Source organism: Amphiura filiformis, chromosome 2 (genome assembly GCF_039555335.1).
Source record: "Amphiura filiformis chromosome 2, Afil_fr2py, whole genome shotgun sequence".
NCBI classification, from domain to species: domain Eukaryota; kingdom Metazoa; phylum Echinodermata; class Ophiuroidea; order Amphilepidida; family Amphiuridae; genus Amphiura; species Amphiura filiformis.
Window position 1 is genome coordinate 42079775 of NC_092629.1, and position 72089 is coordinate 42151863.

General features: G+C 38.6%; 1 protein-coding gene and 1 non-coding gene across 2 annotated transcripts; one reads left to right on the forward strand and one right to left on the reverse strand.

Moving 5' to 3' along the window:
- Positions 1-19174: 19174 nt before the first annotated feature.
- Trnak-cuu (transfer RNA lysine (anticodon CUU)) lies at positions 19175-19247 on the reverse strand. Its single transcript has one exon. It is a non-coding gene; the product is annotated as a tRNA-Lys (tRNA).
- Positions 19248-26210: 6963 nt separating this feature from the next.
- Positions 26211-56458, forward strand: LOC140140810 (uncharacterized). Its single transcript, XM_072162569.1, has 5 exons — positions 26211-26223; positions 28109-28219; positions 45421-45477; positions 47432-47521; positions 56307-56458. Exons 1-5 carry the CDS (start codon positions 26211-26213, stop codon positions 56456-56458), a joined length of 423 nt encoding a protein of 140 aa, XP_072018670.1.
- Positions 56459-72089: the final 15631 nt, after the last annotated feature.

Genomic DNA, 72089 nt, shown 5'->3' on the forward strand with positions numbered 1-72089 from the left:
AAAACACCGAAAGGTGTTCATGTAACAATACTTGTCTTCTCAATTTAATTTTTTTCGAATGTTAAAATTGATACAGAAAATAAGTATCAAAGTATCAGATTACTTATTTTGAAATAAAATTAATCTTTTTTTTGTGCATATGGGCTAATATGCCATGCACATTGATTGGTCATCTTAGTATCAGCTGAAGAGACAAAATGCTGATACACCATCACTGATGAAATTTTACCACACCTTCCATTTTTGTTCCCATGATTTTTATTGCATATTCTTATCACAAGTATAGATGTTCAAAGAATGTCTACAATCAAGTTTTTCTCTTAGTGAAGTGTACACCAGTCTGGTTATGGTACTGATTTAAGCAAGGATATCTCAATGTGCTTACTTGTATGTTTCCCATACGTTGGGTATTCTGGTAGCAGTTTGGAATGGAGAAGGCTACTGCTCTGGTCATTAATGTTGGACACCATTCGCATGTCATAAAGTTTGGTTCCACTCGATTTTGTCGACTCAACTGCTTGCTGTCCCCTGTCGATGTTCCACCGGGCACAACCTTCCAGGATGTACATTTGTACATGAAGAGCATTCGACCTGTGGCCTGGTAAATGGGAGGAAAGTATAATCATTAAATTAATGTGTAATTAATTTGACCTAAATAAGTGTAGCATTTGCTTACTTTGCACTACAAGGTACAAACATCATTTGTTTTCACCAATGAGTATCTCTCTCATGTCATTTTGTCAGAGCAGCAGAAATGTTCAAGCCACTAAACTTCAGTAAAGAATGCTAATTTCACAGGTTATTTATGCTTATGCATTGTTACTCTTACAATTAAAGTCATTGGCTTATGACTTGCCTAACAACTATGACTTAATTGCCTACATTTCATTTGGGATTGCAGAAGGGAGAATGACAATGAAAATGATAGATTTGGTTTTAGTTTTTTTCCCAAAATGCAGAGGGTCTAAAGGATTGTGGCATTGTGACCAAAGACAGTTTTCAAATGTATTACCTACAGCAATTCTTTTAAATATCCAGTTTTTGCATAAAAGATTTGGCACAAACACACTTTCTGGCCCAAAATCTTACCAGTTCGCTTCATTCTTGCCTTTCCAATAATTTCTAAAGTGATACAAAAAATTAACAAGGATGTAACTGATAAAAAATCTGAGCTAGGTACCTGGAATGAAATTACACTGATGGCGATGGAATGACTCAAGGGAGGTTGACCCACGATCACACCGGTACACATTAAGCATATGGCCACCTTTCTTGGTTTGGCCAACTTTTGTGTAGAGCTCCAGACCAGGTACATCCTGGATGCACCTCAGATGTTTCTGTTGTACCTCCCAGATATGAGGCATGGTGTTCTCATCGATGAGAGGGTTCCCATGGTGTCTGTTAATCCCCCCATGTCTTGAATCAGCTTTGAGATGAGATGTTTTGTTTCATCAGCGCCCCGTGTTGTTCTGCGGCAGTGTCTGTTGAGTTCGGCAGCTTTCAGGCTGGCACACACTTGCTGCTCAGTTGGTGGATGAGCTGATTGGGCCTGGAGTTCTGACTTTTTGGCCTCTTTCAGCTTTGCCAGATCATCTTGATCCCACACAAAGATGCAAGATGACAATCGTTGACACCATGTGCCATACAGAGGGTGGTTCTCAGTGGTCATCCCTGCGTTGAATCTGCGCATAAGATGCCAGATATCCAACCGCACATGACATCTCCAGTGCTGGAACCACTTGAGAACTGGAGGATTGCCTGATGAACTGCAGCAATCCCGATCAACATATATCAAATCGGGTTGAGCTTCGCCTGCTTCGTCGTATCTCCTCACTATACCCTGGCACATGTGTTGTAGTCCTGCCCCCTCACCAGTTGTCACCATCCAAGTGGCAGTCCCTTCAAGATTACCTGCCAGCTTTGTTGTGACCTGTTAGAATAAAATTACTCAAGTTAACACTGCAAAGCCTGCAGCCTATCCCAGATTACTGGCAATTTAGTTTTTGCCAAGCCTTGGCGGCCTCTGGGAAATACATATTATACACTTCCAAATCATTTTGAAACCTTAAATCTCAATTTTTACCTACATCTACATATATGGTACACGATGCTTTGACATAGCAGTTTTAAATTGGTCAATGGTCCCATGTCAATGGATTGTGTTCTGGATGTGTGAATGCCAAATTTATGGAAAGACATCTGTTGCTCCAGCATATATAAGATGGAATTAAGAGGTTCCAAGTATTCATTATGTGTTCAATCATGTTTCACCGTTGTTCATCACCGTATAACAAATCACGCCTGGCGCGTCTGGGTGGTTTCCTTCGCTCGGGCAGCTAAAACTGCCCTCGCGAAGTAAACCACAGCAGACGACGTGGACGCATCGTTGTTAAACTGCGATGAACAACGGTGAAACATGATTGAATCCCTTTCAACAATGACAAACAAGCTATTTCATGATTTGTATCACCAAGTTATTGTCACTCAATATTCCAAAAAGTTCAATCATTTTAAATCAATCAAAATGTTGAAATTGGCAAAAACAAATTGACATACAAAAAAATGAAATGAACAAATGTATTATATTTTGGCTGCTTTTCTACCTAAATATGAATTGAAACGTTTGTGCGTACTCGGAGTTCGCGCTTCCGTAATTTGCATATCAACTGTGGATTGATAACTAATCAACAACGGTACGATCCTGTACAACAAGATACAGTGAGTTGTTTAATCATTGATTAATAGCAATTAGCATGGTTGAATGACTGATGACAATGATTTGTGTCATGCCTAGATACTGCCACTGCTTAGTACACCTTTTTATGTTATTCAACCGTGTGATCCGAGTCTTCTAAAGTCTGCTTAAACCACATGTTAAGGAGGTACAGTACATTTACCCGAACATATTTATGTTTACAGGCCAACTCCCATATGAAATCAAATTGATGCAAACTGTATTTAAAAGCGGTGTAGATAACATATAGAGGTATTGAAACAAAAATGTATGTTCTACCAACCCCAACTAAGATTCTGTAGTATACAATAATAATATGCAAGTCAATATTGACCGCCAGCTAGAGATGGATTCGAACCATCCAATCTTAGACTATATCTAGATTGCTACCAGCATCTAGCTTTTAGTGTAAGTAATGACATTTGCATATCAAAAGATACACTAGAATGTAAGATCACATGATTTCGAGCCAGTGAATAAAAAACAATTTTACAAATGGCACACAGGTTTTTATCATTCAGTAGACATGAATGGAACAATTTCATTGCGGTTAACACCCATAAAAGATATCCGCATCATGCAGGGCTTCTGAATGTTTTGAGTGATACAAATTTTGTTGTATGATATGAAAAGGATGGAGCGACAAAACATCGCATTAGGCACAAATGGATTACACGCTCAACTATGCGTGCACATTGGCATGAAATAATCATGCAACTCCGACTTGGACACTCGCAAACCATCAAAAATGTTAGCATTTGAATTTCAAAGAAAGAGATTTGTTAGATCTTCATTTCGAAACAAATTTATTGGAGATAATTGTTCAATGCAAATCTACTGAATGATACATTTGTTAACCCCTGTTTGTTCTCAAGCAATTTACTAAAAATATTACTGGTTTGGCTTCTTATCACATTCGGCCTACGGCTTTATGTTAATAAATGCGTATCACTAGTTGCGAGAGAAATTGGACTCAATAATGAACGCGCGCTGAGATGTTGATGCGTCCAATGCACGAGCCCCGTAGGGACGAGTGCGATGGACGCATCAACATCTCAGCGCAAGTGCATTATTGTGTCCAATTTTTTGAGCAACGAGTGATGCGCATTTATTAACCTATTTCATACACGACAAAAAATCATGCGGTTTAAGCTTTTATTCAAAAAAACACACTAATAAATTGTCGGAAAATGAGGACAATTTAAGTTTATTCTTCTCCAAAAAAAGTGAATCAACCCGGCGAGACGCAAAAGCACAGCGCGTAGTACGCGGAACTGCGCGCGAGTGCATTATACGATATTTATGCACTGGCACGCAGTTTCTAACGGCTGTTCTGATTGGGTGATGGTTCTAGGAGTGTATGAATTTCTCGTATTGCATGAACAAAGCCGGGATAACTAATAGTATTGTCATTTTAAAGACATACCTTTTTGTTTTAAAACATACCTTTTTGGTGGAATCTATCTTGAGAATGCGTCTATAAGTCGAGGTGATTACACCTTTCATTTCATCAAGGTGAGCTGCAGCATAGTTGGTGTGAGCAGTCTCAAACCATGATGCAAGTGGAGGTGGGCGGAAGGGAGGTGGTGGTGGTGCATACTCTACTGCAGAATTAGCAAACACACTAGCTCGTTTGTGAAGCTGACAATCGCCAAGATATTGCAATACCCTTCTGCCCCACTCCTCGCTGTGCATTTCCTGTACGGCCTGTTGGATGTAGCTGGAACCAGGGCGGCGCCACAGGGGGGGGGGGCAAGGGGGGCAATTGCCCCCCTATGATTTTCAAAAAAGAGGTAAAAAAGAAAAGAGAAAGAGAAGAAGGAGAGAGAAAAGGGAGGGGAGAGAAAGAGAGGAGGGAGAAGTAGAAAAGGAGCCATTCCCCTCCATGGCCATGGTTAGAAGGAGGAAACTCCCCCTTCGGACATCTTGCCCTTTGTGGAATGCTGACCTACAAGGTTTTAAAGTTGTTGGTTTTTATATTTTGGGCCCATTTTGGTAAATTTTCCCCATAAAAGTCACATGGCCTCTCTTGCCTTTTCTCCCAACTACTTTAAAAATCATGGCTACGTCACTTTTCTGTGTCATGCAGCAATTTGCTTTCAGTCCGATATCACACAACTTTTACGGGGTCCCATCACATTGTATATCCAAAACCTATACTAGAACGCCACATTTTACAAGAACCTAATTACTAGAACCTCATACTAGGACCTAATATTTTCGCTCGCAAATGGTGGGCAAATGTTGTCCTTTTCTGACTGAAAAAGCATACAGAACTGGGTTTTTTTTCACTCGCTACGCTCGCAAAGTGGACCTTTTCGGCTTTTCGTGATCATAGGGGGCGACTACTTCCCGCCTACGCTCCTGATTTCGGCTTTCAGTTTGAAATATTTCCAACCTCAAGACACCCCCCATTCATATCGTTTTATCGTGCCAATTTATTTAAAAAAACCGCATATCATATACATGCAACTGACTTAACACACCGCGTTGCGACCAGAGGCGTAGGCTAGATCCGGCCTGGGGTGTGCTGGGGTATAAATCCCCCCAATATTTTGATAGGGTCGATGGTCCATACAATCATTCCCCAATGTTGACGCCTGTATGGGTTTCTGACCAAAGTAACCTCATATTTGGCCATTTTAGCCTAAAATGTGCCAATTTTTTCGCGCTTCGCGCGACTTTCTTTAACATTTCCACCATATTTCTATTCGTGCACATTTGTACCATGAACTTAATTTGTTGCGAAAAGGTGCTGGATTCACTAGAGTAGGTCCATACCTAAAACCAGCGGGCTGAAAGTCGGGCCCGTGAATGAAATCCATAAAAATATGAGGTTGGAAAATAAATAAATAACCCTAAAATGGGTGAAAATGGTGCATCAAATGGCTTCATTTGTGCTTTCATTTTGAAAATTTTCCAAATTCTGAGGGGCCACATCCCCCCTCAGACACCCCCCTGCGTCGCGCAAGCGCGACGGGCAGCGCTGTCGCGCCGCATAACAAATTTCACCCCCCTATCAAAATACCCTGGCGCCGCCCCTGGCTGGAACTATTTCCAAATGTTCGTGGCCTCATAAGGGTGACCAGGTTCTTATCCAATGCTTGGCGCTGGGCCCGGGGGGCACTCCAACTTTGGAGGTGACGCGTATGTAGGGCTGTTAAGACCCCCTTTTCAGCATCGCTGTCACCCAAAGACCCTATATCTTTTTACGAACACATCCTCTCTCACCCGAAGACCCCCTATTTTTTTATTTGATCTGTCACCCAAAGACCCTTACAAGTTCAATTTGAACAGCAACTTTCATTTATCACTGATTTTGTTACTTATTTTGAAAAAAACAATGAAATTTGAAGCCATTTAGAACTAGAAATTTGATTTTCGAGGTTTTTGTGGCGCTTTTTCGGCTCTCACCCAAAAATTCCATTTAAAAAAAGGCCATGTTCTCACCCAATGACCCCATATTTTTTACATTTTGCTCTCACCGAATGCCAAAAATCATGCTCTCACCCAATGACCCCATATCTTTTACATATTGTTCTCACCGAATGCCCCTTAGTGCGAAAGTGCCAGCCCTACACCTGTGACCTATATCCATTTCATATTGAAGTGCCCCCCGGGCGCTGGGTAAGTACAGCAGGAAACAGCACCCGGTGTGCGGGATCAAGCTGATTAAGGAGCCCTTCATTCCACGGGCATTTTGGTTGTTTGCATTTGCTGCAACGTAGGCACTCTCCAACCATGTAGAACCTGCAGTTCACGTCAATGACCTCCCGGGTCTTGGGGTAAATACCCCCATGTGTCAATTTGTGCCTGCAATCAGGACATTCAAGGGGAATGGCCCACATGCGTAGGCCCACACGAAAAGCCTCTGCCTAAAGTAAGACGCTGGGTTGTGAGGGGTAACCACTGCCTTTGGAGGTGTTGGTGGTTCAAACCAATTTTTGGGGAAATTGATTTTGAATTTGCCGCTGCTGTCATATAAAACCTGCGCAACCCACTCCCTATCCCCTTTGTGAATGACACTGGCAAATTGTGCAGGAAGAAATCTCTCCCAAGGTGAAAATGTTTCACCAGTTGATGATGTGGGCAGTACATGAGAAGCAGTGGATACTGGACAAGTGACAAAGGGTGACATGGACAGTAGAGGAGAGACAGAGGGTGACGTGGACGGACGAGAGACAGAGGGTGACGTGGACGGTAGAGGAGAGACAGAGGCTGACATGGACGACTGACCACAAACAGGGGGTAACGAGGTAGAGCCAGAGAGTGACTTGGATGTTGGCCGATGGTGCACTGCTGCCACATGTTGTGTAAGGGAAAGCTCTCCAAGTACAACCAAGTGGCACAGTTCACATGTGATTTTGGCGTGGTATGCCGAGAGGTGATCAGTGAAATCTTCAAAAGTTACATGTAATCCACACTCGCTACATTTAACGCCAGACGCCTCTGCAGCCGCTCCTGTCCCAGCTGGTACTGAAGATGAAGACGTTGATGTTCTGGTTAAGGTAGAATCTCCCTTTATGAAAAAAAAAACCAGTAACAAAATTAAGATTTTACCTTATTTGAAATCTACAACATCAGTGCCTTCAATTGCTTTTTAGTTGGTGTCTTTTGGCTATTCCTATCCAAACTTTTGACCGAAACAAGATGAACAACTATGGAAAAATACTTTAAATAGCAGCTTGACCTATGTTATTATTATGTAATTTATTTATTTTCTATTTCATTATTTGTAAGCTGTTGTATTTAAGGAATTTTATTAGAAATAATTTCCAGCTCTGCTTAAAGCAAAGGATAATTTGAGATAAATGTTTATTTCTAAACAAAATCAATTTCAAATTTATTGACTCAAACGTGGATGCAAAAAAATGAAGTGTTTCAAAATTGGTTATTTCAATATCACTATTTAGACAAGATAACCTTGCTAGCACAAGCATATCTCAACAACTACAGGGGTTAGACCTTCAAACTTCACCAAATTGTTACTGGCTGTGAAATGTAGAAACAAACTAGAATCTTGCTAGGTTTATTTTTGTAAATTGTTTTGGAAAGTCATAATTATGATTTTTCACAAATTACGTTAAAAATCATACTTCACCTGCTGTAAAGTCTCCAAATTGTCTAATTCCAGTTTTCAGAACCTAACTGTTTAGGTTTAATATGCTTATTATTCCAGCAATTATAATGTGCAATTTTTGATATATTTGATCGGCACGCAATACTTGTAGAAAAGTTATGGATCCAAGATGGTGGCCGTGACCATGTAACGGGTCATGCAACCTCCAAAATTGACTTTCCTTTTGGTCGCTAGTGTACATGTATAAGGTTTAAGTTGTGCCAAACTGGGATGGTCAAATAGAATAGATTTCAGTTTTAGTATAATGCATGCTGAAGGTGGGATTCTACCTTAATGCAGTAGTAGCTGCAGTTGTTGTTGTTGCTGTCGCCACAGCTGCTGTTGTTGCTGTCGCCACAGCTGATGTTGTTGCTGTTGCCATAGCTGCTGTTGTTGCTGTCGCCACAGCTGCTGTTGTTGCTGTCGCCATAGCTGATGTTGTTGCCATAGCTGCTGTTGTTGTTGTCGCCATAGCTGCTGTTGTTGGTCTTGTTGATGCTACTGACTGACTAGAGTGCAATGGCATGTTCTGTTAAAATAGAATAAATAAATAACCCATGCACATACATGTATACATGTAACCGACAGAATCATATGAAAATAGAAAGAGCTACTGTTCAATCATATCGCAGTCAAGGGAAGGAATTGCAATGCCCCGGAAATTGCCGCCATCATAATGCACTTTTTTTTAAAACAAATTGCAAAATGAATCAATAGAGAATAGTTTATCTTGTCAGAACTGATAATATTTGCTTTGATAATTTTGATTTATTTTTGTCACCAATGGCTTTTAACATTTAAAAAAAAATATGATTTCTAATCAGATTTGACTTCTTAAGGGTAGACGAGGTATTGTTGGTCGGAGCAACCTAAAAATCGATTTTCATTATCTAGATCAATATATTATTGAAAAATAACACCTTGATGTTTTGAAAAAGTTCATTCTACAAATTGTATACTTTGCAAACTTGCTTAATTTATTGTTGTTAATGAGTTATGTACGTTTTACAAAAGTGTTGTTGTTTCAGGCCTCTTTACAACATAACTCAAGAACCGCAGCACCTATAAAAGTATATTTGTGTTATTTTAATTCTTCTACACACTCGCTATGAATTGAGCAATGCAGTTTTTGCCGAAGATCACTACCATTCGTAAGATGCTGTGAACTACCAAATCACAACAGTTTAAAATAATCAATAACCTTAATGAAACTTTCCATTAGAAAATGTATACTTACAAGGGCCTACAAGTAATTGTGATGACAAAACTGTCAAATTTCTGTTGAATTTTCAACAACGAGTGATTTTTAACTTAGTATTTACATGAACTGTATGAGTTTCCATACAAGGTCATCCTATAATACAAATCTTCTCTCCTTGAATTTGCCTAATAGCGACGGTTGACTGAGGTACCTTTTTTCTATGAATCATTTTAACGGTCACTACCAGAGGGGGCACTACCATGACGGGCGGTCATTTCAGGGACATAAAATAAGTAATATCTTGGAATATTTGAAACCTTACCATATGCATGTGGTAGCCACACGTGCAAGCAATGAAACAGAGGAGAGGTGGCCTAGCGGTTAAGGCATAGGACTGTGAACCCAAGGGTCAAGGGTTCGAATCCCAGGTCCGGCTCTTTGTGTCCTTGAGCAAGACACTTCACTCTACTTGCTTAGTGCTTCGGAGGGCACTTTAAGCTGTCGGTCCCGTGTACATGCATATTTTCTCACATTAATGTAGTGTGCACGTTAAAGAACGTCACAGGCTATTCGAAAAGAGCAGGGATCAGCCCGGTCATGTTGACTGTACTTCAAAATACACTCAGCTACTCTAGGTTCAAGAGTAAAAAATAAGTACAGCTTGTCTGTACGCAGTGCGACAATACTCATACATATGAGGGAGGCACTTATAAGGAAGAAGATAAGGAAGAAGAATGGGCCTACCAAACAGGTCCCTTCCTCTCTGCTTTTTCTGCAGTGGACAGTTGTCAATTTTTTTTCTTGCATCCTTCCACTTCTTGGTCCCTGGATTCTTACCAGTTGTGAAATGGTAACTACCTTCAGCATACTGTCTCATTATATCCTCCCAGTAGGAGTTGGGTTTCTTGTCTTTAGGCATACCTGCATTCAAATCATTAATCACATATTAACAAGAAAGTCTCATGGACCAGTGATTGTTATATCCTCTGCCTAGACCTACTCTGATAAATCTATTTTGGCAAAATCTTCCTGAAGTGGGAGCACCTATATTTGACTGAACTGACATAAAATGAAAAACATATATAGCACAGGTGTAGTAATAAGCATTTATCAATGGAACAAAGTCACGTGGATCAATTTAAGAAAGCAAAAGTAACATAGGTCAACATTAATCATTATATACACGTAGCCTATGATGCATTTAAATAATTGTATCATAAAACCTATTAAATTACACAAACCAGTAATTCCTCTGGTTGTCTTTCCAAAGTACATTTAAAATAATACACAATACTTTAACAATAGGCTAATTATTTGCAAAACCAGAATGATGCAAATTAAAATGGACAACATATACCAAAAGTAAAAGAACAAACTGACCCGCTGAGGTCACTGACCTGGATGGTTAAAACCATCCCTCTCCAAACACATGAACAAAGATGAGCAAGCCTCATACTAGAGTTTGGCCTCATTTTTATACATAACAATTAGGTATAGAGGTTATGCACGTTTTCATCGATTGGCTTTACACAAAGGAATCAGCCATGCATGTGCATGCATCATTTTGTCCGTATTCACTTGGTCGGTGCCACGTCACACGCGGAAAAAACCTTCTAAAACCTGTGTACGCACGCGTGGTACGCATGTGTAGTTCCCCTTCGACACGCTGGTTGCTATACACGCGATTGTGCGTGGGGGACAACGGGGACATCTGTATACATGGTCCCCGTTGTCCCCTTCGACGCGCTGGTTGCTATACACGCGATTGTGCATGGGGGACAACGGGGACAATGTATACAGATGTCCGACCAAGTGAATACAGTCCAATCAGTTTATTCTTTGAATTGAGGCCGGATTTTCGAATGGGACAAATGGTTGCACTTAGGGGCTATCATTTTCTTCGGAAGGGGGGTCCCAAAAATACTGGGGGGGTCACAGATTTTTGACCAAAAAATAGGGGGTTATAATTTTTTGACATAAAAGATAGGGGGGTTATAAAATTATGTAGGAACTTGTGACCATACATACTAAATATTTGGGACCCCCTTCCTAAGAAAATGATAACCCCCTTAAATTCGGGCATCGTTATTATTGTGGTATACTATTAGGAACTGCATACATAGCTTACTAGCTGTACATATGATATTGTACAAAAAAAAATTTTCTCGGCCAAATGAAAAGCAATAATTTTCATTTTTTCAGTAAATGTCAGGAAAAACTGTAATGCTTGATACTGTATTTTTTTTCAAATCTTAGTGTTAAACTTAGTCGTGAAATTCAGTCATTTAGTGTAAGACTTTCGATTTTGATAGGCTTCAACTCTGCCCGCGAGCCTTTTTTGGATCAACCTTTTAGCTTTTCAAAGTAATATAGTTCGCTAAAGAAGGATTTTTCCCAACTTTCTAACGCACATCACCGTGAGCGATATATCATAGTTTTGTCAGAATTTCCGTTTTGATTCCATAATTTTTGACTACCAGCTGATAAATTTTCAAATCCACGCGTGAAATACTAGCATTGTGGATCGATATCTCTGGGTGCCCGGCCTGGATACAGTGTTGCCAGAACTTCAATATAGCAAAGACAAATTACCTAGTGTTTCAATTGTCATGAAGGTGACTGGGTATAGTGCCTTTTGTTTGTGATTGCTGGCCACCGAAAGTCATAATGAAGCAGCCAAAACAATACAAGGTTAAACATGGAAGTTTATAACAACCTATTATTAATGACCTAAAGGAAAAATCATTTATGGCAACAATGAGCCTCGCATTGTAAGTCATGGTTCAAATGTGTTGAGTACCCACCCCACCCCCATAGGCCTACATAATATTACATACCGGTACCTTATAATATTTATATAGCACGGCTATAGCTATACTATATTTAGAAAGTAGGCCCTATAGCGCTAAATTATGACAAATAGGCCTACACAAACGCGAACGCAAGTCTGAAGGGTGTAATGAAAATGCCAACCAGGGAATCTCTATTATTATCGGGAATTGCCGGTTACACATGATCGCACATAAGGTCGTAGGCAATTCAGCATCGAAGTGGTTACGTAATTCTCTTGGTTACCGGATCATGCTACTTTAGTATGCCTTCGAGTGCCATATACTATATGTGGTGATCATTTCGATCGTGGTTCATTACTCTAGCGCGTGATCCCGTTGACATAGTAACATTACGTAACTTCGATACTGAATTGGTCGGACCTCATCTGCTCAGAACATATTGACCCAGGTCAGCATACCGCCATATCCTTCCCGACATGCTTAGTAGCCAAGTCCATAGAAGAGTGGATCCAAACACTATGTACACAAATATACATTTGGCCACATTTTATTATACGATTAATACGAATTTATTTAACATGGTAACAAATATTCTCTAGCAATTCGGTTATAGATGGAACTGGTAGGCATATTATAAATTCGGGATATTAAATATCTTCCTGACCAGCCAGATCTGCGCATGGTCAAAGACGAGTATCAGAACGACGCAAACTGGCTTAGTCTCCACATCAGCCAGTTTGGTTCCGCCCCTCCACTGGGAGCGTAACCTGTGTAGGAGACTCGGTCGGACCTGGTCGGACCTCATCTCTCCCCATCGATTGTGTCCTATAATCCCCGACATTGCCCTTATGAAGTCACATCGCCCTGATGCCAACCCGCGATGGGGGGGGGGGGTCATTCAAAATTCACCTGGAGATAGGAGGGACATAAAATTAAAATCCCCTCTAATAACACGCGAATTTTGCTAGGTTTGGATTTTCCCATGGACCTCATCCTAGGTAAATAAACAAACAAACAAATAAACAAACAGACAAAATGGTTTTCATAATCATGGAATCCATAGCCCCTATAAATTGAAATTGCAGGCTATCACGGGAGCAAATTTCCAAAATTCACCTCATTTACCAGAATTGGGGATTTGGGCTACCAAATCGCTGGTCAGGCAATCCTGGTTTTCAATGGAAAAGAGACCTGGTTGACAACAATTGAAATATCGATTATTTCTGTTGGTTGCTCTCGAAATAGAGTACTGAGTTTGACATTTCGGAGCATGAAGGGAAAAAGGTAAAATAAAAACGGAAATTCTGACAAAACTATAATATATAGACCCACACGATGTGCTTTACAGAGGTGGGAAATATCTTTCTTTAGCAAACTATATTAGTTTGAGACGCTAAAAATGAATTCTGTAAAAAGCTCACGGGCGAACTAAAGGCCTATAAAAATCTAAAATATCACACTAAAAGACACAATTTGATGCTTAATTTTAACACCAGGATTTTTAAAAAAGATGTTCATCCAAGCACTGTTTTTATTTGACATTACTGAAGAAAAAAAAAATTTGCTTTATATTTGACCGAGAAAATAAATTTCATAGCAAAAAGGTGTATCTCGGAATTGTGCTGATTTTAACATGTATCGATTGACTTTTAGCGCGACTAAGCAGAACAAAAGAACGGTTGTCCTGCGTTTAGACTGTATTGTGACTCTGTGCGTGCTCAATGTAACAGTCCCATTCATCATTTCATGTGAAATCAATAATAAGCTTATTGATCTATATATCATCAGCTGACACGTAGACTATGAAAATGATCAGCATGATCAGAAACACTATGAAACAGTGATCCATTGAAGACTCATTGACTTACCTACGGCTGACAGTTTTATAATATACAAAAAAGACAAACGTTTAAGGGGGTACTACACCCCTGGCCAATTTTGTGCCTATTTTGGCATTTTTCTCAAAAATTATAGCGCATTGGTGACAAGTAAGATATGTATATTATAGGGGCAAGGACTACAATTACTGCACTGAAAATTCAACAACTCAAGGCTAGTAGTTATTGATTTATTGATCAAATATTGGTTTTCCTCATTTTGACTGTAACTCCACAACTGTTGTCTGTGCTGAAATAAAATTTCCAGTGCAGTAGTTGTAGTCCTTGCCCCAATAATATACATATCTTACTTGTCACCAATGCGCTATAATTTTGGAGAAAAATGCAAAAAATAGGCACAAAATTTGGCAGGGGTGTAGTACCCCCTTAAGGACAGCATCCACTCATGCACTGCGAAGATGCGTATATCATACAGTGCATATACGCTCCGCTTCCGAGCTAAATAAAATGGCGGACGTTAGTGATCAAAATACTTCCGGGTTCCGTATAAAAATACACGCATGCGTAGATTATGCCCCCGTTATGCCCCCTCTGGCTTGCTCTGGCAATAGCTCTGGCAATGTGTGGGAAAAGTCTGGGAATGGTGTGGGAATGCTGGTATTGACTGGGACATGCGCGGATTTAGAGGGGGGCACAGCCGGCCCGTGCCCCCCCTTTTGGCGGATCCAAAAAAAAAAAAAAAAGAAAAAAGAAAGAGAAGGGAAGGAGGGAAGAAAAGAGGAAAAGAAAAGAAAGGGAAAAAGAAAAGAAAGAAAAAGAAAACGGAACAACGTAAAAAGAAAGAAAGAAAATCTTCGGACCTATAGCCTAATAAATCTGTAGTGAGTATTATACACCGGGTGGCACTCTCCAGGCGCGGATTCAGGGGGGCGGTACCCCCTTCCTCCCCCCTCTCCCAAAAAAAAGAGGAAAAGAGAGAAGAGAAGAGAAAGAGGAGAAAAGGAGAAAAAGAGAAGAGAAAAGGAGAAGGGGAAAAGTTAAATTGCACGTAATTAGTAGGCCCATGCCAAATAAACCGCACAGTAGCTCACAGTCTGGTCTATCAAAAGTAGGCCCTATAATACTAGTATATAGGCCGGATTCTTTTAGGCAGTACTTGTTGATTTCTGATGGCCCGTCGATGATGCAGGGCCCATCACATTTTGTCACCAAAGTCAGTATTAATACGGACTCCATGCTGACTTCGATCCATGCATGCATGCTTTAAATTGCGAATCTCCGAGTCTTAGGCCTATTAAAGTGTCAGTGTAACATTTAACAAATTGAGTTCGGGCCCTGTTTTGTTTTAAAAAGCAATGATATACTCTCGTATAGTGTAAAACAGATGCACCAAATGCCTTCAATTGGACCTTCATTTTGCAAAATTTCCAAATTTCGGAGGGGGAACATCAGACAACCCCTGCCTATATAAACAACTGCCCGTTTTCGCTTCTGTTTTTCACACCCAGCACTCTGAATTTATACAATAACAGTGAAAAAAGGTGGCTTCAATTGGCCTGTCATTTCGCAAATTTTATATTTTCGGCTTTTTCAAACTCAAATTTTACACCATAATAGTGCCAAAATGGTCCACCAAATGGCTTCAATTAGGTTTTTATTTTGCAAATGTTTCTCATTTCGGAGGGGCATCCCCCTCAGACACCCCCCCCCCCCAATGTCGCGCAACGTTATGGGTACATATAAAGCAATAATTTTACAAAAGAGGTCAAAACTTGTCCACGAATGGCTTCAATTGGGCCGTGTTTTTGCAAATTTTAGGCTTTTTCAAACTAAAATTTTACATTAATAATGTTGACAAAATGGTCCACCAAATGGCTTCACTTGGGTCTTCATTTTCCAAAAGTTTCTCACTTCTGAGGGGGGCACATCCCCCCTCAGACACCCCCCTGCGTCGCGCAAGCGCTCCGGGATGCCGCTTCGCGGCCATTTCTTATATTTTTTTTATTCAGGAGTGTGCCCCCCCTTTCTCGAAATCCTGTATCCGCCCCTGGACTGGGATTTGGTTGCGATTCGCTGGGTGTTGTTTGCGAGTCCAATGGAGGTGGGCTGATATGTTCTGTTGGAGCATATATAGGTTTTATACCAACAATTTGGCCCGATTTACCAAGCCAACTCATAAATTTACGTTTTTGTTTCATTCTTTTATAATAAAATTGCATCATCTTCTTGAGTCAATGTAAGTCCGTAAGCTAACTCATGCTTGAGCACGCATTTTCAAATTCGTATTATAAAGCAATGCACATGTTGAGCATGCAATATAGACTAATGAATAATCTATTCATCTGACTATAGAGGGCGTAAATACGTTGATTTGACATGCCAGATGGTAGCCTATACGAACCAGCTTGTGCACAACCACGACAACTATTATATAATAAATTATATTATTTATAATAATAATAAAAATAATAATAATAATAATAATTTATTCTTATATAGCGCAATACATCAAAGACCACAAGGCGCTTTACAATTAAAAACATAAGTATACGTAAAAACAAAATGCCCATTGAATTATACATCATTAAGAAATGAAGAAAAATGAAATAGGCACGCGATGAAACATAATATGAGATTTAAAAAAAGGAAATTTAGTTCGGCGGCCCGCGCCGGCGGGGCTCGAACCCACGCTGCACTGCGCCGCTGACATGTAGGTCTAAACAGTATCGACATATCACCAGCGCCTATATTAGACCGGTTGGCCACAAGGACTTGTTGTTGTGATCGTGAAAATGACATATAATCGCAACTTCATTACTTCAACATACCACGTGACAAACAAAGACAGAAAACGTACCATATTCATCATGCAGTTATTGTTAACTACATGTATGCACACAACACAGGGGCACTCACAATAGGCAATTGAACCCTACTGGTAGCGCTGTATCGTATAGCTATTGGGGATGAACTAGTTAGTATCATATATCAAAAAGTATAAAAGCTATACTTTCTCTCTGTTTCAATTACTTATTCTTTTCCAAATATCTGAATCTTCAACCCGGTACAAGCTTTAATAACGGGGAACATACATTTTATTAAAAAGAAATCCTATCATCTATCCAAACTCGCCGTGTTATTCCAATGCACATTTTACTTCACCGGGCAGCCATTTTTTGATCGTATTTTGAAGATTGGCGTCATAAAACCGTCATAGGTACAAATTTAAAAAACACATTAAGACAACATTTGACTTAACAATTGTCAAAATGTTAGCGCAAAATATTTTGGGCAAACATTTTGCAAATTTGTTTAACATTATGTTACAATGTTTCGCATCAGGTTTTCAAAAATGTTTTCTGAAACTTATTTTTTAACCCTTAATATATTATGTTAACGTTTTTGTAAAACGTTTTGTGCTTGATGTCATTTTCATCACATTAAAAATAATGTACTCATTTCTTCTTTTTAATTTTGCGATATACCAGTAATAAGAATTTGATATCCAAATTGCTGCTTACTTTGATCTGAAAAGCCAATATTCAAATTTGAAGTTCAACAATTTACTGACCTCTGTTGTTCATTAATTGATCACTAAATTGCTGATCTCTGTTGTTCATGTTCAAATGCATGTCATTAAAATAAGGTCTATTGACCTAAGTTGTTCAAGTTCAAATATCATTTAATTAATAAGGACTACTGAACTATAACCATATATTTTGAATGATTTTGGGGCAAATTAGTGAAAATCGGTATTTTGCAAAGTTTTTCATCAGAAAAATAATCACTGTTGGATATTTGCTATATATAAACACAGAGACAACAAATAATGTTTGGTGACCAAATCTTTGGAACAAAGTTTTTGGCATGCTTGAAGGATATTGAACAAATTGGACTTGGGCTCTTCAAAATGTCAGGCATTTTTGGTAGGAGTCAATTAAGGTCAAACAGGGGTCAAAATTCTAAAATAATTATAAAATTATAAAATATCCTAATTCTTTTAAACAAAGTAGGCCTATCCCAAATTACTCGTCATCATAGGTTTGCCCTATCTGCGCGCTTTAGTTACGACGCTATGGGCAGAAATAAAAAACAAATGGTCACCAAACATTAATACCTACCGTAAGCAATTTTTTCTCCAAATTTATTACACAATGCTAAAATTACAGAATTGGAAAGTTTCTGTAGGCCTAGTATTATCATGTATTTTGATGATGAAAATTCTACAAAAACAAAGGAGTGAATTAGTCTTGGTCTATTAACAGACATGGCACATATCCGTCCCTTACAGTGCCCCCCCGATCCCGATATCTATTTACTTAAGTTTTAGCCGTATAAACTTACGGTATATGTTTTGGTTCTTGTCCAGGTCGGAGGATTTTCATGAATTAATGAAGGAGGGGGTTTTATTATTTTTTATTTTATTTCTTCCTTCAATGTAAATGATTAGGTCACAGAAAAGAAGGGCGCACTTTTTCTTTTCTTTTTTTCTTCTTTTTTTCAAATGTGAGATTCTGAGGGATAAACGCTAGAGTGCCACAAAAAGACTTGGAAGTGATCCTTGTTCTCTAATCAAGCTTAGGCCGAGTAAAAAATATACATGTTTCTCGTCCGCGCCCTCCTCCTTTTTTGAAGATTTTTCATTTTTTATTTTGTAAACTTTCAGTTATAACTTGTTGAAAAAGATGTTTCAGAAATTAAAACTTTATTTTACGGCTTTGTAAATGCATAATACATCATTTCAGAAGAGTTTTGTGATTACTAGAGGGGCCTACCTCTCAATACAATAAAACATAAAGGGCCTCCTCCCCGGGCCTCCTCCTTTTTCTCAGATATTAAGGCCGTGTAAAATTAATATTTTGGTTTTCTTATCTTTCCTTTTTTTATTTCTGGGATTTGTCAGATTTTTTTTTTTTTTTTAGATTTTTCAATTTTTTTAGACTTTGGAATGATTTATGAAATCTTCATACATATAAATAAGTTTATTAGAGAACAAGCATCACTTCCAAGACTTTTTGTGGTACTCTAGGGGTTTATCCCTCAGAATCTCACATTTGAAAAAAAAAAAAAGGGCCTCATCGTTTCCTCGAGCACTGTTGGAGAAGACCGAAAACTACTGACAATGCTAATTTTACATTGGGAAAAAAAAAAAAAAAAAAACACCTCCCTCCCTCATCAATTCATGAAAATCCTTCGGACGAGAACCAAAACATTAATTTTATACGGCCTAATCTGTATGTCGAATACCCAAAATATGGTGCCAAATACAGGTATTTAGTGTCGTTTTGCAATAAAAAATAGAAAATAAAAAGCCCCTCATCCTCTTAATTTTCAAAAACCCGGACGAGAAACATATTTTTATTTTTACTTGGCCTTATTTTATGTATAAAGTTTACCTGAATCATTCCAAAGTCTTAAATGTTTTGAAAAATCCCAGAACCAAAAACATTATTTTTTGCGGCCTAAATACGGATTGTAAAAAAAATCGTGCGCCCAACGTGGGGCTCGAACCCACGACCCTGGGATTAAGAGTCCCATGCTCTACCGACTGAGCTAGCCGGGCTGATATGTTCTGTTGGAGCATATACATATAGGTTTTATACCAACAATTTGGCCCGATTTACCGAGCCAACTCATAAATTTACGTTTTTGTTTCATTCTTTTATAATAAAATAGTATCATGTTATTATCTGTCGTTAAATGTGCTCTATTTTTTTTATGTCAAATAAAATAAATAAAATCATCTTCTTGAGTCAATGTAAGTCCGTAAGCTAACTCAATTTTATTTTGGTTTGTTTTGGCTAGTTTCGCGGGAGAATACATATTTCCCGCGGTTTGCTAGTTGTTTGAGCACGCATTTTCAAATTCGTATTATAAAGCAATGCATATGTTGAGCATGCAATATAGACTAATGAATAATCTATTCATCTGACTATAGAGGGCGTAAATACGTTGATTTGACATGCCAGATGGTATACGAACCAGCTTGTGCACAAAACCACGACAACTATTATATAATAAATTATTATTTATAATAAGGCCAAGTAAAAAATAAAACGTGTTTCACGTCCGGGTTTTCGAAAAAAAGGAGGAAGAGGGGCTTTTTATTTTCTATTTTTTATCGCAAAATTGGTGTAAATACCCAATACTTAGAGCTGTTTTAGCGTACAATCCGTACATACAATAATGCCTGGAAAAAGGAGGAGGCCCTTTTTTATTTGTTGTTCTGAGAGTAACACCCCCTCTAATGATCACAAAACCTTCCTAAATTGTTTCTTGTATCTTAACAAGGCTATAGAAAGCATCCCAACTTCCTAGAAATATTTTTTGAAAAGTTATAACTGAATTTCAAAAAATAAAAATTTATTTGAGAAAACCTCAAAAAAGGAAGCGGGAGGGGACGTGAAACATGTTGATTTTTTTATTTGGCCTAATAATAAAAATAATAATAATAATAATTTATTCTTATATAGCGCAATACATCAAAGACCACAAGGCGCTTTACAATTAAAAACATAAGTATACGTAAAAACAAAATGCCCATTGAATTATACATCATTAATAAAGAAATGAAGAAAAATGAAATAGGCACGCGATGATGATTGCACAAAAGGGATTACACAGAAAAATACATGCAAAATGAGCAAAGAAACAACTAAGTGAAGTGTTCAAAGTGACGGCATATTAAGCAATAAAGCAAAATAAGTTTTACCAAACATATATAACAAAATATGGCAAAACACAGTATCAAATAGAATAATGAAGTTCCAAACAAATAGAGTACTTTTAACCCAAAACAATACCCAGGTCAATACCTAAGTGGCGAAGCAAACATAATTATTTACACACCGGTATAATAATAGGCCTACTCAAATGAAAAGAGCAAGACGCATCACGAGAGCAATCAAGACAATAACTTGAGTTACGAGGAGTCGACAAAATACTATGCGAAACATATTCCACAGTTTTTTAAACGTAATTAATAACAAAAATTACATAATAATTGATAATGAATTGCCATTCTTTGCCAACCTTGGCATTCCTTAGCATTCCACCCACCCACACCACTCTTCGCCATACATATTCTCTCAGCCACATTTCCCTAACATAGGCCTAATATGAGATTTAAAAAAAAGGAAATTTAGTTCGGCGGCCCGCGCCGGTGGGGCTCGAACCCACGCTGCACTGCGCCGCTGACATGTAGGTCTAAACAGTATCGACATATCACCAGCGCCTTAGACCGGTTGGCCACAAGGACTTGTTGTTGTGATCGTGAAAATGACATATAATCGCAACTTCATTACTTCAACATACCACGTGACAAACAAAGACAGAAAACGTGTTAATAGCGCTCAATTGTTGATATTTTACATACAGAAATCCGACACTTGAATAAAATGGGCAGCTATACGCGCAAATGAATACATTATCGATTTGAATTCGCTATAGCTGTTCCGGCTGCACGTGCTATAATACTCCTATATTATACCGGGTATAATATGTGGTTCAGCCATTTTTCGTGTATAGGCCTACACGGGCAGGATTTTTGCAATTCATAGGATAATTCCACGCAGGTCCCCAAAAGTTTCTTCCAGATATTGGAGATTAGATTACCATAAAGACGAAACAGTAGCCTAATCTTCAGTCGGGACCTACGTAAAATTTACATAAAATTTTTGCCATCAATTGAGTGTTAATTTTGACTACATTCAGAAATATTTTGGCGTATATATAATTGAAATAAAATTCTCTGCCTCCTAAACCACGTATAAAATTTTAGCACGATTGGGTATTACGAATCGTTATATATGATGTGCAGTTAATATTAATATATTCTTTTATACATAGGATGCTTCAGTTTTAACACAAAAAATATTTCATTGAAAACCCTCCCACTCGGCGATTTCAGAAATGTAACCACGCTTCCCTAGAATGTGCAATAAATTAGCATTAAGAATTTTCTTATTTTAGCAGCATTCTAGAAACTCTGGCGTACGGCGAGTACTGCTGTACCAGCCACCCAACAACCTTGCCCTTCTCCCTATGCATGCCTTGACTGCGCAAATTTGAATAACAACACGCTATATAAATCAGTACAGGTCATGTGTCACAACCTGGGGTACCTTTGTGTTACATAGTAAAAAAATGAAATGGTTCAAACATTTTACCTACACATCTCATTTGAAGTGGTTCATCCTCCTGAGCATTTTGACACCTTTTTTATGGAATTCGGTCAAAAAATGAGAGAGTGCGGGCAAATACAATCACAAAGTAGGGAGGATGTAACCCACCTCTTTTTTCCACATTTACAATCATTCTGAGCAAGTATTGGTCTTTTAAATGAACTTCCCCTAATCCTCCCCCTAATCCTCAGCCACCCTTGGCACATTTCATGCCAAACGTCATAAGAAAATAATTTAAAAATATTTTAAAACAGGATAAAAACATGAGTAATATAGAATAAATTAGCCTCAATTTAAGACCTAATTGAATCTTCTAGTGAAGGAATACTCAAGAGACAGTGTTTTGAAATCCAAGCTCCACATCAAAATGTAACAAAACCACCTTCTTGGGTACCCCAGTATATGACACAGGATCTACAGGCTTTGGGACAAGCATTTTGTGCAGAAAGTATCCAATGTCTGTTGCAAATATTGGAATAGTATATAGAAGCTTATAGAAGTCACTGCTACAAAAAAGACCAAAAAAATGGAATTTCTTGATTTTTAAAGAGGGTTTTACTATAAAGAGATGGCATATTTATTGTTTTTTCCCCTTTTTAATTAAATCTAATTAAATGTAGTACATATTTATTGTCATGCTTGTGCGTTTTTAATCATGTTATGATCATTAAAAAGATACAGATAGCGAAACGTTATTGTTTTTTCCTTTTTAATTAAATTCTTTCGAATATAAAAGCCAAACTTTGGTTATACAGGGTGTCCCAGAAAAAATTACCGGGCGAATGAATTTGGACGTAAGTCGAGAAATAGACATCAGAATCCAGAAATCTAAAAATCAGCGTGTAGCTCCTCTTATTCTGCATCTTATACGCTAATTTTACTGAAAACGGCTGACTGATTGCGAAGAAATAAGCGATTACATAACACATGCGTCAATTCACTTCATTCCAAGTTTGAAAGAAAAATCATTCAGCACAATGCGCGGTAGTGGTTAACACTGTCAATGGGCTTCATATATTGTTCGGTGAAATCCTTCTCGGGTTTTTTAAACAATCTGTTTCTTGCGAAACATATAATTAGGTTTTATTCAAAAACGAAAACCTGCACGATGTTGAAAATGAAAACTTTCATGTAAGATGATGCCCGGTACTTGTAAATAACTTTTTTCGTTAATGTTGATATAAATGTTGCATAAAGAATTATTGCATAAAGAATTCCAATTGGCTTAAAATATGTCTCACACACATTAATGTTTTTGTAATATTTGCAAGAAATTATAATGCAAACTTCAACATCAATGTTGCATGGTATAAAAAATTACACGTAAAGCTGTAAGCACTTGATCATTGTCATTCTTGGCTCAAATGTTCTTTGGAAAGTTAAAATATAACATACTTGCACAACCTAAAGAATTAAAGTTGAGCTTCCAATTGCAGAAATCAAAGTTTTCTCGGACAAACTGTTATTTCTCTTCAGTGAAAGCATGAATAACATAACACCGTCGGATTATAAAATAGATGTGGACTAAGTTTAATGAGATACACAACTTTATGAAACGGTGAGCGAGTATGAAAAAAGGCGTCTGTTGATCAAACTTGGAATGAACTGCATTGATGCGCGCATTATGTAATCGTGAATTTCTTCGCAACCAATCAACCGAATCCAATAAAATTTTTGTATGTATTGCACAATAAAATGTGCTATGCGATACATTTTAAATTTTTTGATTTTGATGTCTATTTCTCGACCAACTTACGTTCAATTTTATTCACTCGGTAATTTTTTCTGGGACACCCTGTACTTTAATTATAAAAACCCAATACCTATGTATGGCAGTACATTAGGGCCTATTAATTTTAATTATAAAAGAAACAATATCAAAAATTAATCAATCCTGCTGGAATGTTATTACGAGGGGCAGTCAGTATGTTTTAAGAGTTGCCTCGTGACGTCATATGTGGATTGTTTTCATGGCATTTCTCAATGATTACATAAATACTGTACCTTTGTCTTTCAAACAACACATGTAAAAATTATATCATACACATGATTACGTAACGGCATTACCATAAAATCAATATACTAGGGACACTGCCAAATCACGCAAAAAGGCGGGCCTTTTAAATTACAGAAAAAACACGTGTTTATAATGTCCGAAAACAGCAAAAGTACAAGGTGCATATGGCTAGTTTTGGGCAGGAATAAACACTAGGTCTTCCGTTTGCATTTGGTAAAATATGAGACTTGCCATTAAACTTTGGTGGAAATGGGACGTCTGGAAACTTCAACAGCTTTAGGGCTTGAATGGAAGCAAAATTATTCTGCAAAAATGGCGCAAATGAAAAAGCAGTTATTACAAATGACATTAATTATCTCCAAAATGAAACAGACTAAAATATAATGACTGGTCACGTGTGAGAGCTGGTACTCAGTGCGATGATAACTGGTGCAAATGAAACAACAATCTGCGCATGCGCAGGTGGGATGACCGATACAACATGGTGGAAATGCACGAAAATTGCTAAATTCCATGTAAAAAGGGCCTAAAATATTACAAAATGCTATGAAAATTGTAATTTAAATATTCATATGAATTTTTATGGATGATCTCAACCTGAAATAAACAGAAAAGTTTTAAAAATACATTTCTCATTCAAACGATGGCCTCTCTCTTTGTACCATTACTTTTTGTATAAATGTAACAATGGTACAATAACAGTTATATTTTAATCACGGATTAAAATATTTGCTAGGGAGACTCCCGTTTAAATGTTTGGAGATTAGTCAACAGAACTGGCAAAAAAATTTAAATTTCCACGTTTGCTATTTTTGGCAATATCAAGATTTTTAAAGAAAGAAAAGCCTTGTTTTTGTCAAAAATAAGACATATTTGACCACGCATTTTAAATAAACTAAAACCTTTACAGCCCAACAAACATGGTTTAATGAACTGGTAGTTTGTGTTCTATTACTGTTCCAAAAGGCAGCATTCTCCATTCCTTAATTCCCGAGAAAATATAGAAAATACAACATGTTTAATGTAATCATTGAGAAATGCCATGAAAACGATCCACAAATGACGTCACGAGTCAACTCTTAAAACATACTGACTGCCCCTCGTATATTAATTTTCATTAAGATAGTTGAATGTATACCATTTTTCTATAGGGGCGTCAATTTGCATATTTTGGAGAAATCAAGCTGTTTCATGTTTTCAGTGAGAAGCGTGCGAGAACTTTTAAACCCATTCGCTCTTATGAAAATATCTCACATGTCAAATGAATTGAGTATTACCATTTATATTTTAAACTTTGAAGTCAAGAAAGGATACATGCAGACTCATTATAATTCATCCCTGCAACTTAACTTTGTTCACTTCCGGTAGGTCGTGTCATCAGAAAAAAGGCAAGATTGGACTGTTTTGTGATGCAATGTTGATACTTCGTACATGTTGCCATCATTTAATACTGACTTATGTATCAGGTAGACAAAGCTAGAAATGTATGCAGACCGGAGAGATACACAAAAAACTACGTGGACTAAAGTAAAATGCTAATCTTTTTATGGGACCGCTTTTACCGTACGTCGGCTGAGGCGAAGAAGGGCAGGCATTGTTCTCTTCAATTTGTAGCGACTTTCCTACTTTTGATAGGTAATTAAATTTTTATCATTATTATGCTGTTGTTGTTGTTGTTGTTGTTGTTGTTGTTGTTGTTGTTGTTGTTGTTGTTACTGTCGTTGTATTTTATCATTAATATGTACGAGTAAAATCGTTTTTGTTTTCCTACTTAATTTTTAACAAAATGTACATTGATAAAAGATTGTTTATACTCGATTGCAGACTGATTGCGATGCACCGATTTTGGAAAGGGATAGGCTTTTCGCTTTTGCATTAAACTTATCATGGCGATTGCGATTGCAGACAACAATTCAAATATTAAAAAGGACACAAAATACTTTTTAGAACATCCATTGCTGTCAATAAATTATTGCTTTGATTTAATTCATCTCCGAAAGTTAATGATCGACAAAGGTAAATTAATTAGCGAAATATTAGATCTAGTTGATAGAAAATGATTGGTGGATGCATTTACGTGTTGAGATTTCTTCAACTCGCAAAAGCGACGTCGTTTTTGCCTCAGCAAGTTGTATCGATTGATCGGCTTGACACTCTGAAACTACGAAAAGTAAACGCTGAGCATGCGTGAGAATCGCTTTTCTGCAAAAACGGCCGAGTATAAATTTAGCTTGACGCTCTATGATAAGGCCAACAAAATAACTGGCTGTGATTCCCTCCAGATGGTAAAATGAGTTTTTTTCTTCTGAGCATTCATTCTAGAGACATGCCCCAAGAAGGTAGGTATGGGCAAATAATATTACAGAATAAGCATTAAATTGCATTTCAACATTAAACTTGTCAAAATATGAAAGTGAAGAAAATATAAAATTATGGTCGATATTCATTTGTACAGTAAAACATTTTTGGCACATGATTCTCGGAAAAATTGGTTTGGTCGTGGAGGGCAGCACAACATTATTTGTGTCTAATTACTAGTACGTATTTTATATTAATCTCTCATTGTGTCTTCCACAGGAAATAATCATCTTGTAGGCTCAGACACATGTTTTACTAGTCGACAATTAGATCCTCTGGAAGGCCGATTACGATCGGCGTTGCCTTTTCAACAGCGCTGCTCCTGTCAGCGAATTCTACCATCCCCTTCAAAAACTCGCCTCTGTTTTTGCTTAGGCTCTGCTCAAGAGTGCATGATGCACTTATGGTCCATGGCAAGCCCGATTCGACCTTTGTGGCATTAAACCCAGTTAACAGGATATTAATCCAGTAAATCGATTCAGTAAAGCAAATAAGCTCATGCATTCGATCACTAACGACAACCAGCTTCGGTCGATTACCCCAGCTGCAGCGTGTGTAAACTCTAATTTGCATAGAGGCTGTACGTGAAATTATTGATTGGCTCCAAACAAAGGATTTGAACCGGTGCACCGTAATCATGTCGCAGTGCAGTCCATTCAATCAAATGTTGTCATCAACCTATTTGATCGCAGTGCATTGTTATGTGTGTGAGACGAACTGTCGCGGTTGATTGCAATCAAACAAACGATGTCTTATTTATTACTTTGTTCCGTGATGAAAATCGTGATGTTTTATTTAATCACTCTCGAAAAAAGTATTTCTTTTGTAGGCCTATTACTTTGTTTTGTGATGAAAATCGTGATGTTTTATTTCATCACGCTCTAAAACAAACGATTTCTTATGTATTACTTTGTTTCGTGATGAAAATCATTGATTTCTTATGTATTACTTTGTTTCGTGATGAAAACCGTGATGTTTTATTTCATCATCACGCTCTAAAACAAACGATTTCTTATGCATTATATTTGTTTTGTGATGAAAATCGTGATGTTTTATTTCACCACGCTCTAAACAATAATTATAGTTAAAATGCATTTTAAGAAAAAAATCTTATTAAAACAGTATGTTGTTTAGAAAAAATGTAGAAAGTGATGATGATGATGATGATGATCATGATGATGATGATGATGATGATGATGATGATGATGATGATGATGATGTCTCCAAAAGTGTCCCGGGGTTTTTCTTGCCCTAAATCGTGCGTATCTATTAATAAGGCACTTCAATAATCAATAATCAGTCCCGTGACGGCCTCCACTAACTAGCTACTAACTTGGGTTATGGGCGCTGAATTTCATGTTCACTGTCACTTACTCATCAGCGAAGTACGACCCTTTGTCAACCACCTACAGTACCCAATTTCGGCATACTATGTAAGAAACTCATCATGATGATCGAACAGAGAGTACTTTAAATGTAGCTTGTATCGTTTTCGTGTGGCATTCTTCAGAAGTGAGCGGTCCGTTTACCAAAATTTTCGGTCAAATCTCCATTCAATTAACACGGGACGTTGGCTAGCTATGTCTTGCCCTCACTCACTATTTTACCAAAGTACGAATATTTCTGAGCATCTAACCTAGCTGTAATTTTAGGTCATGTTAGAGGAATATATTTGCTAGAAGTTTTTGAGAGTACTTTTAATATTGGCCGGTTATTTTTCACACATTGACGTTAACTAGACAATGCCTATTCTTCTAACATGGCACGATTTGTACAGGTCACAGCTCAATGGTGAGAGCACTGTGTATTGTGTATAGGAAAACGGACAGTAACTGCAGTATGGTCCATTTCCTTACTTGGAACCAGATACTCCAAATCCATGGTGGTATGTTGATGATGTAATGCCATTGTTTCAGCGTACGAATTGGTTTACAGATAACTTGCAGGGATTGCTTGGGTGTCCTACTACCGGAAGTGGTGAGTTATATGGACGCCATCTTGGATTATCATTTGTTATGTGACTACATTGAATATTGTTAACAAATCTATTATGACAGGGATATAAAGGGATAGGCATCGTAGCTATTACGTAACACACCGAATGATGTAGTTTAACTCTAGACAATAGGCGCCATATTGCAGGAGGGTTAGAGTTCATAGAGGAAACGTTAAAGGTTAGTAGATTAGGTCACCCAGGCACATCACTAATGTGTTTCACGAGTTGTAATACCGACAGGTAAAAACATTGATTTTGTAAAATTCTCCCGATTTTTTATAATTACTAAATAAGGTTAGTACTTCAAACCATTCTTTGATGAATCTATGCAATATGACGGTAATTTTTGAAATATCTAAGAATCAATCTTAAACATCTTCATGATATTCATTTTTTTGCGCATGGTCAAAGCATGCTCTTGCGCTATCCACAGACTATCCGGTGGAAACTTCAAAGCAACGATCATGCGTTAATATTTACAAAATGGCGAATGATGTAGTTTAAGTCGAACAATAGCGTGACCGGCGTGACGTAGTTTTTGGCATTGTTCCTATAATGCACTTTCACCCTCCTGATTATGATGACTAGCACGACGCTCTAACGCACATCGTCATCATCCCTATATCTTCGTGTCAAAAATTGCCGTGATAGTACAGCGACTCCTCTCGTTTATCAACAGCTACGCATCGCGATTTTGTTCGAGATAGGCCGAGCGACTCAGGCTAAGCATACCATGACTATCATATGAGATACACACAGAGTTTCTATATTCTACACATTATTACGATTTGTGCATGCTCTAGTACCCCATATGATGTTTCTATTACAAGAAAATCGATTTGTTTTCAGGTAAAACCAGGGTTTTGTTTCCAGTACACTCACTCGAAAAGCAGTACACTAATTAGCGGGGCCTTGCAGCTTGCTGTGGATATCTTTACTGCATTTTAGAAGTAAAGATTTTGAAATCCAAAGTAAAAATTGTGATATATTTAATTTTGAGAATTACAATTCTACTTTATAGGTATAAAGGAACACGTTTAGCCCATTCAGTTAAGTTCCAGGTGCAAGCCCTATAACACAATGCATATGTAAACTTTCTTTATCTGTGTCAATAATAGAATATTGATTTCAACGGAGTATTGAGCTGTATGGAAATTTTTTTTATAATACAAGGTGTTGACACTGTGTAACGTGGATCCTGGGTTCCTCAGTAGAAGTCAGTTTGTACCGAAATTCCTTCCTACATAGCGTATTGCATAACAATAGATACAGGGGTCAATCTATCTCCTTTGTTATTGCAAACGTGGGAAGGACTTCGATCAATTGACTTCCGGAGGTCAAATACAAGATTGGGTCACTGAGGCATGTTAGAGCAGAGTAGACGTGGCACAGTGTCATCGCCCCGATATCTTCATGGCAGAATCGCCATGCTAGGTTGAATCCACCGCCACGCATGGCCATTTTGTATCGACCTGTTTAATAGTTTTGAGTCGCATAATGGGCCGAAGGACATCTGACTAAGGCTACTGACAATAGCCCCGATTAGCTCGGTGACTGACCTCGCTGTGTGTCAGTCGATCATGGTACGCCATTATTCATATGCTTTTAGATTACCTCCACGATTGGCCTATACACTGCGCTATATAATTCGGCACATATAAATCAGAATTATTGTCAGTTTTTGACTCAAGACGCAAGCTACTCTCTGCAAGACGCAAGCTAACGACTGTCATATATGTTCAAAATATATATTCAAGTGCACGGAACCACATCTGGTTTCTTTATACGAAATCATTTACGGGAGATATTCATCATTTTCTACCCCGGTATCCAAAGATTTTCTTCTCATATCAAACTCGTGCATAGCAAATTCACGTGTATCGATCCCGGGTATTTATTTTAGTATCTCTGCTGACAAAGTAATTATTAGCCAGGCGATGTCGGTGTGCGTGGTAGAATATTGAAATCTCTAGGTATTGGGTTCGAATGGTGTTCGTCGTTTTCCTAGCGGAAGTCATCAAAACTGCATATTATAGCAAGTATGTGAGGTCATAGAGCCATTCTAACCTAATACATGTACCAATTACTCCGATCTGCTCCAACGTGTGCTTCTGTGGTTCAATTGGTATAGAGCAACGCACTGAAGAGTCTATTGTTCTATCAGTCTGCCGCCTGGACAACCAATTCTTTAGAAATGCTTAGTCGCGCTAAAAGTCGATCGATACATGTAAAAATCAGCACAATTCAGAGATACACCGTTTTGCTATGAAATTAATTTTCTCGGTCAAATATAAAGCAATATTTTTTTTTCTTCAGTAATGTCAGTTAAAAACTTGGTGCTTGGATATACATTTTTTTAAATCCTGGTGTTAAAATTAAGCATCAAATTGTGTCTTTTAGTGTGATATTTTTGATTTTTATAGGCCTTGAATTCGCCTGCGAGCTTTTTACGGAATTCATGTTTTAGCGTCTCAAACTAACATAGTTTGCTAAAGAAAGATATTTCCCACCTCTGTAAAGCACATCGTGTGGGTCTATATGTTATAGTTTTGTCAGAATTTCCGTTTTTGTTTTACCCTTTTTCCATTCAGTCTCCGAAAATGTCAAACTAAGTAAAAGTAGGCAATGGTGAGTACTTTTATCTCGAGAGCAACCAGCTGAAATAGTCGATATTTCCTTTGTTGTTATCCAGGTCAATTTTTCATTGAAAGCAAATTGCCCGACCAGCGATTAAATCCCCAATTGGGTGTTCTGGTTAAACATGATCTGTAGGAGCGCTATAGGTCTGGGAATTTCTTTTCTATATTGAAGTTCTGGCAACACTATAGCCATGCCGGTATTCCTATTAAACCCAGGGATATCGATCCACAATGCTAGTACTAGCCTTTAGATTTCACGTGTTGATTTAGAAATTTTTTCAGCCGACAGTGAAAGATGGTGAAATCAAAACGAAAATTCTGACAAAACTATGATATATAGCTCACGGTGATGTGCTTTAGAAAGTTGGGGAAAATCCTTCATTAGCGAACTATATAACTTTGAAAAGCTAAAAGGTTGATCCAAGAAAAGCTCGCGGGCCGAGCTGAGGCCTATAAAAATCGAATATCTTACACGAAATGACTGAATTTCAGGCCTAAGTTTAACACCAGGATTTAAAAAAAAATCAGTATCAAGCATTATAGTTTTTCCAGCCATTTACTGAAAAAATGAAAATTATTGCTTTTCATTTGGCTGAAAAAAAATTTTACACTGAAAAGGTGTAACTCAAAATTTTGCTCATTTCAACACCAATTTCGATCGTTTGTATTGCCTCATTAAATGACTGAGTGAGCCTTGCAGAACAAAAGAATCGGTTGTGCAGGTAGCTGACTGCTATTGTGTCCGATTTGAGCGCTGACATATTGGAAAATGTTGCCAATCAATATTAATGAAGTCGTGCGATCGACACCTACAACTGTTCAATTGGGCGACTTTATTGTTAGGTACTTTTATTCATACATTGGGCGTATCGAGCTGTATCGGTTGGTCTGCAATTATATTTAATATAGTATTATAGGCCTACAAGTATGATTTGCTTTGCTTTATTGATTGATTCAGAAATAGTATGGCTATATGCTTCTCGAGTTATCAGCAAATATATCACATTTGAGGTCCAGGGTAGACTCCTATATACGCGATGCTCATGTAAAATACTATGGTAGGCCTATACATAATAAAACACGATGTGGACCGCGGCTAATGTCCTTAAAAATACTACAGTAGGAGTGATATCATAATTACTTCAAATCCTTATATGTAGACCTATTGACAAACAATGTAGACAACTTACTTGTGTAGATTCTTATATCCGCCACACAGAGCGCATACTTTGCCTATGATGCTGAACTGTCCGTAGCGAAATGGTAGAGCAAAGCGTGTTCACTGAGTATAATCAAATGAGCGCCCAAACCAATTTGGGCGCTGCAATAGGTTTGTATTGTAGGTGAACCTCTGTTTTGTGTGCATGCGACAACTCACGCACACCCTTGGGATGGACTAGTACAAGAGGTACCTCTCGTTCGTATAGGCGCTTTTACGTGACTTTCGTTTCATCACTTATTGACAGTAGCCTGCCTATTATAGCGTTAATACGCTGGTCAGGTCAGTTACCGATTTAATGGCGGAAGCCCTTTATCTCGAACAAAAGGTACCTCTCGATGAATAGCGTGTCGGGAACTCCAATTGGCACAAAGGAACAATAAGCGTTACATACTCTATTTCTTCTCCTTCCTATATAAACTCCTTGGTATAGAGCGTCGTGTTAATCCCCCCGAGTGTTAATCATACGAAGGTTCCGGTTCGATTCCAGTCAGATGCATTGGTCACAGAGTATTACCAAGGGGGTGACACTAAATTCACGGTTGTTCTATTAGCAACGCAAAACCTTTCCGCTGGTTTACTAGCTAGAAAGTGAGGCCAGTTATCGATCCGTTATGAATAATTCATGTTTGACCCCTTGGATCATGTTAATTGATATTGGCAAATAACAACGTTGTTCGTTTTGCGAACTTTGCCTGTTCAATGAGAGTATAGCACGCCCCCAATACATCTGGGCACAAACCAGGCGAAAACGATCCAGTTTAATGAAATGGCGGACGGGTATTCCCATCAGGCACCAGTGATATGTTTTTTCAAAGAAAGTCTACTAATTTGATATGAAATGACATTTTGCAATAGTAAAGTCAAAATTAGGACTTGCTGTCAATAATATGAAGGAAATATGTGACAGAGGCAAGGTGTGAAATACAAGTAGTATTTAAGTTATAATAACCTTTGATACCCGACCTGACCTTCCATCATGGCGCCTTATTCGTCTTATGTATTTCTATTATACTCTCAAGTAAAATAAAATACCAATCTGCACAAAGCAGACAGAATGTTACTTGGCTCCCAGCATGAATTATTGATTTTATACGGAGGTAAAGAAATTCACAGTGTATGTGCAAGCCGTGCACCATACTCCAAATATTTACGGTAAATCTGAATAGTGGTCACATATGACAATCATATCATGTGTTCGGGAAATCACGTGGCAACATTTTAAGATTTCAGGCTTGTTTACTAGTTAATTGCCATTTGTACTCTTTATTATTTATCTTTGTTAATTAACATGTATTTTAAATGCTGATAAATCGTGGTTGGCTGCCCATGATATCTGTTAAATTCAATGTTTTATGAATATAATTCTACCACGCAGAGGGGGTTACGCAGCAGAATTTCACATCACCTGACTTAGCTAGATTTCGAAGCTCTGCTCTTCAAATTCATGTAAATTTCAAAGTTTATACATTTAATATATTTAATATGATACTAATTTTTTGTTATAACCAACTGGTACACGAACAACAACAACAACAACAACGCACTTATATAGCGCCCAACACCAAAAGGCCTCTGGGCGCTTTACAAATGATAAAACTTAAAATTACAACCTTAAAAGTACATCTTAAAAACTACCAATTAAAAACCAGAAAATTATACACAAAAGCAGCAAAAATATTTACAACGGATTGTCAAACAAATAAGTCTTTAAAAGTCTCTTGAAGATGGCGAGACTGCCCGCTTTCTGGATGCGTGCAGGCAGCTTGTTCCACAAAGTTGGCGCGGCGACGGAGAATGCCCTTTCACCATAGTAGGCCGTCGAAACCTCGCGACTGGGCGGCACATTAAGAAGAAGTTTTGAGTTAGACCGAAGAGTGCGTTGGGGAACATGAACTTTGATGAGATCAGAGATGTAAGATAGTGCCATACCATGGAGAGACTTATATGTGAGGAGAAGAAGTTTGAAGACGATACGATCCTTGATTGGAAGCCAGTGAAGCTCACGGCGAAGAGAGGTGATGTTGCAATCTTTCTTGGCACAGGTAACAAGGCGGATAGCACAGTTTTGAACACGTTGAAGTTTTGCGAGAGTTGTAGCAGGAAGTCCATAGAGAAGGCTGTTGTTGGCATCCAGACGCGAGGTCACAAAGGCATGAACAAGGCGTTCGGCTGTTGATCTGTCAATATACTTCCGAATCAGGCCAATCTTGTGGATGGCATGGCAAGCAGAGCGGCATACATTTTTAACGTGAGTTGTAAGAGTCATATGATTGTCCATTACGACACCAAGATTTCTTGCTTCCTTGACAATGCTAACTTCAGACTGGCCTATGGTAAGAGATGAAATCGATGGCGTATCTTTCACAAAGCGCGACGACATATGAACAATTTCTGTTTTGGTGTCATTCAACAGAAGGTTATTGCACGTTGTCCAGGATTTTACATTACGAGCACAATTTTCTAGCCTACTCAACTGGCCAGGCATTTCTTCCAGGGTAAAGTCAAGATACATCTGACTGTCATCAGCGTAGAACATCGCGTCGACATTATCATCACCGGCGATAACATCCTCTAACGGAGCAGAATATATGGTGAAGTCAAAAGGGCCGCTCACTGACCCCTGAGGAACACCACAGTGAAGGACGTGATTGGCAGAGGAACTATCACCTACAGCAACATATTGCTTGCGATCAGATAGGTAGCTTTCAAACCACTGTAGCACACTATCGCGGATGCCATAGCGATCCCTCAGCCGCCTCAGAAGGATGTGATGGTCAACAGTGTCGAAGGCGGCCGAAAGATCAAGCAGAACCAGCACAACGTTTCTATGATAGTCCAGTGCACGAAGAATGTCGTTGTGCACACGGAGTAAAGCAGTTTCTGTAGAATGGCACTTCCTATACGCGGATTGCAACTTTCTATAGAGACCGTTTTCCTGCATAAAGTCTTGCACCTGTGTCACTACTGCACGCTCAACCACCTTAGAGAGAAATTTCAGGTTGGATATTGGCCTATAATTGCTGAGATCTTCCGGATCTTTGCCAACCTTCTTTATCAATGGTGTCACACGCGCAATTTTATAGGAAGATGGAAACGTTCCCGATTGCAGCGACAGATTGACGATCTTAGTGATACACGGCAGAAGCTCAGGAAGACACGCATTTAACAGCCAGGTCGGAATACAGTCTGATTGGCAAGACGACGATGGAGCTTTCATCACGATAGTGCGCACCTGTTCCTCAGATACCCTAGCGAATTCGCAGAAGGTCGATTGATGCAGAGGTGTTTCAGGAGTGGAGTCCGTACGCGAGATGTTATCTAGCTTGTCCTTTACACGCTCAATTTTATCACGAAAGAAGTTGGCGAAGTCGTTAGCGAGTTGCTCTTCATTATCATGAGAAGGAAGTTTCTTAGAAGTGTTGGACGAGCAAAGTTTGTCTACTTCGCGGAAGAGCTGGCGACTGTCAAGGTTGGAGAGCTTAGACTTATGATAGTTAGTCTTAGCCGTATCCAAAAGATCTTTGTAGTTATTACATGCATCACGAAAAATCTGCTTATGAACTGTCAGGCCAGATTTGACATATTGACGCTCACACCGACGCTTTTCACGCTTAGCAGCACGGAGCTCGTCGGAGTACCATGGCGCATGAGGTCTTAAAGTGATGCACTTAGTTTGCTCCGGAGCATGGCGTTCTAGGAGTCCAGACATAACGGTGTCAAATTGTGTACAAAGCGAATCAATTTCGTCTTTGGGATCGGTAACCACAGGCGAAGTAACAATATCCTGTTTGAAATCTTCAAGTTGGATTTCGCGCAGCTTACGGAATGTCACAGTCCGTTTGGTGGCAGGTGGTCGTGACATATTCAGAAGACATTTCACTGCGGCGTGATCAGAAGGCAAACTCGCGTCCACTTTGATGTCAGAAGCGATTGAATCAGAGGTCGTTGTGATGAGAAGATCGAGCAAATGACCATTCTTATGAGTTGGGACCAGGACATGCTGCTCAAGAGAACTGGACTCCAGAAGATCTCTCATAGTGATTGCATCGCGATCATCGTGAACATCCATATGCACGTTAAAGTCACCACCGATCACAACGGGAGTAGTTATAGTAGACACAGATTCTACAAGCGTGGAAAACTCAGTGAAGAACAAACCAGAATTCAGTTTATTCACTTTAGATGGTGGTGGTCTGTAGATGGTCAACATGCGAACAGCCGAAGAGTTTGAGGAAACAGTCAAATCGATATGCTCGAATGATTCGAAACTAGGTGGTGTATTGACAATGATCTTGAAGCCTTTCCGAAGCAAAACGCCAACGCCGCCTCCACCTCTGGTCAACCGAGGGATATGGTGGAATTCATGATCCGGAAGAGCGTTTTCCAGGTCTGATAACAGACGGTTAGTTTTAGCATGATCAGGTTTTAACCAGCTCTCAACTATTGCAAGGATATCAAGCTTGTTAGATATAACAAAGTCAATAATTGATGGAACCTTAGCAGGAGCTTTCATGGACCGAGCATTCCAAACAGCGTATTTAGTAGACGGCGAACACGGGTTTTGTTTTGGAACACCCTGTAAATTGAGCAAATTGACAGTTCTAGCTTTTTGATGTGTTTTTCCGTTCATATGAGATGTTTCGATATTGCGGGACTTGTTAACACCTGCACGACAGCCGCGTCGCTTCGCAGTAATGTTTAATTCTTTCAGTTTCAAAAATGTTTCATCATTCAAACGATACAAGTTCTTATTATTTTTGATATGCTTTCCAATGTTGAGCAGCACTTTCCTACTGTACGTAATTGGACGCATTGTGATACAATATAAACAAGTGATTGGCCGGTGATCAACTTCGCAAAAGTTCTATACAGATGAGTGGCAAATTGAACACAAGGTAATCGATCAAAAATCGATCCAGAGACGAAAAATATAATGTGCTTTGATTACATGGCAACGCAATGCAGTCAGTAGAACTCATATATGGAGATCCAAAAAAATGTTCAAAACGTAGATCACAAATGTTCCACTAGCAAAATTGATGAACCAAAAGTTACTTGAGTACTTACGAAATGTTCCAGTGTAAAAATTATGACAAAATTCGAAGCAAAAGATCATAAAAGAAGCAGGTTTTTGGAGAGCTATTTTCTCTCGCCAGCTGCCGTGTAGGGCGCCATTTAACTACGTTCGAAATATACTAGCTTTTTACCTATACAGAAAGGTGATTATCAGCCTTCACTCAGCATATTGACATGCCCGGCATATGCAGCCATTCTCCGTCTGGATAACATGACTGTCGCCCTCAATACGTCTGGGCACAAATTTAAATAACAATACGCTATTTACATATCAATGTGGCCTCATGCTAATTAAAGCTGCCCCATCCAGGAGTTCATCTATGGTATTACCAGGGCTATGACACTCAACTCATTTGCATAGCAAAATGACCCGTCTCCTCTGCAGCCAATTTGGTTCCGCTCCATCGAAATCAAGCTGGTCACGGAGGAGACTACCCTCCTTTGTGTTTGTTCATTTGCGTATGGAGAGCCCTTCTTGGAGTCCGTAATGACTTAGGCTACGCTCTCAGCTAGAGTCCGACGCTGCATTGCACTAGAAATACCTTTTCTGTGAAATCGCTATAGAGCCAACCAGGAACACGTATTCGTTTTGAAAATATAGCATTAAAATTAGTATTACCCTTGTGGCCCCCGTGCAGTGGAAAACCTTAATTCTTTCATTAAAAGGAAATGAAAATTAAAAAAACACGGATCTACCAGTCCACCTATAAAATGGGCACAGCAATTTGTCTCAAATATCAGCTGAAATATGAATGAATTTTAAGACACATACGGGATATGATGAACATTGACCTGACGCCATGATAGTAGGATCTATTAGTCGTTTTATATACAATGTATATACCGTATTGTCATAATACCAATATTTGTCATTATATATAATGAGTAATATTTAGCAACGTAAATGTGCAGTTCATATGCACAAACGAATACTGATCTTTATGATATTCAGGTTTTGTACATCACATATAACATGTCACATAGGAGGTCATACGTGTTGACCTTCATCTATTGTATTTGTTCATCTGTGTATGGAGAGGATTAACGCCATTAAAACTCCATCAGTATTAGGGCGTAGTTCAGTGAACTCACCGTATTGCTATTCCAATTACTTTGATAATACAGATAATAATGTATTAATGGGTCGAGGCGATTGCATTGAAAAACCTAATAAATTATTCATAACAGTTACGTAATCAGTCGATAGTGCGGACACTCTTTACTTGCAAACCATCAAAATTCGTAATCTTTTTGCGTTGGAAAAAATCCACGTGAATAGAGTGTCCTCTCAAATGTAATATCAACTCTCTGGTAAAAGATTACCGTTTTGTTGTTATGATAATCTAATCTTTTGATTTTGTAAATAAAATTAGGGGTCTAATGTGGTTTTAGGATGCAAACTGGAACAATCCAATGCCTTGTCAAAATCATTTGCTTCAAAATGGAGTTCGGATGCACTTCGTAATACAACTTCCGCCACTGCGGGAAACCACATGCACAGCAGAGCACATGGCCGATATCAAAATCGATTTTATGTATTGTGTATGTAGGCCTATTCATAGGACCCTCGTATTAATTGTCTCTATGCGCTTGAGAATTCAACAATATAAATAATGGTAGCTTTATTATAATACACATAAATGTTTTAAGCAGATAAAATTCCAAAATATGATGCAGTAATGAAGTTGCGATTTATTAATATTATATGTATAAATTTTCACGATGACACTATCAAGTTCTTCGTGGTCGAGCGGTCTAAGGCGCTGGACGTATGGTATACGTGATACTAGCCAAAGCGGTGAGCCGTGAGTTCGAACCCCGCCTCTGCCAAACTTTAAAAGAATTAAAATTAAAATTTTACTTTTTAAAAATTTCATATTGGGGAAATGTGACTGGGAGAATTTATGTATGGCGTGGAGTGGTGTGACAAAAAGCTCAATATCGAAAAGATAAGTATTCGTTTGTGCATGGAGGTATATAAATAAATGGAGAATGATCCAGCCAAGCCTCTTTTGTACTACGTTGGTTATGACCAATTATTGTTGAATAGGCAATTTCAGGTTTATATTGATTATGCTAAGCTGATTACATTGTGAAGTCTGTTTCACTGGCCATTGATTTCAATGGGGTAAAATGAAGTTTATACTTATTGGAAATTAAGTGCTCATGTTTCATAAAATTTTGATATCAAAATATCATGCTTAAATTGCATCAAGAAATCAGTCTTTTGAAAAAAGAAACACCTTATCTGTTGTCATCTTGTGACTCCCTATATTTTGGTCATGAAAAATTGAATTATGACTTTTTTTTTTATAAAGTTATGACCCCCCGTATATTTGGAACCCCTCCCTCCAAAGAAAATGATAGCCTCCTAGTAATATTAATAATCATTTAGGCCTAAATACTGATAATTATTTATTATACAATGAGAAGTTTAATGATGATGATTTAGGCGGCCTATACGATTTCATGACAATAGGCCTACAGAATTAAAAGTTCAATAACATGACATATCCGTCATGGCACTCAATCAATTTGACCTGAAGCTTCAACCAAAATCACGATTATCATACACTAAACTATGAGAAACTGTTTAAACAAAGTATATAGGGCCTATACATTCCGTAAATCAATTTCTCTCTAGAAAAGATTGTCTGATCATCACTTTTGCTTGAATTCCGAAGTACTTCCGGTAAATTTTGCTCGCTCGTGACTCAAATGGCCCAAATTGGCCCAACATAATTGTTTCACAATCGGAAGGTAAAAACGTTTTGCTTTCATTTGCACTATATTTGAACTCCCTCAGACCCCCTTAAAAGCTTGATATATGAACATGAAAACTAAGTATATTTGTCAAGTTACGGCACAACTAGTGTAGAAAACAGTTTCATAACTTGAGAACAGAACATCCGAATTTCTTCGGGTTTTCGCACGATCATACATTAAAACTATAAGCTATCAAAACTGGTGACTTTGAACTAGCTGATTGACTAGCTGACGTCATTATACAGTCTCTTTTACAAGGCTTCCGGTACGGGTCAATGTAGGGTCAATTCCTATGAGGAAATTTTGGGAGTGACAATCAATGAACCATGGTAGAGGCTCATAACCATCGTGGAGATCAATAGCTTGGCTGAAGTGGCTGGTCAATTCAAGTTTGGTGACTCATTGAATAGAGGTAACGGGATAATCTCCACTTAGGAGATTAGAATTCTGGCGATCATTCTCCATTTATTTATATACCTCCATGGTTTGTGCATATGGACTGCACATTGAACATGCAAAAAATAAGTCACTATAATTTAAACAAGAAGTGGGATTTTGACATACTGTAAAAGCATGGAATAAAACGACTAATAAATTCTGCCATCATGGCGTCAGGTCAATGGTTCATTATATCCCGTATGTTTCTTTTAATTCATTAATATTCGAGACCAATTTTGCTACCCATTATATTTGCGGATCTGTTTTCTGTGTGTTTTTTTTTTTGGTATTTTTGTTTCTTTTTAAATAACAGATTCTGGTTTTCCAGTGCACGGGGCCGCCAGGGTGATACTAATTTAATGCTTTTAAAAGGTATTTCTAGTATAATGGCTCTCCATACACATATGAACAAACACAATAGAGGGGTCATTCTGCCATGCTTCAGATTGAGTGTCACCCGCCTGCATTGGTGTTGGGTTTTTTTAACGCTTATGTGCGCTCGCTGCTCTGGGGAAAGATAAAAAAAAATTGTTCATCATATCAACCCAGAGAACTATACAAGTTATAGTCGGGTAGTCGACTGCTGCCCTCATTCATCATTTTTAGAACTCGCCGAGCACTATTAAAACTTCAGAGCGCGATATTGTCACAACGGCGCGGTAGAAACGATGCGGTACACAAGCGCCGCTAGTCAGAGTCGCGCTTCCCTTCTTCCCATCATGCACTATTCCAGGGGGTATGAGTGTCGTATGACATGATGGGAAGAAGGGAAAAAGGTCTATGGCGTATAACCAAAGTCGCAAAAAATATTTTTACGAGTCCGCCAGTATATGAACTGTAAGTTATTCGGTCGTCTTCAGTCTTCAGTGGTTTCCTCCTTATGGCAGCCATTCTGGCTAAACTAGGAGTGGTGATCGATGACCTTTTCATCCGGTGCGGTGGAAACTCAGGGTGCAAGACGATCAATTAAAACGATGAACTCAAAAGGTTTGTCAAAGAACATGAAGAAGGTGTATATACAAAGTTGTGCTGGTGCTGGTGACACGTGATGCTAGAGACTTTTTAGGGTTGGTGGCGTCCGCATCTCCCTGATGGCCAGAAGAGCTGCCGTCTTGAACATCTCAGCTGATGGAACACTCACTGCTGAGATGGGTAACTTGTTCCAAATGCGGGTTATAATGAATACCCATAGACATCAACGTTGGAGGATGGCTGCTGGTAATTGAAACCATGTTGGGTGCGACTTGCTGTAGTTGATATTTGGAGATATGATGGCAGCTGAATGTAGACCAAGTTAAACTGGATTTTGTAGAACATTGTGGCCTGGTTTAACATACGTCTATGGTGAAGAGTGTCCCATTCCAGGGCTTGAACAAGTGGTGTGACTTTGGTAGTTCTGCGATAGTTACAGTGCACAAAACGGGCAGCTTGACGCTGGACTTGTTCAATGCGATTTATGTCTGTTTTAGTGTAGGATTCCATGCCTCGCTACCATATTCAAGTTGAGGGCGAACCAAGGAGAGATATGCTCTTGTTTTCACTTCCTTACTGCAAGGTGACAGGGTTCTCCTGAGCATACCTAATGTACGACTGGCCTTGGCTGCGGTCTTCTTGCAGTGGGTAGTCCATGAAAGATCATCAGACATAGTGACTCTCAAGTACACTACAAGATTCCTGGCGACGGAGTACCTCTGCTGCAATGCTACTTTGTGGCTACTACCACTGCTACTACCGAGTACCCAAGCCCTTTGTGGCCGACGTTGGTACTATACCAATGTACCCAGTGTCGGCCACCATACTGTAGATACCCCCGTAGCAAAGTACTTACATCGATACTCCACCATGCGTCACCTAAGAGTCAACTGCGATGTACCGAGTAGGTGACTTATAGGCACACCATGGTCGGGGGTACTTCGATGGCCCTTCAGCGGAAGTACCTGCACAGTAACCGCATCCATGGTGTACCCATGTGTCAGCAGTGAAGTAGCAGTGAAGGTACTCACCCGCGAGGTACTCCGTCGCAAAGTCCTTTGATCGTAAAGTTCATTGACTTCAAGGCGCGCTCGCCCGTGGTACAACTACGCGGCCGACTGCGCGTTCAACTACGCGTTCAACAAGACTTGCACACGAACGCGTTGTAGTGGAATTTTTAATTTGTTATGATCTGGATGCAATTGCTTGTTGCACAATGCAGTTTTTCCGTTCACCGGCGACAGTGTTATAATTCCGTTGTTTTTCTTTTGTTTTCCGTTTTGTTCTGTTAGGAAAATAACACGGTTTTTGTTTGTTTGATTGTTTACTTGGTTGGTTAGTTAGCTGTTTGCTTGGCTGATGGTTGCTCAGCTTGGTTGTTTTCATTTGTATTTTTTTATCTTTAGTAAATTTTTTTTTCAGAAATGTTTAGAAAAGATTACATCATGTATTTCATGTTCATATGTTTTTTATTCATTATCTCATTACTTGCTTTAGTTATTTTACTGATTTATTTATTACCTGTTTATTTATTTAGTTGGTTACTTATTTATTTACTTATTATCTTCACTTATTTATTTACTTACTCATTTAGATATTTATTTATTTTATTATTTATTTGCTTATTTACTTACTTGGTTATTTTCTTATCTTCTTATTTTCTTGTTTATTTACTTATTTAGTTATTATTTACCTAATTACTTACTTATTTGTATAATTAGTTATTTACCTATCTCCCTATTTATTTATTTATTTATCTATTTATTTATTTATTTATTTATTTATTTATTTATTTATTTATTTATTTATTTATTTATTTATTTACTTATTTATTTATTTATATCTTTGGGTTATTATTTATTTAATAACTTATTTACTTGGTTACCTATTTCCTTATTTATTTACTTACTACTAATACTTTAGTTATTTACTTACTTATTTACTTATTTATTTACTCAGTTGCTTACATTATGTATTGTTATTTACTTATTTATTCACTCATTTACTAATAGGCCTACTTAACTTATCCGCTTAAAAATGCCCAAAGAATAAAATAAGAAACGTAAATCAAGAACATATTAATCAATATAAATCAATATGGCAACAGAAATAAATAAGAAATGGCAACCCGCTTGCCTCACTTTTTTGCCAGAGTACCCATGTCGGTACTCAGCTGCAGAGTACCTGGCAGGTGAGTACCAGTGTCGGTACTCGGAGTACCTTCAAAGTACCTATGCCACGAGGTATTCGCGAGTTGCAGCCGGCTTGCTGGGCCACAAGGGTCTGGTGGTCGACGTAGGTACTCGAGAGTAGCAGCACTGCTACTCTCATGAGAATCCCGTAGTGTAGTCGTGCTCTTTGGTTCTGTGAAGAACTTCGCCCTGGATGTTATATTTATAAAGACTGGGCTTCTTCTTCAAGGTCATGGACATAGCAGCACATTTTCCTACGTTGAAGCTCATAAGCCATGTTTCGGCCCAGGTAGCAAGGGTGTTGAGATCATCTTATGGTCAGCTGAGTTGGAGATCTCCATGTATATATGATACTATCATCAGCGAAAATCCGGATTTGAGATTTGAGCTGGTCACTAATGTCATTGATGTAAAGAAGAAAGAGCGCCGGTCCAAGGACCGACCCCTGCGGCACTCCTGACGTAACATCCTTCCAGCATCCTTCCATCCTTCCAACTTCGTCACTACGAAGCATACAAAAACATGCGCAGTGTAGACGAGCGATTAGTTAGTCTAGTCGAGTAGATGCCTTTTGTTCTTTCCCTTCAGTGTAAAGTTACATTTACGACAGGTAGGTCTACGATAGTGCACAGCGTCAACACTAGGTAAATAATTATTTTTGTACAGGCGGTAAACTACCCAATAGAAATGCGCCCGCAGCGAATCACGTGCTCTGCAAATACTCCGCCAGGCGCTAATGAGTTACAAAATTAGCTGAATTACTACGACGTCGCTAAGCGATAAGTATTTGACCAATAAGGTAGCTCACATTTTCCCGACGCAAGGGAGTTCTATCTCATTTGCCTCTCTCTCAAAACTATCAAACATAGCGGAACAAACTCGCTATGCGTGGTTGTTGAAGTACTAGTGGATTCATCCTACTACATGGCAATTTCTGACACGAAGATATCGGGATGATAACGCTGTGTAGTGTGTCCGTGATGGGATAAGACCCTCCGTAGGTTGAATAATGACTGGTAATCAGTGGCGTATAGTGCTGCAGAATGGTGAAACCATTGTTAAAGTTTTGTGAAAAGTGTGAAATTTGGCTCAGATGTTGTATTCAGTCTGGTGAACAATTCTAGGGGAGGGCCAAAATATTTTGTCCAATATGGTTGACGTAGAGGTCATCGAACTTTATACAGGGAAAAAAAAATTCAAAGTTGTTCAAATTGAGTTATAAACCATGCCAACGTATTTCCCTGGTCACAAGGATCCAGAAAAAGTATAGTTTGACCTATCTGTGATGTACGGTTCTCAAGTTATATATAAGCAAAAAGGTCAAAAGTCAAGGTTTTACCTCTACAGGGTTCAAATTTGAAAACTTGCTCCGATTGTTGTCAAAATGGTCTCAAATTCTTCCTCTCGTCATAATAATTCATAATAAGATTGGTCAGTCAATAGGTCTATGTAACGTTTGATATGGAGCTTAATGGTCTTGACCTATTTGCCTCTGTAACCTTGGGAAGCAAACTTCCAACATAAGTAAAACCTATCCTACTATGGAAGGGTATGCTGAGAGAAACAATTTGAGACCATTTTGATAACAATCAGAGCAAGTTTTCAAATTTGAGCCCTGTAGATGTTCCCTGTATAAAGTTCGATGACCTCTATGGCGGCCATATTGGACAAAATATGTTTGGCCCTCCCCCTAGAATTGTTCACCAGACTATGCCGCATTAGTAGCCAGGACTTTTTCAGAGCAGTGGCAAAGGGACAAGGCAAATTCATGGGTTCACAGGTGTAATTTAGCTGAAAGATATCAATAAACGACATATTTTTTCGGAGCTGATAGAATACTTTCATAGTTATTTTACTTTTATATTTGACATCACCAGCGGCGAAGACCACCAATCTAGTGACAACTGATATGACCACAAATACACCATCAACAGGTAAACCTTTAAAAAGAAGTTTGAATGAATAATTGTTTCCTCAAAAATTGTAAATTAAACTTTAATTAAGTACGAGAAAGAATGACGAGGCGTTGTCGTCATAAACTACGAACATGTTTAAAGGATGACTCCGGCAATCACAACATTATGCCTTATATGTTAGAAAAATAATTATCAAGCACGAATCACATCGTTTTATTTAAAACAAACTCATATTGACCATAAAAATGAATAAAAACAGCCGGCTTTCAACACGCGATATTCAAAATTCGCGCGCCGAAATATGTCCAGTGCAACGACGTCGTGATAATTTATGCTCAATTGTTGTCAGCCTTCATTGTATTACTGGGACGTCATTGCACTCGACAATCTCGGCCCCGGGACTTTTGAATATCGCGTGTTGAGAAACGGCTGTTTTAATTCGTTTTATGGTCAATATGACTTTGTTTTAAATAAAACCTCGTGATTCATGCTTCACAATTAATTTTCTAACATATAAGGCATAATGTTGTGATTGCCGGAGTCATCCTTTAAGCATACATACATACATACATATTAGAGCTTATAAAGCGCTATTACAAAAAGATCAAAGCGCTAAGTGATACACTGCAAAAACAAGAGAATGAACAAAAGCAAAGAGTCAAAAGGGATAATAATGAGCCTTAAGAGATTTTTTAAATGTTGCCACTGAGGTTGCCTCCCTGATGTTGCGCGGGAGGCAGTTCCACAACGCTGGACCAGCAGAACGAAAAGACATGTCACCACTGCGATTTTTACCGATGTGAGTGTTCAGAAGACTGGTATCCATAGAGGATCTTGTGACGGGTCCAGATGAGCGCGTTCTGTATGAGAGTAATTCTGTGAGGTATGAAGGAGCAGATTCATGCAAACATTTGAAGATGTACAGACAGAGTTTGAATTTGATTCGATCTCTTACTGGCAACCAGTGAAGGTCATGCATTAATGGTGTGGGGCTATCAAGTCTGGCGGCATAGAATATGAGTTTGGCTGCTTTGTGTTGGAGGGACTGCAAACGATCAAGGTCTTTTGATTTTGCTCCATAGAGGAGAGCATTCCCGGTGTCAAGGCGTGATATCACGAGAGCTTGCACAACTGTGTGAAGTGTTTTGTGGTCCAAAAAGCGACGAATACGGCGAATATTACGGAGCTGGAAATTGATTGAAGAAATCATGCTATTAATGTGAGGAGTCATCGTTAGGCGAGAGTCAAACACTGTGCCCAAGTTCCGAACATTATCAGATGGTTTAATGACGCTGTCTCCCACATTAAGTTGCAATGGCGGAAGTTTACTAAGACCTTGAGAAGTACCGGCTATGAAGAATTCAGTTTTATTGTTGTTAAGTTTCAATTTGTTCACGCACATCCAGTCTTTGAGTTCTGAGATACAGGATTCAAGTTTGTGAAGAGCCATCTTGTGAGCGTTAGGATCCCTAGGATTGAACGATATGTATAGTTGCGTATCATCTGCGAATTCATGGTAACTGAGTCTGTGTTTATGTATAATCTCACCGATGGGCAGTGTATAGATGATGCTATTAATGTGAGGAGTCATCGTTAGGCGAGAGTCAAACACTGTGCCAAAGCATAGGCGTAGATCCCGGGGAATCCCCCAATATTTTGCCAGGGGGGTGGTCTATACAATCATCCCCCCCCCCCATGTTGACGCCTGTATGTGGGTTTCTGACCGACCATTTTAGCCCCCAAAGTGCACATTTTTGCACCATATTTCATCAGTTTAGCTTCAATATGGCACAATTTTTCGCGCGCTTCGCGGGCATATGTACAACCGTAAACTTATTCTGTCACAAAAAGGTACTAAATTCACTATACTTCAAGAAAACTTTTCCAACACCACCACCCCCCGTGTCAAAAAGAAATGTACGTCACTGTGTTTAAGGGAAATAAATTCTTTACAATTATCATTTCACTTCAGTTTTATCATCAACAGCGATGACCACTAATCAAAAAACAACTAATATGGCCACAACAACAGATTACATGACAACGCCCTACACCTTTACAGGTAAGCTGTTACTATGCGGGGCTTCTTGAGTCTAAAAAGGCCAAATTTCTCATGGTTTTTCACACAGTTCATTCATTGCACCATATTTGTATGCGACAAATCGGAAAGAATCAACAACAAGGGAGGGGGGCATTTTCCTTATAGTCTCCCTCTCCCCATATTTTTCTTCAGTCAAAATAAGAAATTAACCTAGCCCCTCCACCCCTATTGCCCATAGAAAAAATCGTAGTGCCGCCACAAAATTAATAAGACTCCTATAGCATAGAATAGGTATTGAAGCTTACATAACATTTTTGTTTTGAAGCTGAACATTTTCACCAAATTCGCCACAACTTCTGCGAACAAAAGAACAATATTTTTCGTCAGTTTGTATATTTCTTGTTACTATAGTTACGGAACGAATTGTTTGAGTTTTTAAAATAAAACTGATGATCGATCTGAGAAACTGATGAACGATATCGCGGCAGGTCTTTGACAGGCAAGTCCGTGGTCCCAAACTTTTCCATTTTCTTTTCACAGTGTTATCTTCAACTTTCCGTTTAAGTTCCACATGCGATGATCTGTCGATTGGGGGAGGGGGAGCACATCATCAATTTTTTGGTGTGTATGATACGCCCAGAATTTTAGATGATCATTAGTCTTTGGGAGCTGACGGGCACATCAAATATTACCCCTCTTCTCCGTCTTGGTCCTGGTCATTTTGTAATGATGACGACTAACGAATATGAACAACAAGCAAGACAAAACAGACATATTCATTTTTAAGGGGCGCACCATTTGAGTTCCAGGGGGCATGGGAGTGTTTTGTTGGGGGGGTAATCGCCACTAGTGAGACGGGAAAAAATCGCAACAAATTCCCCCACCCAACTCTGCATAAAGGTATACATTAAAATTTGCTGCCGATTGCGGCAAAAAAAAAACTCCACCCAACATTAACTCCATCCCATATCCTCTGAAAATCAAATGGTGCATCCTAAATAATAACATCATTTAATGTTTTTTTTCTTAAAGCCATATTATAACATTTGCTGAGGAGGACGCCCTCAATATTTTTCAAAATTCAGTTTTTTTACACAATTATATTGTACTTGATTAAACCAACATAACCTGCAAAAACCAATACCCTGGGTGCTGTAGTTTTGTCAAAATCCGTTTACTTGGTTGGTTAGTTAGCTGTTTGCTTGGCTGATGGTTGCTCAGCTTGGTTGTTTTCATTTGTATTTTGTATCTTTAGTAAATTTTTTTTTTCAGAAATGTTTAGAAAAGATTACATCATGTATTTCATGTTCATATGTTTTTTATTCATTATCTCATTACTTGCTTTAGTTATTTTACTGATTTATTTATTACCTGTTTATTTATTTAGTTGGTTACTTATTTATTTACTTATGTACTTATAAATTTACTTACTTCTTTCTTTATTTATTTAATTGTGTTTATACTTATTTATTATCTTCACTTATTTATTTACTTACTCATTTAGATATTTATTTATTTTATTTATTTATTTGCTTATTTACTTACTTGGTTATTTTCTTATCTTCTTATTTTCTTGTTTATTTATTTATTTAGTTATTATTTACCTAATTATTTACTTATTTTTATAATTAGTTATTTACCTATCTCCCTATTTATTTATTTATTTATTTATTTATTTATTTATTTATTTATTTATTTATTTATTTATGTATTTATTTATTTATTTATTTATTTACTTATTTATTTATTTACATCTTTGGGTTATTATTTATTTAATAACTTATTTACTTGTTTACCTATTTCCTTATTTATTTACTTACTACTAATACTTTAGTTATTTACTTACTTATTTACTTATTTATTTACTCAGTTGCTTACATTATGTATTGTTATTTACTTATTTATTCACTCATTTACTAATATGCCTACTTAACTTATTCGCTTAAAAATGCCCAAAGAATAAAATAAGAAACGTAAATCAAGAACATATTAATCAATATAAATCAATATGGCAACAGAAATAAATAAGAAATGGCAACCCGCTTGCCTCACTTTTTGCCAGAGTACCCATGTCGGTACTCAGCTGCAGAAAGTACCTGGCAGGTGAGTACCAGTGTCGGTACTCGGAGTACCTTCAAAGTACCTATGCCACGAGGTATTCGCGAGTTGCAGCCGGCTTGCTGGGCCACAAGGGTCTGGTGGCCGACGTAGGTACTCAAGAGTAGCAGCACTGCTACTCTCATGAGAATCCCGTAGTGTAGTCGTGCTCTTTGGTTCTGTGAAGAACTTCGCCCTGGATGTTATATTCATAAAGACTGGGCTTCTTCTTCAAGGTCATGGACATAGCAGCACATTTTCCTACGTTGAAGCTCATAAGCCATGTTTCGGCCCAGGTAGCAAGGGTGTTGAGATCACCTTATGGTCAGCTGAGTTGGAGATCTCCATGTATATATGATACTATCATCAGCGAAAATCCGGATTTGAGATTTGAGCTGGTCACTAATGTCATTGATGTAAAGCAGAAAGAGCGCCGGTCCAAGGACCGACCCCTGCGGCACTCCTGACGTAACATCCTTCCAGCATCCTTCCATCCTTCCAACTTCGTCACTACGAAGCATACAAATACATGCGCAGTGTAGACGAGCGATTGAGTTAGTCTAGTCGAGTAGATGCCTTTTGTTCTTTCCCTTCAGTGTAAAGTTACATTTACGACAGGTAGGTCTACGATAGTGCACAGCGTCAACACTAGGTAAATAATTATTTTTGTACAGGCGGTAAACTACCCAATAGAAATGCGCCCGCAGCGAATCACGTGCTCTGCAAATACTCCGCCAGGCGCTAATGAGTTACAAAATTAGCTGAATTACTACTACGTCGCTAAGCGATAAGTATTTGACCAATAAGGTAGCTCACATTTTCCCGACGCAAGGGAGTTCTATCTCATTTGCCTCTCTCTCAAAACTATCAAACATAGCGGAACAAACTCGCTATGCGTGGTTGTTGAAGTACTAGTGGATTCATCCTACTACATGGCAATTTCTGACACGAAGATATCGGGATGATAACGCTGTGTAGTGTGTCCGTGATGGGATAAGACCCTCCGTAGGTTGAATAATGACTGGTAATCAGTGGCGTATAGTGCTGCAGAATGGTGAAACCATTGTTAAAGTTTTGTGAAAAGTGTGAAATTTGGCTCAGATGTTGTATTCAGTCTGGTGAACAATTCTAGGGGGAGGGCCAAAAATATTTTGTCCAATATGGTTGACGTAGAGGTCATCGAACTTTATACAGGGAAAAAAATTCAAAGTTGTTCAAATTGAGTTATAAACCATGCCAACGTATTTCCCTGGTCACAAGGATCCAGAAAAAGTATAGTTTGACCTATCTGTGATGTACGGTTCTCAAGTTATATATAAGCAAAAAGGTCAAAAGTCAAGGTTTTACCTCTACAGGGTTCAAATTTGAAAACTTGCTCCGATTGTTGTCAAAATGGTCTCAAATTCTTCCTCTCGTCATAATAATTCATAATAAGATTGGTCAGTCAATAGGTCTATGTAACGTTTAATATGGAGCTTAATGGTCTTGACCTATTTGCCTCTGTAACCTTGGGAAGCAAACTTCCAACATAAGTAAAACCTATCCTACTATGGAAGGGTATGCTGAGAGAAACAATTTGAGACCATTTTGATAACAATCAGAGCAAGTTTTCAAATTTGAGCCCTATAGATGTTCCCTGTATAAAGTTCGATGACCTCTATGGCGGCCATATTGGACAAAATATTTTTGGCCCTCCCCCTAGAATTGTTCACCAGACTATGCCGCACTAGTAGCCAGGACTTTTTCAGAGCAGTGGCTGAAAGATATCAATAAACGACATATTTTTTCGGAGCTGATAGAATACTTTCATAGTTATTTTACTTTTATATTTGACATCACCAGCGGCGAAGACCACCAATCTAGTGACAACTGATATGACCACAAATACACCATCAACAGGTAAACCTTTAAAAGAAGTTTGAATGAATAATTGTTTCCTCAAAAATTGTAAATTAAACTTTAATAAAGTACGAGAAAGAATGACGAGGCGTTGTCGTCATAAACTACGAACATGTTTAAAGGATGACTCCGGCAATCACAACATTATGCCTTATATGTTAGAAAAATAATTATCAAGCACGAATCACATCGTTTTATTTAAAACAAACTCATATTGACCATAAAATTAATAAAACAGCCGGCTTTCAACACGCGATATTCAAAATTCGCGCGCCGAAATATGTCCAGTGCAATGACGTCGTGATTATTTGTGCTCAATTGTTGTCAGCCTTCATTGTATTACTGGGACGTCATTGCACTCGACAATCTCGGCCCCGGGACTTTTGAATATCGCGTGTTGAGAAACGGCTGTTTTAATTCGTTTTTATGGTCAATATGACTTTGTTTTAAATAAAACCTCGTGATTCATGCTTCACAATTAATTTTCTAACATATAAGGCATAATGTTGTGATTGCCGGAGTCATCCTTTAAGCATAGGCGTAGACCCGGGAATCCCCCAATATTTTGCCAGGGGGGTGGTCTATACAATCATCCCCCCCCCCCATGTTGACGCCTGTATGTGGGTTTCTGACCGACCATTTTAGCCCCCAAAGTGCACATTTTTGCACCATATTTCATCAGTTAGCTTCAATATGGCACAATTTTTCGCGCGCTTCGCGGGCATATGTACAACCGTAAACTTATTCTGTCACAAAAGGTACTAAATTCACTATACTTCAAGACAACGCCCTACACCTTTACAGGTAAGCTGTTACTATGCGGGGCTTCTTGAGTCTAAAAAGGCCAAATTTCTCATGGTTTTTCACACAGTTCATTCATTGCACCATATTTGTATGCGACAAATCGGAAAGAATCAACAACAAGGGAGGGGGGCATTTTCCTTATAGTCTCCCTCTCCCCATATTTTTCTTCAGTCAAAATAAGAAATTAACCTAGCCCCTCCACCCCTATTGCCCATAGAAAAAATCGTAGTGCCGCCACAAAATTAACAAGACTCCTATAGCATAGAATAGGTATTGAAGCTTACATAACATTTTTGTTTTGAAGCTGAACATTTTCACCAAATTCGCCACAACTTCTGCGAACAAAAGAACAATATTTTTCGTCAGTTTGTATATTTCTTGTTACTATAGTTACGGAACGAATTGTTTGAGTTTTTAAAATAAAACTGATGCTCGATCTGAGAAACTGATGAACGATATCGCGGCAGGTCTTTGACAGGCAAGTCCGTGGTCCCAAACTTTTCCATTTTCTTTTCACAGTGTTATCTTCAACTTTCCGTTTAAGTTCCACATGCGATGATCTGTCGATTGGGGGAGGGGGAGCACATCATCAATTTTTTGGTGTGTATGATACGCCCAGAATTTTAGATGATCATTAGTCTTTGGGAGCAGACTGGCACATCAAAATATTACCCCTCTTCTCCGTCTTGGTCCTGGTCATTTTGTAATGATGACGACTAACTAATATGAACAACAAGCAAGACAAAACAGACATATTCATTTTTAAGGGGCGCACCATTTGAGTTCCAGGGGGCATGGGAGTGTTTTGTTGGGGGGGTAATCGCCACTAGTGAGACAGGAAAAATTCGCAACAAATTCCCCCACCCAACTCTGCATAAAGGTATACATTAAAAATTTGCTGCCGATTGCGGCAAAAAAAAAACTCCACCCAACATTAACTCCATCCCATATCCTCTGAAAATCAAATGGTGCATCCTAAATAATAACATCATTACATGGTTTTTTTCTTAAAGCCATATTATAACATTTACTGAGGAGGACGCCCTCAATATTTTTTTTTTTTTTTTTTTTTTACACAATTATATTGTACTTGATTAAACCAACATAACCTGCAAAACCAATACCCTGGGTGCTGTAGTTTTGTCAAAATCCGTGATTTTGAATAAAACGCAGGAACCGTCGTTTTATTATTACGATGGAAATATTAGTTGAACGCATACGCGATGTTCATACGTACATGGCGTGCGGGACGGTGATCTACACAACAAAGGATCGTACCGCGACCGTAACACAACCGAAGGAGTGATACGTATTGGCGACATCGTATCCAACATAAGTAAAACCTATCCTACTATGGAAGGGTATGCTGAGAGAAACAATTTGAGACCATTTTGATAACAATCAGAGCAAGTTTTCAAATTTGAGCCCTATAGATGTTCCCTGTATAAAGTTCGATGACCTCTATGGCGGCCATATTGGACAAAAATTTTTGGCCCTCCCCTAGAATTGTTCACCAGACTATGCCGCACTAGTAGCCAGGACTTTTTCAGAGCAGTGGCTGAAAGATATCAATAAACGACATATTTTTTCGGAGCTGATAGAATACTTTCATAGTTATTTTACTTTTATATTTGACATCACCAGCGGCGAAGACCACCAATCTAGTGACAACTGATATGACCACAAATACACCATCAACAGGTAAACCTTTAAAAAGAAGTTTGAATGAATAATTGTTTCCTCAAAAATTGTAAATTAAACTTTAATTAAGTACGAGAAAGAATGACGAGGCGTTGTCGTCATAAACTACGAACATGTTTAAAGGATGACTCCGGCAATCACAACATTATGCCTTATATGTTAGAAAAATAATTATCAAGCACGAATCACATCGTTTTATTTAAAACAAACTCATATTGACCATAAAAATTAATAAAAACAGCCGGCTTTCAACACGCGATATTCAAAATTCGCGCGCCGAAATATGTCCAGTGCAATGACGTCGTGATTATTTGTGCTCAATTGTTGTCAGCCTTCATTGTATTACTGGGACGTCATTGCACTCGACAATCTCGGCCCCGGGACTTTTGAATATCGCGTGTTGAGAAACGGCTGTTTTAATTCGTTTTTATGGTCAATATGACTTTGTTTTAAATAAAACCTCGTGATTCATGCTTCACAATTAATTTTCTAACATATAAGGCATAATGTTGTGATTGCCGGAGTCATCCTTTAAGCATAGGCGTAGACCCGGGGAATCCCCCAATATTTTGCCAGGGGGGTGGTCTATACAATCATCCCCCCCCCCCATGTTGACGCCTGTATGTGGGTTTCTGACCGACCATTTTAGCCCCCAAAGTGCACATTTTTGCACCATATTTCATCAGTTAGCTTCAATATGGCACAATTTTTCGCGCGCTTCGCGGGCATATGTACAACCGTAAACTTATTCTGTCACAAAAAGGTACTAAATTCACTATACTTCAAGACAACGCCCTACACCTTTACAGGTAAGCTGTTACTATGCGGGGCTTCTTGAGTCTAAAAAGGCCAAATTTCTCATGGTTTTTCACACAGTTCATTCATTGCACCATATTTGTATGCGACAAATCGGAAAGAATCAACAACAAGGGAGGGGGGCATTTTCCTTATAGTCTCCCTCTCCCCATATTTTTCTTCAGTCAAAATAAGAAATTAACCTAGCCCCTCCACCCCTATTGCCCATAGAAAAAATCGTAGTGCCGCCACAAAGTTAACAAGACTCCTATAGCATAGAATAGGTATTGAAGCTTACATAACATTTTTGTTTTGAAGCTGAACATTTTCACCAAATTCGCCACAACTTCTGCGAACAAAAGAACAATATTTTTCGTCAGTTTGTATATTTCTTGTTACTATAGTTACGGAACGAATTGTTTGAGTTTTTAAAATAAAACTGATGCTCGATCTGAGAAACTGATGAACGATATCGCGGCAGGTCTTTGACAGGCAAGTCCGTGGTCCCAAACTTTTCCATTTTCTTTTCACAGTGTTATCTTCAACTTTCCGTTTAAGTTCCACATGCGATGATCTGTCGATTGGGGGAGGGGGAGCACATCATCAATTTTTTGGTGTGTATGATACGCCCAGAATTTTAGATGATCATTAGTCTTTGGGAGCAGACTGGCACATCAAAATATTACCCCTCTTCTCCGTCTTGGTCCTGGTCATTTTGTAATGATGACGACTAACTAATATGAACAACAAGCAAGACAAAACAGACATATTCATTTTTAAGGGCGCACCATTTGAGTTCCAGGGGCATGGGAGTGTTTTGTTGGGGGGGGGGGGTAATCGCCACTAGTGAGACGGGAAAAATTCGCAACAAATTCCCCCACCCAACTCTGCATAAAGGTATACATTAAAATTTGCTGCCGATTGCGGCAAAAAAAAAACTCCACCCAACATTAACTCCATCCCATATCCTCTGAAAATCAAATGGTGCATCCTAAATAATAACATCATTACATGGTTTTTTTCTTAAAGCCATATTATAACATTTACTGAGGAGGACGCCCTCAATATTTTTCAAAATTCAGTTTTTTTACACAATTATATTGTACTTGATTAAACCAACATAACCTGCAAAAACCAATACCCTGGGTGCTGTAGTTTTGTCAAAATCCGTGATTTTGAATAAAACGCAGGAACCGTCGTTTTATTATTACGATGGAAATATTAGTTGAACGCATACGCGATGTTCATACGTACATGGCGTGCGGGACGGTGATCTACACAACAAAGGATCGTACCGCGACCGTAACACAACCGAAGGAGTGATACGTATTGGCGACATCGGCGCTGGTAGTAAATTCCAATTTTCTTTGTTTTGCCTTAGTTGTTCGGCTCGAAATTAAAAGGGGATATATCTGACAGTAAAAGCTAACATTTTGTGGCAAAGAAATACTGATCTATTTTGTATGAAAATGTTATAATAAATGGCTTTCAATGTATTATTCTTAAACAGGAAATGCTTTAGTACCAGCTGATTGTTTGCAATGCATCTGTGAATCACTCTCGACGGGATGTAAAATGCCAAATGCTCTCGAAATTTCAGAAACCTATCACGCCTTTGCCGTCAGTCATACATCTTCATGGACTGGACCTAGTTTAAATTAGTGTAAATATTTTATGTATATTATAGTTTGATCAGCTCGTAATAGACTGGAAATGTTACGCTTTTTACCACTACGCCGAAAAGTAGCCCCACGTTAAGAGTACTATTAGCTGACCTGTCTGGTCTTTATTTTGTGTGAAAATGAAAGTAGACACAGTGTATTACACGAATTTACTAATTCGTGATGCTTCTGGCAAGATGTCACAAGAAAATTCTCAAAATAAAATATTTTGATATTAATCCGCGAGTTTTTAAGACCGACCGATTACGCGCTCATCAAAGATTTTTTAAATGTTTTGTACATTAAATATATGGGATGTTGAAAAGTGCAACTTTCTCTGAAAGCATCATTTTTGGAAAATGTGATTATTTTGACCAAAGAAATTGTTTTTGGAAATGGGACAACTTTGGGAGGACAGCAAAACGATTCTGCTATTCACAACTTTTTGAATTTTTGAAAAATGTGATTATTTTTGATCAAAGAAATTGTTTTTGGAAATGAGGCAACTTTGGGAGGGTAGCAAAACGGTTCATCTGCTCACAGGTTTTTGAATTTTTCAAATCAACAAAATGTATGTCAAGTTGTGCAAAGAAATGTTTTGTAATTTTAGGGGTCTTTCATTTCGATGTTTCCGTTAAACTTTAAGTTAGATGTAAAGAATAATTATTATTCAGTAATCTTTGTCATTTACAGTTTACCCTGATTGTGTAAGTGACTGGCGGTGCAGTGAGCTCACCGTTATCTCCTATATGGAACGGTTTGCCAGAATGGTTCTCGATCCGCCGACGTGTGAAGAAATATCAAAAATACATAAGAGTGGATATCATGGGTATACATTAGAAAGTGTGAATAATACCGTATTTTGGGGTGTTGTTCAAACGTGTCTGCTTGACGGGTCGCTTGACGATCCGGCATCGTCGTCGGTATTTGACATTGCGCCTAGATAGCTGTTAACCTCCCTTTTGAAGCTGGGAGGCGAGAGTGCATTCCATCGGCGGGACAATCCAGTCAGTATTATATCAGTATCAGGTATTGTAACAAGTCGTGACTTTTTTATTTGACTTGACTTGACTTTCTTGACTTGACTTGAAATTAGGCCAAATGACTTGATTTGACCTAAATATTTGGTGACTTGTTACAACTCTCGTATATACAATCAGACCTTTTCACACATGTAGACACAGGTATCCAAGGTTGACTTTAAGGACAATGACTGCGCTAAGATGAACTCATAAGCTTCTGAAGTGTAGGCCATTAAAATGTAGTGGTAGTGCGTTTAAAACTACCCTCATAAGGCACATTTCATTCACATAATATTTTTGATTATATCCCAGCAAACACAAAACATTTTACAGAAAACGTTTAAATGTCAGGTTATATAAAGGGTATAAAAACGTTTAAATGTCAGGTTATATAAAGGGTATAAAAACGTTTCGATAACATTCAAAAACATCTTTGAAAACTTGCAAAACATTCTAAACAAAATGTTATTTAAGTATTGACAAAATATCTTTCAAACATTTTTACCCGAAATGTTTTACAATAACGTTTTCATTACCTTTATATAACCAGACATTTTTGTGTTTGCTGTTACAGCAAAGAGATGTGTAGGTATAAATTTTTCACTCCGAATATCTAAGATCTTATGTCACAGTGTAGACGGTTGCAAATTATGAATCCTCTGAAGATGGTGGCGTCGTTACATGAAAAATAAGTTTTCTTGATTCAATTTTACTTTTGCTGAGAAATACTGACGTTGTTCCAAAAATGTTGCTATCGTTTTGTAGCTAATTAAATCTTCTTTAAAATACAAAAACATCTTGTCATTTGGATGTGTAATACAAATGTTATGCCGGCGGCGGTGGAGCCCAAAGACTTACACATACCCCACACATTCTCACAGTGAAAAGATATTTTTATCAATTAAGTAGGTTGAATCCCCAAATGACCAAACATTTAACATTATGATATGATGACCGGAGACTTTTGCTTTTGTTTTAAACCACTGACACTGTAAAGTGTAAATACCATAATTTTACAGTGCGCCCTCCTTTTTTGGGTCCAAAAAGTAGTAAAAATTTAGATATTTAAATTTTTAAAATGTAGATATTTATATAGCGCTTTATGCCGTAAACAGCCTCAAAGCGCTTTACATTTATTCCGCCGTCATTAGAATATGTCGGAACCACGTTTGCTGCCTACAAATGGCGCAGGGTTCATCAGTACAACGACTGTGACTACCCCTAACAGCTTCCCATTGCACCTGGGTGGGGTGAGGCAAGCGAGGCGCAGCCGGTATCCACTACGATAAAAATATTGGCCAGCCCATCCATTATGACACGATATTGGATAGGCAAAAGACAAAATCCTATCTTTTATTCTCATTCTTATTCAGTTTTAATGTAATTTTTGCGAGAAAAACTGCCTTTTTTCAGAAAAAAATAAAGTTACTTTTGTGAGGACATCCCCGTTGTATTAAATGAACGAAACCATCACGAACATCTAACCCGCCGAATCGCGTTCTTAGTTCTCGCACGTGTATTACGCGAACGCATTATCGCGCGATCATTGAGGAGCAACAAGCGTGCCGCCGTTGCGTGGCGGCGCGCGCCCTGACTAATATCACTATCAACTATTGTGAGATATTATACACCAGAAAACCAATCAAATTACGTGAATTCTTTACAAGACGCACCCATTGAATAAGAATGTAAAATAATGGTAGAAAACATGTAATTTTTCAGTGATTTTGTTGTTGTTGTTACAAGCCGACGTCAAACGTCGGCTTGTGCTGTCTCTTCTCAATTCTTCTTTCTTACAAGCCGACGACGAACGTCGGCTTGTACTGTCTTCTTCTAATTACCTAGCTGGGGGGTTTTCAACCCCCCGAGCTAGGTACTGTTTTGCTATCCGATCTTTCTTCTTCTTCTTTCTGGCAATAAATTTCAAAATGCTTCTCCTCCTACATGTTACACCCTACAATTACGTAATTTGCACATATGTATCGACTATGTCCAGTGCCCATAGGGTCTAAACAGAATTGGGGTCAAAGATCATTAAAGGGACATTTCTGGTATTTAACCAAATATTTAACTCAAAATGCTTCTTCTGCCACATATTAAATAGCACAATGACGTAATTTGCATATATGCATCGGCTATACCACACGCCTATAACTTGTACACAGAATTAGGGTCAAAGGTCATTAAGGGGGTAAAATCTTACAATTGCATTATCTGGACATCTGTAAGGGGTATGGGGCTCAAACTCGGTTACAATAAATCTCATGACCAGGGGAACATTTTGCGGGGGTCAGGTCAAAGGTCATGCAGAGGTCAAATCTTATAATTTTATATTCTAGATATCTGTAAGGTGTATGGGGCTCAAACTCAGTGACAATAAATCTCATAACCAGGGGAACATTTGCAGGGGTCAGGTCAAAGGTCATGCATAGGTCAAATGTTTGAAATGTATTTTCTGGACATGTGTAAGGGGTACAGGGCTCAAACTCGGTAACAACAAATTTGATGACCAGGGGAACATTTTGGAACATTTTGCAGGGGTCAGGTCAAAGGTCATCTGGGGTCAAATCTTAAAATTGCATTTTCTGGACATCTGTAAGGAGTACCGGGCCTCAAACTCGGTGACAACAAACCTCATGACCAGGGGAACATTTTTGGGACATTTTGCAGAGGTCAGATACCTCCACAACACCAACACGCCCAGCTAGGTTTGTGGTCTATGACCACCATTTGCCACTAGTTACACAGCCGTGACGTTAGTCACGGCTGTGTCTTTTTTCTTACAGGTTCTTTACACAGCCGTGACGTTAGTCACGGCTGTGTCTTTTTTCTTACAGGTTCTTTCTTCTTCTTTCTTCTTTCTGCCGACCACTACATTTGCTCTAGCACTTACATGCTTGTACCGATTTTGACCTAACTTGGTCACAACCATCATTGACCATGCCCCTACATGTCATATGAAATTCGTGGGGTCAAAGGTCAAGCAGGGGTCATAGGGGTCAAAAACGTGATTTCAACTCAAAATGCTTCTTCTCTCACAGATTACGTAGGAGAGTGACACCACTTGCACACATGCATTGTTATTATCCAGTGTCTATGGGGTCCTCACAGATTTGGGGTCAAAGGTCATTAAGGGGTCACTTCCGGTATAAAACGAAAAACCTTCAAAAATTTTATTTGCTAAGAAAAACATAGGACAGTAACGGTATGTTCACAAATAAATTGTAGTTACTCTGTGCATATGTGGTATTTTTTTATTTAGGGTCAAATGTCATTAAGGGGCTACTTCCGGTATAAAACGAAATACCTTTAAAATGCTTCTTCTCCCACAAATTACGTATGACAGTGACGCCACTTGCACACATGCATTGTTATTACCCAGTGTCTATGGGGTCCTCACAAATTTGGAATCAAAGGTCATTAAGGGTCACTTCCGGTATAAAACGAAAAACCTTCAAAATTTTTTATTTGCTAAGAAAAACATTGGAGGGTGATGGTATATTCACACGTGAATTGTGTTTACCTATTGTACATGTGGTATTTTTTTTTTTTTTTTCAAAGGTCATTAAGGGGTCACTTCCGGTCTGAGACGAAAAACCTTCAAAATGCCCCTTTCTGCCACAAATAACATAGCAAAGTGGTGCCACTTGGACCCATACATTGACATTAGCCAATGTCTATGGGCGTTTATATATTTTGAGGTCAAAGGTCATTAAGGCGTAAAACACGGCTGTGTTCGTGGTCTTAGACCACAGCTAAGTCTAGTTCTTCTTTCTTTCTTTCTTCTTTCTTTCTGCCGACCACTACATTTGCTCTAGCACTTACATGCTTGTACCGATTTTGACCCAACTTGGTCACAACCATCATTGACCATGCCCCTACATGTCGTATGAAACTCGTGGGGTCAAAGGTCAAGCAGGGGTCATAGGGGTCAAAAACGTGATTTCAACTCAAAATGCTTCTTCTCTCACAGATTACGTAGGACAGTGACACCACTTGCACACATGCATTGTTATTATCCAGTGTCTATGGGGTCCTCACAGATTTGGGGTCAAAGGTCATTAAGAGTCACTTCCGGTATAAAACGAAAAACCATCAAATTTTTTTATTTGCTAAGAAAAACATAGGACAGTAACGGTATGTTCACACATAAATTATAGTTACCCTGTGTATATGTGGTATTTTTTTATTTAGGGTCAAAGGTCATTAAGGGACCACTTCCGGTATAAAACAGAAATACCTTTAAAATGCTTCTTCTCCCACAAATTACGTAGGACAGTGACACCACTTGCACACATGCATTGTTATTACCCAGTGTCTATGGGGTCCTCACAGATTTGGGGTCAAAAGGTCATTAAGGGGTCACTTCCGGTATAAAACGAAAAACCTTCAAAATTTCTTATTTGCTAAGAAAAACATAGGACAGTAACGGTATGTTCACACATAAATTGTAGTTACCCTGTGTATATGTGGTATTTTTTTATTTAGGGTCAAAGGTCATTAAGGGCCACTTCCGGTATAAAACGAAATACCTTTAAAATGCTTCTTCTCCCACAAATTACGTAGGACAGTGACACCACTTGCACACATGCATTGTTATTACCCAGTGTCTATGGGGTCCTCACAGATTTGGGGTCAAAGGTCAAGGGGTCACTTCCGGTATAAAACGAAAAACCTTCAAAATTTCTTATTTGCTAAGAAAAACATAGAACAGTAACGGTATGTTCACACATAAATTGTAGTTACCCTGTGTATATGTGTTTTTTTTTATATAGGGTCAAAGGTCATTAAGGGGCCACTTCCGGTATAAAACGAAATACCTTTAAAATGCTTCTTCTCCCACAAATTACGTAGGACAGTGACACCACTTGCAAACATGCATTGTTATTACCCAGTGTCTATGGGGTCCTCACAGATTTGGGGTCAAAGGTCATTAAGGGGTCACTTCCGGTATAAAACGAAAAACCTTCAAAATGTCTTATTTGCTAAGAAAAACATAGGACAGTAACGGTATGTTCACACATGAATTGTGGTTACCCAATTCATATGTGGTATTTTTTAATTTCGGGTCAAAGGTCATTAAGGGTCACTTCCGGCCTGAGACGAAAAACCTTCAAAATGCCCCTTCTGCCACAAATAACATAGCAAAGTGATGCCACATGCACCCATGCATTGACATTAGCCAATGTCTATGGGGTTTTCATATATTTTGGGGTCAAAGGTCATTGGGGGTTACAACACGGCTGTGTTCGTGGTCTTAGACCACAGCTAAGTCTAGTTGCACAGCCGCCATCGGCGCTGTGCATTCTTTTTACCGCGTTCTTCTTTCTTCTTTCTTCTTCTGTCAACATCATGTTAATCAGCCATCGTAGCCACATGCTTTCAGCCATGTTGATCAAAGTTGGTCACTAGGACCATAGAGTGGTGCCACAACTGTCACATGATCATTTCCGGTCAAAGGTTATTCACTTCCGGTCAGTGGCCAAAAACGTGATTTTCACTAAAAATGCTTCTTCTTCCACATTTTACATAGCACCATGACGTCACTTGCACACATGCATCGCCTATTACCAGTGTCTAAAAGTCCTTCACAGAATTGGGATCAAAGGTCATTAAGGGGTCACTTCCGGTAAAAGTATGAAAAATTTGTAAAAAATATTCAAAAAATCACTGTCTTTACAAATTACCTAGCAGAGAGTCGCCATTAGCACACATGCATCGCTACTAGCTAGGGTCTTTAGGATGCCTACAGTTTTGGGGTCAACGGTCATTAAGGGGTTACTTCCGGTCAAAAACCAAAATTATCAAAAATTTAAAAAAAACATTTATCTCAAAATGTAAACAGACCAGAGCAATATAACCATCATACATGAATTGGTATTACCTGATGTATGCACGGTATTTTTATTTTGGGGGTCAAAGGTCATTAAGGGTTCACTTCCTGTTTTTAGCTAAATAACTTTAAGAATTTTTATCTCGACAACTAAACAAAGTAGAATTTTTAATTAAAATTGGAACAATGCATTTTGTCGGTGTATATAAGGTGTTTTTTTTTTTCATTGAGGTCAAACGTCATTAAGGGGTCAAAAGGTCAATCATAAATTTAAAAAAATCAAAATCCATTTATAAATTCCGATTAAGCTGGAATTCACCAGGAATATTCCTTATGACATCCTGAGCAGTATGTAATATTTTGCAGGGTCAAAGGTTATTAAGGGATCACTTCCGGTTATCAACAAAACCGCCTGGTGGCTGTGCTCGCGGTCGCAGGTGACCGCAACCAATCAGATCTCGTTCTTCTTCTTTCTGCCGACCACTACATTTGCTCTAGCACTTACATGCTTACACCGATTTTACCCTAACTTGGTCACAACCATCATTGACCATGCCCCTACATGTCATATGAAACTCGTGGGGTCAAAGGTCACGCAGGGGTCATAGGGGTCAAAAACGTGATTTCAACTCAAAATGCTTCTTCTCTCACAGATTACGTAGGACAGTGACACCACTTGCACACATGCATTGTTATTATCTTGTGTCTATGGGGTCCTCACAGATTTGGGGTCAAAGGTCATTAAGGGGTCACTTCCGGTATAAAACGAAAAAACTTCAAATTTTTTTATTTGCTAAGAAAAACATAGGACAGTAACGGTATGTTCACACATGAATTGTGGTTACCCAATTCATATGTGGTATTTTTTTATTTCGGGTCAAAGGTCATTAAGGGGTCACTTCCGGCCTGAAACGAAAAACCTTCAAAATGCCCCTTCTGCCACAAATAACATAGCAAAGTGATGCCACGTGCACCCATGCATTGACATTAGCCAATGTCTATGGGGTTTTCATATATTTTGGGGTCAAAGGTCATTGGGGGTACAACACGGCTGTGTTCGTGGTCTTAGACCACAGCTAAGTCTAGTTCTTCTTCTTTCTTTCTTTCCTCTGGCAACCTCGTGACATTTTGCGTGACAAGCCACGTTTCGCCCTAGCTCTCTTATGCTTCGACAGATTTCAACCATACTTGAGCCAAATGACCACTGGACTAGGCCAAACCTTACATTTGACTTTGACCTGACTGTGACCTTTGACCTTGACCTTATGGTCAAAAATGTTGATTTCACAAAAAATGCTACTCCTTCCACAAATTACATGCAATGATCATGTGACTCATGCATATGAATCAACATGTGGCAGTGCTTAAAACTTCCTAAAACGAATTGAGGTCAAAGGTCATTAAGGGGTCATTTCCGGTCAAAATCTGAAAAATTTGTAAAAAATATTCAAAAAATCACTGTCTGTACAAATTACATAGCAGAGAGTCGCCATTAACACACATGCATTGCTATTAGCCAGGGTCTTTAGGATGTCTACAGTTTTGGGGTCAAATGTCATTAAGGGGTTACTTCCGGTCAAAAACCAAAATTATCAAAAATGTTCAAAAAATTTTTATCTCAAAAGATAAATAGACCAGAATAATATAATCATCACACATGAATCAGTGTTCCCTGATGTATGCATGGTATTTTTATTTTGGGGGTCAAAGGTCATTAAGGGGTCACTTCCTGTTTTTAGCTGAATAACTTTAAGAATTTTTATCTCAAGAACTAAACATGTTAGAATTTTTTAATTAAAATTGGAACAACATTTTGTCGGTGTACACAAGTTTTTTTTTTAATTGAGATCAAAGGTCATTAAGGGGGTCAAAAGGTCAATCAAAAATTTTCAAAAATCAAAATCCATGTATAAGTTCCGATTAAGCTGAAATTCACCAGGAATATTTCTTATGACATCCTAAGCACAATGCAAGAGCAGTTGACCCCATCCGTAACCCAGGGGTCAAGTTATAGGGGTCAAATTGCGGCTTGTATTCAGCGTCTGTTGACTCTAGTTTGTTTTTGTTTTCAAGCACTGCTCAGCTCTAATTAGTGGTATTTAATTATGTATGTCAATTCACAGGACAGTTCAAGTAACGTTTTCGAAATGACGATAGTTGGGAATGTATAATTATGTAATATCGTGGTGTGTAAATGTATTTTTTTAACATTAAAGATTTGCCGAAGGAGTTGAAATATGAAATAGTTTGAAAAGTCACTGTTTGGGAAATGACGTCATCTTATGAGCTACGTTTGCAAGAGATAGAGAAATAAACTAGAAGGCTATTTGTACACAAATACGGCTATACCCGCATGTTATCGGTGTACACAAACTTACAGTCCTTATTTGCTGAGGACTTAGGTTGCTGTTGTCAGTCTCTCTAATTCACAGTGAAGCTATGGAATTTGATGGATTGAAATTCACAATACGCAATTTGATTAGGGGAAAGCTATTCCAGAGGGAGTATGTAAACTAAATGAAACAGCCATTTCAGAGGGAGTATGTAAATTAAATGGAACAGCTATTTTGGGACCATTTCAGAGAGATTATGTAAATTAAATGGAACAGCCAAAGGTATGTAATTTAAATGGAACAGTCTTAACGCTTCACACATAGTATTTCCAATCATCATCTATAATTATTATAATACGCTATTGAAATTCACAATATGCAATTTGATTAGGGGAAAGCTATTCCAGAGGGAGTATGTAAATTAAATGGAAGAGCCATTTCAGAGGAGTATGTAAATTAAATGGAACAGCCTATTTTGTGGCCATTCCAGAGGGAGTATGTAAATTAAATAGAACAGCCAATGGGTATGTAATTTAACTGGAACAGCCTTAACGTTTATGTTATCTATATTATAATTACGCTATTGTCTGTGAATCTGTTTAGTCCTACGTGTATGGGGTGGGATGGGATGGGTGTTATTAACAATATAATTCTCAGGTGCAATCTGTGTACAAACTCTGAGCCCTGAAGCTGCTTTATTTGATGATAAACGGACGGACCTTTTTTAACATTTGGGGCCCTGGGGCCCATAATTTTTAACTTATACGGCTCATGTACATATGTGACCATCCACCACAACTGAGCCCGGATGTCGCCAGTGCCACTATTGAGATATGCTCCATTGAACTTAACAATAAACAATAGGGAACAAAGGATTTCTTGACTGTTTTATTGATTTTTCACTACTTAAATGTCAAGTACTATAGACATGATATACATCATTTTAAAGCTAATTTCAAGCAGAATATTTTGGTTGAATATCTCAAAAATGATGATTGGCGACTTCAGGGCTCAGTTGTGCTGGATGGTCACATATGTTTAAAGGCATATATTGGAATGTCATTTTTCCCTTGGTAAGATCTGACACCGGGCCAGCCCATGGCCAGAGGGTAACATGAGTAGGTTTGTTTCACCTTGAAGGCAAGGATAGTCTTGCTAATATGGGCTAACTTTCCCCTAGGCCAGCCAATATGCCATGAATTAGTAGGACTACAAGTGGTATCTACTGGTCAGTTTATACTCCTATTTCCACATCTGTTAATTTTATATGGGCCTTTAAGTATAATTCTCAAGTGCTATCAGTAGACTCAAGCTGGGCACTGTAGCTGCTTTATTTACTGAGTAACAGCTGGCCCTATGTTTAAGCGTTTTGGGCCCTGGGGCCAATGGTGTGACATATGGGGTTATATATACATATAACAATATAATGCTGAAGACCTATTAGTGTACCAAATCTAAACCCTGTAGCTCCTTTATTTGCTGAGAAACGACCGGCCCTTTGTTTTAACATTTGGGCCTCTGGGGCCCCTAGCCTTAAACATCTGGGGCCAAAATGGGCAAAAGGCAATTTACAACTTAGGGTCCATATATGTGCCACATATGAGCTCTAGTGCCCTTGTAGTTTTATAGCTAGCCTTGTCAATCTGTTGCCCCTTATTTTAACATAATAATATATGACATGTGGGACTTATGTATACTTGTATATATAGAGTACTCCTGGATCTATCAGTGTACCAACTCAGGGCCTGAGGCTGCTTCATTTAATGAGAAACAGCATGCTTTGTAATTTTACATTTGGGCCCCTGGGGCCCATGACCTTTGACCTCTGGAGCCAAGATGTGCAAAGGATAAATCTATGGGGTAGGGCCCATAAGTGTACCACATAAGGGCCCTGGGGCCCTTGTAGTTTTAGCGCTAGCCCTGTCAATCTGTTGCCCCTTATTTTAACATTTGGGGCCCTGGGGCCCATAATATATCACATATGGGCCTCATGTATACTTGTATATATAGAGTACCCCTGGGGCTATCAGTGTACCAACTCAGGGCCCTGAGGCTGCTTCATTTGATGAAAAACGGCATACTTTGTATTTTTACATTTGGGCCCCTGGGGCCCTTGTAGTTTTAGCGCTAGCCCTGTCAATCTGTTGCCCCTTATTTTAACATTTGGGGCCCTGGGGCCCATAATATATCACATATGGGGCTCATGTATACTTGTATATAGAGTACCCCTGGGGCTATCAGTGTACCAACTCAGGGCCCTGAGGCTGCTTCATTTGATGAGAAACGGCATACTTTGTATTTTTTACATTTGGGCCCCTGGGGCCCGTGACCTTGACCTCTGGGGCCAAGATGGGCAAAGGATAAATCTACGGGGTACGGCCCATAAGTGTACCACATATGGGCCCTGTGGCCCTTGTAGTTTTAGCGCTAGCCTTGACAGAATGTTGTGTTTGATGGAGGAGGAGGAGGAAAAGATGGAGAAGAAACCACAGGATGGCAATATGTGACCGTCCACGGCGAATGAGCCGTAAATTCCTCCCCCGGTCAATTTTGTTTTATTTCGTGTTTAAAAAATAAACATCATAAACTTTAAAATGGTATATCATTTGACTTCAAACGATATCCAGAAGCGGGGTTATGGTTTGTTAAACTTTGCTCCTTCAACAAAATTATAGCTTTTACGTTTTTACATGTGTCTCTTTTTCCACATTGTTGGCAATAAATATCAAACAGTCATAATTGGCGGTCATTTCAAATCATCCCCAAGTCAACGAGGTTAGGGTTAAGAAAGTTCTCTCATTGTTAATTGTTGGTTATGCATACCTGTACAAAATACAATGCCTGGTAACCCACCACTTGAACAGGATTTAGCAATATAAGCAAACAAAGACCAGAGCTATTAAAAGTTCTATAACCATCTAAGGTAGAAGCTTATTATCCACTTCAACAATAGGATTATTGATTAGTTTTTGACTATCGAAATGAGACGGATGTCGGGCCAGCTTAAGTTACCGATGAATATGACCTTCGTACACATTTTACATCGTAACTCGGAATACAATTTAGGAATTTACGGCTCATTTGTGCTGCCGGGTCACATATACCCGTTCATGCTTCGCATGCGGGTATAATTTGTGCTTTGCAACCACAGACTACTACAGACCATCCTTCAACAGTCAAAGTCCCAGTGCTTTGTATGCTGTGAATTCTCGCATATTCATGAGGGCCGATCGTTCGATCGTGTGTGTCTAACAATCACGACAGCGTTGCGTGCCTTCGCGTATATACGATAGAGTGTTCCGTGTCTTCCAATTTACGCGACAGACCGTAAAGGTATGTGCGTAGCAGTTTCGTCTGTCGCACTTCATGGTGCAATCGGCCCTCATAATCGTGTGATACTGAGACTTTGGCTTTGTAGGATGTTCGTCTGTAGCAGTCTGTGGTTGCAGCTTACGCAAGACCTGACTTAACCCTCCGGACACTACTGTTATTTAACAGCATATCTGATTTGTTGATAACTTGAAATGCTCATTTCAATTGCCAATTATGACTAGGCTTTAAACTATTTATGGTCAAACTAAGTACCAAATGGTTACATTACAAAAACCAAGAAAAAAGGTTGGGATCTTGATGGCGCACAAAATCAGCAAATCCAACTTTTTGATGAAAAGCGCCCTCGTGCAAACTTCAAAGCATCATAACGGTCTGCGCCATCAAGATCCCAAGTCCGAACAAGTTTGAAATTAAAGACCTCAATGGTAAGTTTCATTTTTCAGCAAAAAGTTTTTGGGATTTCGATGGCGCACGTAGTTAAGAGAGGTCAAAGGTCAAAAATTCCCATTTTCGCACATTTTTACATGCCTGTATTATTGCGCGCCAACGTCACCTGACTCTCCGAATAGCATTTCATCAAAGAAGAGGTAATTCTCTGCAAGTACTGAAATAATTAGCTTGGGATCTCTTGATCTTCATATTTTTCTGATTTTTTGGAAATGGACTTAGCAACTGGTAGACAAAAAAAAAGTAACAGCTACTTGGGATCAAGTGGGCGCACGAATGTAAAAGAGGTCAAAGGTCAAGCTTTGTGCCAAAGTGACACATATTTCCTATGTGCAGCACAAAAGTGGAACTTTGACCCGCAATAAAAATGTGCGCCAACATGATCCCATCTTATTTTTTGGATGACTGGCTAAAGGAGCTTATGTATAACTGATTGCAAGTGTAAAAAAAGTGGGATCATGTGGGCGCACTTATTCAATAGAGGTCAAAGTTCATACTTTGTGCCAAATTGCCATTATTTTGCCTATGTACAGCACAAAAGTGGAACTTTGACCGGCAATAAAAATGTGCGCCAACAAGATCCCATCTTACTTTTTGGATGATTAGCTAGAAGGGCTCATATATAACTGATAACAAGTAAAAAAAAGTGGGCGCACTAATCCAATAGAGGTCAAAGTTCATACTTTGTGCTGCATATGGGCAAAATATGAATTCGGCACAAAGTATGAACTTTGACCGTTATTGATTTAGTGCGCCCACATGATCCCACTTTTTTTTTACTTGTTATCAGCTATACATAAGCCCCTCTAGCTAATCATCTAAAAAGTAAGATGGGATCTTGTTGGCGCGCATTTTTATTGCTGTTTAAACTTCCACTTTTGTGCTGCACATGGGCAAAATAATGTCAATTCAGCACAGTATGAACTTTGACCTCTATTGAATTAGTGCCTTCATATGATCCCACTTTTTTCTTAACTTGCTATCAGTTATACATAAGACCCTCTAGCTAATCATCCAAAAAGTAAGATGGGATCTTGTTGGCGCTCATTTTTATTGCTGGTCATACTTCCACTTTTGTGCTGCACATGGGCAAAATATGTCAATTCAGCAGAGTATGAACTTTGACATCTATTGAATTAGTGCGCCCACATGATCCCACTTTTATTTTACTTGCTTTTAGTTATACATAAGCCCCTCTAGCTAAACATCCAAAATGTACGATGGGATCTTGTTGGAGCACATTTTTATTGCCGGTCAAAGTGCCCCTTTTTGTGCTGCACGTAGGCAAAATTAAAATTCAGCAGAAAGTATGAACTTTGACCTCTATTGAATTAGTGCGCCCACATGATCCCACTTTTTTTTACATGTTATCAGTTATACATAAGCCCCTTTATCCAATCATCCAAAATGTAAGATGGGATCTTGTTGGCGCACATTTTTATTGCCGGTCAAAGTTTCACTTTTGTGCTGCATATAGGCAAAATAATGCCATTTCGGCACAAAATATGAACTTTGACCTCTATTGAATTAGTGCGCCCACATGATCCCACTTTTTTAAACTTACAATCAGTTATACATGAGCTCCTTTAGCCAATCATCCAAAAAATAAGATGGGATCATGTTGGCGAACATTTTTATTGCGGGTCAAAGTTCCAGTTTTGTGCTGCACATAGGGAAATATGCGTCACTTTGGCACAAAGCTTGACCTAAGCGAACGAGGGCGCTGTGCACGCTCATATTTTACATGAGTGTTGTTGGTGTTAATATGTACCAAAATTATTTTTTAGAGAAAATTCTATTTTTTTTGTATCACAACCCCCCTGCTTTGGGTACATAATAAGGGAGACTGGCTCTTAAACAATTATCTATAAATTATGTGGATCATGTGTTGAAGTTATGTGTGTCAGACTCATCTATTAGAGAGATTGCGATTTTCCAAACGTAGACGTAGGACGTACGTTTTTACGTACGTTAACACGTACGTTTTTACGTAGCTATGTATTGCAGTGAGGCCACATACTTTACCAACGTTCGTGTTGTGGCGCTATGTCCTCAGCCCGGGGTAGTCGGTGGGGTCAGGGATCAATAAAGGGATCTTAATCCTCTCTACGTCATACATAAATTCGCCCAGTCTCATTTCCCTAATATTAAATTTTAAAAAAAATGGAATTTCAGTTCGGCACAGGTGGGCCTCGAACCCACGCCGCTGCTACATACAGAATACAGAAGTCCAGCGCACTAATCCACTGGACCACATGACAGTTCGGTAGCCATATTGAATTTTAAACATATAGGCTATAGGCAACTCCAACATTGATCGGGTATAGACCACTTGACATGTGACGTCATTGCCCGGCAGTATGCGCGCGAATTATGACAATTTCCATTGTTCTTTGCCCTGCAGTGTGCGTACGCATCGTAGTTTGCTCAGGACACGTGCATTTCAAATCGCCCACCATATTTCATATAGTACAAGAAAGCCATTGAACAGTGAGCGGTTTGTTTGAGCATATCGACAGACGAGTCCCTCGCCTTTGTTGATAAACAATGATTTTATATTAGCATAATGACAGTACTCATCAGTTAATAGCCACTTGGTGAATAGATGGGCATTATCAGCTGTCAAAGAGATGTCTTATGCAGCTGCCAATCACGATAGAGGCT

Excerpts from the sequence above, each read along its gene's own strand:
- LOC140140810 (XM_072162569.1), top strand. Across the intron at positions 28,220-45,420 it reads GTGTCCTACTACCGGAAGTG|CGGCGAAGACCACCAATCTA; the intron begins GTGAGTTATATG and ends TGACATCACCAG. Across the intron at positions 47,522-56,306 it reads AACGCCCTACACCTTTACAG|GAAATGCTTTAGTACCAGCT; the intron begins GTAAGCTGTTAC and ends ATTCTTAAACAG.